General features: G+C 48.0%; 1 long non-coding RNA gene across 2 annotated transcripts; it reads left to right on the top strand.

Annotated features, from left to right (window-relative positions):
- Window positions 1-18,416: 18,416 nt before the first annotated feature.
- Window positions 18,417-60,947, top strand: LOC122209943. 2 transcript variants are annotated; one of them, XR_006197848.1, is made up of 4 exons: window positions 18,417-18,647; window positions 18,825-19,190; window positions 58,250-58,350; window positions 60,417-60,947. It is a non-coding gene; the product is annotated as an uncharacterized LOC122209943 (long non-coding RNA). The 2 variants fall into 2 exon arrangements; XR_006197849.1 differs by having other exon boundaries at window positions 18,811-19,190.
- The last annotated feature ends 10,795 nt before the right edge of the window (window positions 60,948-71,742 follow it).

Raw genomic sequence — 71,742 nt, 5'->3', positions numbered from 1 at the left:
CAGGTGATACATAATGTCACATTAGTTTCAGGTGTGTGATATAGTGATTCAACAAGTGTATACCTTATGGTGTGCTCAATACAAGTGTACCTCCCATCTGTCACCATACGACACTGTTACAATATCATTGATTATCTCCCCTATGTGGTGCCTTTTGCCTCCACGACTTATTCATTCAAGACTGGAAGCCTGTATCTCCCACTCACCTTCACCCATTTTGCTCATTCCCCCATTTCCTCCCCTTCACACAACCACCCATTTGTTGTCTGTATTTATGGGTCTGTTTCTGCCTTTGTTTTTTGCTTTGTTGTTCAGATTCCACATATAAGTGAAATCATATGGTATTTGTCTTTCTCTGTCAGACTTATTTCACAAAGCCTCTAGGTCCATCTGTGTCTTTCTTTGCAAATGGCAGGATCTCATTATTTTTTATGGTTGGGTAATATTCCATTATATGTATGTGTATGTGTGTATATGTGTACATATATACATCTCACATCTTTTTTCATGTCTTTTTGCTTTTTTGTTTATTCATTTATTTATTTACGGAGAGAAAGACAGAAAGAGGTGCAGAGAGGAGGAGTGAGAGAATCCCAAGCAGGCTCTGAACTGTCAGCCCAGAGCCTGACATGGAGCTCAGTCCCATGAACCCTGAGATCATGATCTGAGCCAAAATCGAGAGTTGGACGCTCAACTGACTGAGCCACCCAGGGGCCCTTGTCATGCTCTTTTCTGATTATTCCTGTTAACGTTAAGATGAATTCTCCTACAATCATGCAGAATGACTCTCAGTTCTCTGAAATGTCCCATCCTTTTCCTTTGTGGCTTCTTCTGGACTTCTCTGTGCCTTGAAGGTCTCCCCAAATCTTGGTTTCTCTCACCACTTGGTTCCTTTGTATTCTTTAGACCTTAGCTCTCGAATGTCATTTCCACAAAGAAGGCTCACCTAGCTGTCCCTTCAATTAGATGTCCCTTCTCTGCACTTTGGTTACACTTTGTGCAGACTTCAGCATCTTACTTAGCACATCCGTTGTGTACTGTCATTTTTGGCTTCCTTGTCTCTTTCTCCTACCAGACTGTAATCTTAAATAAGGAACAACGTCCTATTTAAACTAAGTTTGCGAGGACTGAGCAAATAGTAGATGTTGCATAAATGTTGGATGAACTGAGCAAAAGCATAGAAGGCTTTCGCGTGCTTTCCCTTGTTTAGCAGGCTTCTCCTAATACTTCCATTTGGGTGAAGAAAACACATCTTATGAGTCACCGTTGGATGTTCTCTGCCCGATCATCAACTCCTCTTCATGGCAGCTGAGGAGCTATCCGACTGGTAGTCTGGAAAGAATAACCTGGACAAGCTGAGCTGAGCCTGGCTCTCCTATTTCCTTTTGGGAGTGACCTGTCTACTGAGAGTCTGAGATTTCCTCTACTCCTCAAGCCCTAAGCCTTAATTTGACATCCCCCCAGCGTGTGGACACCTGCCCCAGCCCAGAGTGGCCTGAGACTGAGCAACCCGTCTGCCTCCTTCTGGGGCTCAGGTGGAAGCCCAGTTTATCTCTCATTCCACTCTGTCGTCTCACCTGGCTTCCCTCGGGAATAAAGGTGAAAATTCTAGTCTCTATCGTCCTCTCGGTTTTGTTTTTCTATTTATTTAAGGACCTGGGCGGGGAAGAGACATAATATTTATAGAGGTGCCCTAGGGAACGCCTATAGTTGATTTGACCATTATTCCCTTTTAATTGATGGAAACCGAGACTCCGAGGGGTCAGTTGACAGGTCGTAGGTCATGTTTACCGGGACCTGATCTCAGGTTCTCTGACTCTCCATACTCAAGCTGTTTTGTTTTGTTTTGTTTTGTTTCTTTCTCTCAGTTTTCCTCCCACTATGTGGACTGGAAGTGGTAGCCCGGATTGCCACACAGGCTGCAGGGAGGAACTCAGGAATCGTAAAGTCCCTTCTGAGTGTGCGTCTACAACGCACCTCCTGCGCCGGCATCTGCCTGTCCATTTCTTTGTTATCCTTCCCGTGGGGCACATGCTGAAGCGTTCAGTAAACGTACGCTTACCGCCAGCCCGATTGTTTAGCATGAGAAGCCCTCAAGAACAGACACAGGCTGTGTAAGCATTCACTGCAGATGGTTGCAAAGGAGCTATGAAGTCATGTCTTCAGCATGGGAAGCACCGAGCAATGCTTTTCTCAGTCACACCCACAGGCACAGGTCATAGGGCCATCAGTCACATCATCCTCAGCAATGAAGACTGGCGTAAGCAGTAGGGTAGGGGCTGGGGGACTTCCTGACCACTGACTTCATCCTCTGCTTTGGGGAGCTGAGCCAGGCTTTCTGGTACAGCATGAAGTTTCTCAAATAAGCTTAGCTTTGGAAAACAGTTTCCCTCTACTTTTTATGTGCTTTCTGGGCTTTCAAACCCATGGGTATTTTGAGGGAAACATAGCCCATATGTTTCTGATTTACTTACATTAAACTTGCCAGAAGTTTCTTTTGTAAAATCTATTTCACGTCTGGGAAACCTTCTCAGCCTGTTTTTTAAAGCCTTTTAGCCTGGATATTCACACTCAAAAGGAAGCAGAGAATTGAAACAATTATTAGGACATAATTGAGGCCAGAAAACCCCCTTTGCCTTTGTTACCTGAGCATTTCTGGGAAAAGGTAAATCTGGAAGTCCTCCGTTACTGAGGTAATTTTGCCCGAGTTATCCACTTTTCACATTTTGTGTGTGGATACAATCTTCAAAGACTGACATCTTTCTTCAAAGCACCATAGGTAAGGTTTTGGTTTTCTAGTTAAGTTAATCTTGGCCAAGTGTCCCTGGTCTGTTTCCTATTCAGGAATCTCTGAATTTGAGTAGGTTATAAATTTGACAAAGTGCTTTTATTTGTTTATTCTTTGCTTGGAGGAGAGGGTGACATAAATCCAAGGAAAAATAAATGTACATAAGACTTTCAAACTATACTACTAACTTTCAGATGATAAGTAGTATTATTTTTATTAGCAATAAATGTCAAAGCACTGAATAGTGGTTGGGAGGGTTGACATGGTGGGAGAAAGAATATATTGGGAAGAAATACGGACAACCCACTTAAGAGTCAGGGAAAGGAAATTAGAGCCAACCCACCCCAAAATACACATCCATTTAAGAAGCTGGAGCTCTGTTTTCACAGTCGTCTAAGTTCCTAACCTGGAAGGCTGGCTGCAAGTCAAACGTGGGTAAGAAGCTCCGGGACCTCCCGAAAAGCAGAAGAGAGCACCACGCCCCCACCCTCCACCCCCGGCCCGGCATAGTTCTCGCATATTGGCTACTATCCACCATCAAGTTCCTTCACAGCATTCCCTAAGTTGAAGTTTTGATTTTGCAGTCTTATCTGCTACCTTCCTCCCCTTGCAAAATTGAATGTGTGCCTTCTCTGAAAGGTGTTTATGCCGAGACGTCCTGGAAATTCCAAGTCACGAAGGTAGAGGGACAGGTAGGGAAAAACCAGAGGTCCTTGGGAAAGAGCCCTGATTGCAAAAGGTGGGCCAGAGGTTCCGACTCCTGTAATGCATGGGATCCCCTAAAGGGGTGGAGGAGATGGGAAGGAGGGGGAAGGAGAATGTCAAAGAAGACATGAATTCCCAGGATGTCTCTTGTTCTCAGTGGGACCCCTGGCTGTTGACTTCTTCCTTTGAGCAAGGCTTCTAGCCACCCTCAGAGCTATGGTCGTATCCATCACTGTCTCTATTCTTCTTGGTCTTTTGGGGAGGAAAAAAAAAATCAAATCATGCACTTTTGATCAAGAAAGGGCTATGGAGATCACATAAGCGGACATTTTTATTTTACAGCTGAAGACACGGAGACCCAGAAATGTTAAGTGACTCTTTGGTGACCACAGAGCTGGTTAGTGGCTAGCCTAGGATTCGACTCAAAGGCTGTTGACTTCTACAAGAGCCTTTTCTCTTGCGGCAAGTGCCAGGATAGAATTTGTCCTCAGAAGATAACAGAAGATGCTCAAAATTGCATGTTACTGATGCCCTTTATAATTTGTTACTTAGACATTTCAGATTCTACAAATGTGAACTTTGAGGTAATGATATATTACTACATATTGCTTCATAAGATATCAATCTGAAATCTCGTATGTTGAGTTGGTATAAAATTAGAGATTCTCATCCTATCCCCAAGAGCATACTATTTTCCTTGCTCGCCTAAAAGGGTCTATTTTTAAATATGAGAAACTGTGCATTTCTTTTCACGCAAATTAAACCAGATACAAACCGGATGAAACCTTTTTTTTTTTTTTTTTTGCACTTCACTGATTTTATTTTTTTTATTATTATTATTTTTGTGTGGTTTTTTAATGTTTATTTTTTATTTTTGAAATGAGAGACACAGCCCGAACGGGGGAAGGGCAGAGAGAGAGGGAGACACAGAACCGGAAGCAGGCTCCAGGCTCTGAGTGGTCAGCACAGAGCCCGACGCGGGGCTCGAACTCACGAACCGCGAGATCGTGACCTGAGCCGAAGTCGGACGCTTAACCGACTGAGCCGCCCAGGCGCCCCTATTTATTTATTTATTTTTCAATTGACAAATAGCTATTGAGTACTTATGTGGGCCACTTGCTTTTTTATATATATATTCTCTCACTTAAAAACCAGATGTCACCTCGGCTTTCATTTTCTCCCCTTCGAATTTTGCCGTGCCTTAGCCGAACCCTTGCTTTACCCACATGTGTCTATAAGTCAGCGGGTTCTAAGCTCGGTTTCACCGATTGCCCCCTAGGTGAATTTGTACGCGTTATTTATAAGCCCAGGGTTCCATTTCATTATTTGAAGAAGGCAGTATTTGGGGTCGACGGGCAAGCTTCTCTCTGGGATTATATAATCATACCCGAAACAGAGTTCCTTTGGGAAAGATGCACGAAGGAAAAAGGTGTCCGTAGTGGATCCAGAATGCTGGAAGCTCCAGCCTTTCACACAGGACAAGAGAAACAATGACTGCAGGTAAACTGATCACAGTGTGTTCTGGAAACCTGATGAGATGGCGTATGCTGAGTTGTGTGTGATACTATTGTTCGCTGATGGAGCGAAATGTGAAGTGTTTTACCAGCATAGTTGTTTCGACACAGTGCACTAACATGTTACTGAATTCTTGACACAGGCATTTCCCATGCAATGCTAAACTCAAATCCCCTTGTAAAGAATCATTCCAGATTGAATCCACATATGGGGCTGGATGAGGAGTGTGCATGAACCCTGTCATCACGTGTCTTAGGTACAGGGGACAAGATGTTCAGCTGCTTTCCAGGGGACAAACCACAGTTCTTTTTTTTTTTTTTTTAATGTTTTATTTATTTTTGAGACAGAGACAGAGTGCGAGCAGGGGAGGGGCAGAGAGAGAGGGAGACACAGAATCCGAAGCAGGCTCCAGGCCGTGAGCTGTCAGCACGGAGCCCGGCGCGGGGCTCGAACCCACGAACCGTGAGATCATGACCTGAGCCGACGTCGGACACTTGACCGACGGAGCCACCCAGGCGCCCCAACCACAGTTCTGAATGTAACAGAGAGAGTCGCCTGGGTGGCTCAGTCAGTTGAGCGTCTGACTCTTGGTTTCGGCTCAGGTCATGATCTTGCGGGTTTGCAGGTTTGAGCCCCGCGTTGGGCTCCACGCTGATTCTGTCTCCCCCTCTCCTTCTGCCCCTCCCCTGCTTGTGCTCTCTCTCCCTCTCTCAAAATAAGTACATAAAAAAAAAATAAGCAAACAAACGTGTAATCTAGAGCAATGCCACTTTTTTTTTTTTATTTTTAAAATCTTTTTTTTAACGTTTTTATTTATTTTTGAGACAGAGAGAGACAGAGCATGAACAGGGGAGGGGCAGAGAGAGAGGGAGACACAGAATCGGAAGCAGGCTCCAGGCTCTGAGCCATCAGCCCAGAGCCCGACGCGGGGCTCGAACTCACGGACCGCGAGATCGTGACCTGAGCCGAAGTCGGCCGCTTAACCGACTCAGCCACCCAGGCGCCCCTCACTTTTGGAAACGAAAAATCGCGACTGACTTGCGAGCACGGCGATAAAGACGCCTTGTGTTAAGGCCACTTCTACATCACGCCTGTGACCGAGCTTTCATTATTCAGTGGGTTCCCTCAGTGTGTATTTCATTGTATGCAAATTCCGATCTGGAGGAACGCTTTGTAATCGCGTTTCCGTTCGTTAAGGCCTCTTGCCCAGTTGGCAACCTTCCTTCTTCCTTGACCGGGGCCTCTGTTTCGGGCACCGCCAATCCAGTGCCTCCTCAGAACAAACCGCTTAAGGGAAGGCCCGGCCACTCCTTCACGAGCTCGACTGGAAGTGGAAAATCACGGTTGCGGAGGAAGTAAGTGCAAAGGTCAGGAAACTACGGATTCAGAGTCGAACCCTCATGTTTTTGCTTTTCTGGCAGGAAACGGCAACTGGGATCAGACAATGGGATTTTGAACGGAAACATGAGAGGCTGATCTTTCAGTTGTGACACGGGACCTTAGGACAATCTTCTACGCTTCCTCACCGCAGAGGGGCCAGCCATCTCTCGAAGCCCTTCAGCACCTGCTCGTCTTCTCTGAAACTTCAAGATGGAGTGAGTAAAAAAAATGGCAATTTCAGAGTTAGCTGGGTTTCAGACTCCAGTGCCTCCGCGTCCTGACTCATGACCTTGAGTACGTTAACGTCTCCGAGCCTTGACTTCTTTACCTTTAAACAAAAAGAGGCAAGGGTTCCAGTTCTTCCGTGTAGCGTGAGGCGTCCATGGTATAATGTCTGCAGAAGTGGCTATGCCACACTTTGCACATAGTAGGTGCTCAGTAAATGATACTTCTCCTCAATGTCTGTATCTGCCTGTATTACAGACACCAGCTACTCTTTGACCTCACAAGTCTTTCTTTCTGGATGTGGATGTTGGGTTGTCCGATGTTTCGGAACATTTTTTAAGAGCCACAAGAGCCTCTGGCACGGTACTAGAGGGCGTTTGCTTATCTGTGGTTTCTGTTGACTCTAATCTTTCCAAGCGCCAGATCCTGCATGATTTTGTGCATCTTCTTTCCCTTGCTTGATCTCGTGGGATTTGTCTCCTTGACTGCCTAGAACTGCCGTGAGGCCCCTGAAGCCTGACTCATCCTCTTTCCTTCCAGCTTGGGCTTCAGCATTACCCCCAAACGTTCTAGTTATTTCTGGTATAATCGTAATAGCTAACGTCTGTTCGGTGCTTACCAGGTGGTAGTTATTGTGTGAAGCTCACGCCATTTAGTGTCACTTAACGTGATCTCCCAGTAACCCAAATGAGGAAAATGCTTTTCTAATCTACATCTGATAGCTACCCGAGGCGTGAAGAGGCTGAGTTTTGGCCGGATTCAGGGGCAGGAGGAGGATTTGAATGCAGAGCTATAAGACTTCAAAACCAGTGCTCAGCTGCTCTGCTGGAGGGCTTTTTCAGTACCACCTGGTCTTCGGACTGGCCAGAGGCACGGGAGGGCGTGAACTCCTTCCTCCTCGAGGGGGAACCGTTGGCAACAGAAGCCACTCAGCTGAAACATTCTGTGGCTATGAACAGGATGCAATTAAGTCTATAATCTGTTACGGTCACCTGAAGGATCATTTGGAAATGACAACTCTTTCCAACGAGCAGTTCAGATGATGTAGGTGTTCATGTTTGATACCCATAACGTCTGTGCTTATCATTGCTCGTCATTCCAGATGGACAAGCAGGAAATATCTCTGAGGAGTGTCTTCAAAATGAACAATTGGAGGAGTCAGAGTGACCCTTCGGCTCTCAAACCCCAGGACCTTGCACGCATTAGAGCTTTCAGTTCAATAGCTCCGTCCATCCTTTCAGAGCAAGAGAGCGATATGGCTTCAGCCTTTGGGAAGACACCATTTACTGGTAGAGTGGTGACAGGTTGGAGAGCTCTCTTCTGTTCTGGCCCTCAGCATGGTGACATCACTTCCTTATGTCTTAAGTTCCACAGCCCTGGGCGGGGGGCAACATGGAGGTGGGGGTGGCAGAGTTTAACTGTTGGAATAATTGAGGGAGGCAAGGCAGTCAGGTGGCCTGTTGGTGCTTACATTAAAAAAAAGAAGAAGAAGAAGGAAGGAAGGAAGGAAGGAAGAAAGAAGAGGGGTTTCTAAAATCTCTGTTATTTCTGTAAATAGAATGCATATATATTCCCCTCTCCTGCTTGGATTGGAAGGCAAAGAATGTAGGACTGTCCAGTTCACTGGGCACTTGTGACCCCACCAAAGGGGTTCTTGGTTTGGAACCAGACAAGGTTGGCTTTGAATTCCCATTCCATTCATTTTTAGGGATGTGTTTTTTGACAATTTAGTCATCGTCGTAACCTCCCAGTTTCACACTGGGGATAATCACATAATGGCCATTAAAAACTGTCTCCAGATTCTTGGATACTTTTCCCACTGGGTGCCTATGTCTCCTCTCCTCCAATCTGGGTGAATCTTGTGACTGTTTCGGCCAACGGAATATGGCGGAAATGATGCCGAGCGGCTTCTGTGGCTAGGGTATATGAACCACCTAGCCTCTGCCTGGTATCTTGAGCCACTTATTCTGGGGAAGACAACCACCACAGAAGAGGTCCAACTACACAGGGGGGACCACGTCTACAGACCCTGTTGAGCAACCAGCTGACAGCAGCGTGGAGTAGCAGCCCTCTGTGTGAGCCATGTAGGACATCCAGTCTAGTCAAGTCCTCATGGCCACATGCACCTGACATCTGACCCAATGGTGTAAAAGGTCCCAAGTGTGAACTGCCCACCCACGCCCCCTGCAGATTCCTGACTCACAAAATCGTGAGCAAAATCAAATCGTTGTTTGACGTATTTAGTAGCTGACGGGCCTGAGTTTCTTCCACACTGGTTCTCTTCCTGTCTAAGGTTGTCATTGGTGACCAGGATGACTTTGTGTCCCTAGGATGATGGTTTTTGGCAGTGGCTGGAAGGACGTGGTGAGGTCATCCCCCTAGCGACAGCCCAGTCTTGCCGTTGTGTGTCTTGAGTTTGAGTCACTGCCTTGGGGCCAATTTGTGTAAACTGGGGGCCATGTGGGTAGACTTATAAACTGCGGTAAAACCTGGAAAGATGGATACCATCACTGAGGACTCACTGCTAATCTCAGAACTCAGTGGGCTTTTCTCACTGCCCTTGCTATTTCCACAGAAATGATCCAGACTGCACACTGACTTGAAGCCAGCTACTTTTCTGTTTTTCCGTTCACTTACTATGTTCAAATTGGTCCTAATGTACCAGGGAGAGATTGCAACCGGGAGCACAGACGGCAAGGGGAAGCCTGTGGGCGGAGCAGTGAGGGAGAGCCCTGGAGAAAGAGGAGTCATAGGACATCAGAGCTTCGCGGACAGCCCGTCGTCCCCAAGGGGGTGCGGCGACGGTGGCCCCGGTTGACGGGAGGCCAAGCTAATTCCACGTGGCACGGATGGTGGAGGAGACTCTGAGACCTAACTGAGCATCGTTTGCTTGCCAGGAACAGAAAGTCTGACACGTGCTAATTGAAGAAAGAGGGTCTCTCTAGTCAGGAGACCGGGGAACCTCAAGGCATCCGATTGCATGGAGTAGTTAAAGTAATCGCCCAGAGCTGCATAGCTAACGTGTGGCAAAGTTGGAACTTGCATCCATGACCACTGTCTTGGTGTCCAGGGTTGGCTGCTTATCTGAAGCTCTGGATCTTTAAGATAAATTCTCTTGAAGAGTACAGCTTCTTCTTTTTTTTTTTTTTAAGTTTATTTATTTTGAGAGAGAGAGAGAGAGAGCAGGAGGGAAAGAGAGAATCCCAAGCAGGCTCCGTGCTATCAGGGCAGAGCAGACTCAGGGCTTGAACTCATGAACCGTGAGATCACAACCTGAGCCCAAACCAAGAACCAGATGTTTAACTGACTGAGCCACCCAGGCGTCCCTCTTGAAGACTACAGTTGAACTAGTTGGGGCCCAGAGAGTGGTTTTGAATCCGATGTCCAGTCCTGGCTGTGACGAGTAGGACCCTTGTGGGCTCTGGGTGGGGGTGGGGGTGGGGTTAGGGAGTCGTTCTCTAAAAAGAGAATGTGAGTCGCGAGGAAATACTGAGCGTTGTTAGCAAACCAGGGAGTGGTGAGGGGTCACAGCACAGAGCCGAGATGTCCCTGTGGCTCCTCTGTCCAGGTAATGCCCTCTTGCCGGAGCTGGAGCTCCCGCAAGGCTTCCCTGGCAGAGAAGTGATATGCCAAGGACATCTGAATCTCGGGCGTTGTTGCTCTTGTCTCCATTCAAGAGACAATGGCCCTAGCCGGCCTTGTGTCCTTAAGGCAGAGTGTCCCATCCTTTCTTAACATCAGCAGAGACCTAGAATTTTAAAAAATACAGTCTCTTTTTTTGTTTGAAGCGTGGAGATTGACATCACAACATTGGAAGGGAGACCCAGTCCTACCTTTCTCGCCTCAAGGCCAGGCTCAGCTCTGCCCAGCTGCATGCTTAGCAATGGCACAGATGTCAACTTGTCCCATAGGCTCCTCCGCGGTGGACTGCGTAATTTCCCGGAGGGGGCTGCCTCTCTCCTTGGTTCTCTTGACCTCAGCCAGGCTGTGTTCCTTTCAGCTGGTGTCTCGGGGAGGTGCGGGGACTTTGATAAAACACCGCACCGGACTCGGCTTCCCCAGCGAGTGAATTGAGATAAGAGGCCCCGAGAAACCAGACATTTGGATGTCAGCGTTTGTGTTTGGGAGAGAAGTTTATTTGGAGACTAGAGGAGACTCTGCTCTTTAGAAAACGACAGAGGGAAGCGTAGCCTTAGTGTGCGGGCAGCCTCCATCAGGGAGCAGGTGGCTTTCAAGGCACAGGAATGTTTCCAGATGCCACATGTGCCTTTGGAAGACAAAGGCAAGCTCCTCAAGGGGCCGGAGGCAACACGGTTGCCCCTGGGCCTGGGGAGCCGCGATCATTCCTAAAAAGACACAGAGTTCCCTTCCGTACCCCTCTGCGTGGCGCCAGCCTCAGCCAGTACTGGCAGCCACAGAAAATCCAGCAGGACTGATGTCGTAGGAGCACGGCTGTCAGGGATGATAGGGAAGGGGGCGGATTGGTCGGATGATCTTGTTTGTCCTGGTGCCGGGGTGGAAACGCATGGGCCGGGGGGTACGCGGCAGCGTCGACCTGGCTTCAGTGGATCGGCTTTATCTTCGCTACAGGACCCTGCTGTGTGTTTGCCAAGCGTTGGTCCCTTGGGCTAGCTCCGAGGCAGGCTGCTGAGGGCGGGTGACTCATCCGTGGGCTCCGATGGGCGCTCTCTGCCCGCTTGTGGGCTGTATGTAGCCTGCGTACGTTGTGTCATGAACTTTCAGGTTGGTAAGATGCTGGGGACTCCCAGATGATGTCACCTGTCTACTGTTAGGGTGGTAACAAGCCTCTGAGACTCCTGTCACGGTGTGGGGGACAGTAGGGATGCTTCAAGAGACTGTGCTCGGAAGCTCGATTCAATCTGCTCATCCTGCCTGGTGGGCAGAGAGAGAGAGAGAGAGAGTTAAGGGTGCCCTCTGCATTGCCCTCAGTCACCTTCCTGGGCTACGTGTGTGCATATGGATGCATGTGCACACACTTATTTGTGTGCGTGTGTATGTGTGTGCGCAGCGGTCACCCCCTTGCTGCACATGTATGTGTGTGTGCACGTGTATATGTGCGTGTGTATATACTTAGCCTGTTTCTCATTATGTTATTAAGGGAGAGTTTGGGGAGAATATGGTAATGGGTGTTCTCTATGCGATGAGTCTCAGAAGTTTAGGAATGCTAAAGCAATGAGGGGAGTTAGGCATGTGGTGTGATACGAAGCGAGCTCTGGAATCCATCTGACTGGTTTGGACCTCAACTCGACTTTACATACAAGCTATGTGATGTTGCTTCAACTTCCCTGAGCACCGAGTTTCTCATTTCAAAGACCAGGTTAATCACCGTGTTTACATTGCAGGGTTATTGTGAGGCTTAACGTGAGATAATCCATGGCAAGTATTTGGCACAGTGCCTGTCCCGTTGTAAAGGATTTATAAATGTAAATTACCGCTATGATTAATCAATATCTCTAACAAGCTCTCAGTATCACATTATGGATGGGTTTCGTGTCTTTAGATCTCTGCTGAACTCATGCATACTTATGGCTTTACCAGCCTTTGGAGCAAATGCATCCCAGGTGGCTGTTCCGGGGCAGCTGGAAGCCTCTGGGTGCCACACAGCCCCTCTTCCAAGGCACTGTCTCTCATGTCAAGCTGACGTCTGCTGGCTTGATGTTTTCTGAGTGCCTGTCTTCCTCTCCTGGCTTCGCTCCAGCTAGGGACTGCTGGCCAAGGTGACCAGCGCAATCCTGGTCTAAACCAAAGGATTAAAGCAACTTCCCTCCAGGATAAATGCATTTCCTTCCATGATTAATAAGTTCATTACCTAATTGAAGAAAACCACGCAAGTGGCAAGAGAAGCCACGGGCAAGAGTGTGTGTGCGTATGGGGGTGGTGGTGGTGTGCAAATGTGTGTGTGTGTTCGTGCTTATCTGTGCATGTTGGTGACCGTGCACAAGGGTGCTCGTGGCCGTGTGCACCCTCGTGGAGCGAGGGGAAGGAACATGAAATCCATAAATCCCATACTGCTGTTCACGGAGCATCTTTGGAGTTTGGGTCTGAAGATTATAGTTGAACTCTGCCAGTTCATTCATTATTTAATCCTTTAATTGATGACCGTGGCGGATGGATGACTGCAGCACATCCTTGGCAGGGAGGCAAATCCCATTTATTTGTTTGTTACAGTTGCACAATTTAGTGGAGAGCGGGTGATGGGAGGTCACCCGTGCTTCATGGTTCAAAATGTTATTATAAATAACAATTAATCCACTTAGATATCTGGCTCCGCTCAACCTGGAGAATCCTACTGGATATAAAAGATTCTGGAGAAGAATGCTGGGAAGGAAATGCAGTTTTCCATCTCCTTGGCTCGCTCTCACTGGCTGGTCTTCCAAAGCGCACAAGGTTTTCCAAGACGATACACATTCAAGAATGTCGGTGCCACCTCTTAACTCTGTTGTTTTTTTTTGCCAGGATCATCTCTTTGGCAGTTATAACCACGCATAACCGTGGGATGTTTCTTAAATTGCTACATTCAACTATTAGGATTTCTGTTATTCATCTGTTCTCTCTGTATTGTCTTCTTAAGAAGATTGCAAATTCCTTGAAGGCAGAGATGATCCCTTAGCACAGGTAAAGGACAGATGCCTAATAACACAGGAAATGAACACTGATTGAGCTCCTACTGTGAGCCAGGACCTGTGTTGAGTGCTTTCGTACACGCTCAGCAAGATTTGAATGTGGAGGGACGTGGAGAGAGAGATCCACCTGAATGCCAAAAAATGACGTAAAACAGTACCATCACGTAGCCCAGCATAACGTGACGCGATAAAAGGGGAAAATATCGGAACCGTAAAAACAATAAAAAAAAAATGCAATTTTATAAATTTAGAGAGAATGCAGTAACAACTCTGATTTATGCTTCATATTTAAATTCACAGTCTGGTTTCCACCTGTATTATGGTCTTCAAATGGTTCTGCCTAAGATTTCCATCTACTTCAATGAGCAAATCCGTGGGTTCATCAGGTTTGGTGAGGAAAACAGAAGCTATTCTATGCATCCTGGGCACAAAGAATTTTTTTAAATATAGGCTTTTTTTTTTTTTAAGAGCAATTTTTGGTTCAAAGCAAAATTGAGCAGAAAGTACAGCGAGTTCCCACATATCCCCTGTCTCCCGCCCCCACAGGCTCCCATACCCCGCACCAGAGTGGTACATTTGTTACAATCGGTGAACCTACACTGACATATCATTGTCACCCAACGTCTGCAGTTTAAATTTTTGTTTAAACTTTTATTTATTTTTGAGAAACCGAGACAGAGTATGAGCAGGGGAGGAACGGAGAGAGAGGGAGACACAGAATCTGAAGCGGGCTCCAGGCACAGAGCCCGATGTGGGGCTCGAACTCATGAACCGCGAGACCATGACCTGAGCTGAAATCGAGTCAGACGCTTAACCGACTGAGCCACCCAGGAGCCCCCAACGTCTGCAGTTTAAATTAGGGTTCACTCTTGGTCTTGTACGATCTATAGGTTTTGGCAAATGTACGATAATGTGTAAACACCGCTATCGTATCGTACAGAGTAGCATCACTGCCTAAAAAGCCCTCTGTGCTCTGGGTACAAATAATTTTAGTGTAGGATTTAGAGATTTATTTAGATGTTGGAAGACATAGGGAACTGAAGTTGGTGGTAATCCACAGTCAATGGTTTTAGCCTGGCGTATCAAAATGGGGGGTTCAAAAGAGTCCTCTGGGAAGCTTCTGGGAGTCTCCTGTCTGACCTTCTGTCCTGATTCATCTGCCCTCAGAAAATAATGGGCTTCCAAATCTCTCTTCCAACGATTGTCCTTCCTTGGGAAACTCTAACTCAGCACCATCTGGGGAAGGGGATTCTGGGAAATGCTTTTCTCAAGTGATGCTTAAGTCGAGAGACCTTCAAAGGGGCTAGTAAGTGCTGAGTCGACAACAATCTTTGTGTAGTTGACCTTTCCATAGCATTAAGACCCTCGTCCTCCCGGAAAGTTCACTTTCCAGAGATGTACAACCCAATGCACCGTATTTATTTATGGATCGAGCGTGTATCTTGAACCCCTGCCTCCTCTTCCCTGTCTTAGGCTCCAGGCAGGACCACCTGGAAGAAAATCTAGAGCTCAGAACATGTCTAATGCAGCCAGAAACTGAGATAATCAGTTGTATTTTATACCTTCAGGATCTTTTTTCTGACTACTTGGGCTCCGTCGTTGTATATTCCAGGTCAGAAGTATTGTTTTAACCCCTGCAACATGTGTTTTTTTAGTTTAAAAAGCAACAGCATGCCTTCAGGCCAGTGTCCTTATTTTGTAGCCACCTGTCACGTGAGTCGTAATCCCGGCACCTCATAAATGGAAAGAGTGACCTGTCAAAACCGGAGGCTTCCAAAGGGCAGGGCATGCTTTTGCTGAGATTTCCGGGGGGTTAATTTTGGGAGCGACACCACATCCAGCAGCAAAGGTGCCATTGGCTCAGCCTGTCCAGGCTTCCCAGCCTTTTCTGCTTTGTCATGCGCATCGTGAGATAAAGCAGACACTTGGCTCAGCACTGCACGTAAAAGAGGGATCACTTGAATGTCATGGGCATTGTCATCGAATTGAGGTGAGTCCATCCTGTGTAAAGCCTTTCCATGACTGAAACAAAAGCAAGAGGAGCAATGAGCTTTCCAGCGTTGATTTCGTCAAGGAGGCTCAAAGTACAGGTGGCAGCATTCACGGCACTGAAGATCCTTCCTCCCTGCTGAATGGCTTCATTGTTTGGGGTCACACTTGGCAGTGAATGGGAGTCTCTGAAGACATGAAACGCCTAAGCAGACCTCCGTGGAAGATTAGTTTCTGTGGCGCACCACCGACTTCTAGGTTCACGCTGCCTTTATATTTTGCTCCTGGTGTTTCTAAAGCTGCAAATGCAAATTCGTGACTCGTTCCTGCGCTGCAAATGGCTTGAGGTCATCAACAGAGGCTCTCACGAATTTGTGGCCACTTAAGTTCACTAGCCCTTGTCTCATCGAATCAAATTCAGATCATCGCTTGAAGCGTCTGAAGGCTGCTTGGCCTCCTAAAACTCCCAAAAGTTAAGAAAAGCAAAAACAACCGCTTTTTCTTTTTATTATAAAAGCAAAGCAGATTCGTTTGAGAACATCTGGGAGATAGCGACAAGCAAAACCAGAAAGCCAATTATAATGTAGTGCCCAGAGATCACCGCTAGGAAGATTTGGGTAAATATATATATATTTAAAAAAAATTTTTTTTTCTTAATGTTTTTTATTTATTTTTGAGACAGAGAGAGACAGAGCATGAGCGGGGAAGGGGCAGAGAGAGAGGGAGACACAGAATCGGAAGCAGGCTCCAGGCTCTGAGCCGTCAGCACCAGAGCCTGATGCGGGGCTCGAACTCACAGACTGTGAGATCATGACCTGAGCCGAAGTCGGATGCTCAACCGACTGAGCCACCCAGGCACCCCTGGGTAAATATATTTTTAAGACCTCTCTTTGTTGGGGCACCTGGGTAGCTCAGCTGGTTAAGCGTCAGCTTTGACTCAGGTCATGATCTCGCAGTTTGTGGGTTCGAGCCCCGCGTCAGGCTCTGTGCTGACGGCTCAGAGCCTGGAGCCTGCTTCAGAATCTGTGTCTCCCTCTCTCTCTACCCCCTCCCCCACTTGCACTCTGTGTCTCTCTGTATCAAAAATGAATAAACATTAAAAATTTTTTTAAAACCCTCTTTGCTTTTATTTTCATCCTTCTTTCTATTCCAGACCCATCACTATCGGTATGTAAACACCCCTGCACATAATGTATCTTATCAGTGATTATAGATATGTAAACTGTGCACTCCTTGATAATCCGGATTTACTCAAATATTTACTTATATATCATTAGTTATTCTGTAGCATCATATCTGATGGCTGCCGCCTCCCTTTCAATGTTCTTTTTGCAACAATGTTTCATTATATTGCTTCATAGCAAAGTTTTCTCGACTCATCTATAGGAAAATCTTGTCCAGTCAAGCCAGAAAAATGCAGACGTCAGAGCAATTCGGCCAAGCTCCCGGTCGAGGGTTATTATGTATACTCTCCCACGAAGAAAGGTGTCGCCGAGCAGAGGTCAGTGTTGGTGCCGAGGGTGTGAAATGAATGGACCCTCAAAACGACTGTGTTTTGGGGAAGTAATTCAGCAGCAGGCACTTTGTCTGACTTGAGGACAAATATTAATTTCTTTTACTCTTGTTTTTCCCCAATATACCTGAGACCAGCGGATACTTAATGAATGTAGAACCATTTGTAGGCAATCATAAACTGGCAACACAATCAGCCTATTGAACACAAAGTATGTACAGGAGAGTTTGGTAGGTGTGTGAAGAGAAATAAAGACAAAAATTCTCCCACGTCACACGAGTGCCAGGTACTGTGGCTAGATTAGTCACCCACTCAGTTATCGACTGCCTTCTAATTTTTTGCTAACAGCGTCCCAATATTGTTGTGGGTATTGTCATGCATACCTTGCTCAGATGAAATATTCACTTTTCCAGGCTCTCTTGCAAGGAAGGGTAACCATGTGATAGTACCCTGGCCAATGAGTTGATATGGGAATCTACGGGGACTCTGGGAATGTTTTGACTTTTTCTACTAAACGGGACTGGCTTGATTGCCTTGTTTCTTCTCTTCTCCTTCTCTTGTATTCATGCGTTGAACACAGATTTGGTGTCCGGAGCCGTGGCAGCCATAGTTGCATCTTGAGGAAAGAAAAAAAATTGCTGATCTCTGGTGACATTATTGAGCCACAAAACCAAGAGAAGTAACTTCCCATCTCTGGACTTGCTATATGAAAATAATAAACTCTTACTTGTTTATGTCACTATTAAGTCAGTCAGTCTTTCTGTTTGGGTGCAGAGATCAGTCAAAAAATGCAAATGATCGACGATGTTCTTAGGGACTATGAGAAGTTTTGTTTGGCTAGAGCAGAGGGCATATCAGGATCGAGGAACAGGAGTTTCCAGGGTTAGATTGGGATCATAAAGAGGGCTTATATAGAGCAGAGGGCATATCAGGACCGAGGAACAGGAGTTTCCAGGGTTAGAGTGGGATCATAAAGAGGGCTTATATATGAAGCTTACCTGGGATACCTCGAAAGTGCTGGTGAATTTATGCTCAGTTTGGCAAACAATGGGAAGTTTCTGGTGATGTAGGGGCAGAAGTCAGGAAGTATTGGGAGGCTGGGAGTAGTGGGAGAGGTGAGTTGGAGTAGAGAAAGGTAGTCTACGGCCATACCACCCTCAACGTGCCCGATCTCGCCTGATCTCAGAAGCTAAGCAGGGTCGGGCCTGGTTGGTACTTGGATGGAGTGGGGAAAGGTGGGAGTTGGGGCGAGAGTCAGGAGGCCGTTGGTGCAAAGCACGTAAGGAGTAGAGGAGACCTGAACATGGTAGCTGTCTTCGTCTGCCTGGGATGCTATAACAAAACCACAGCCAGAGTGGCTTGAACACCAAAAGTTTAGTTCTCGCCGTTCTGGAGGCTGACAAGTCTCAGACTGGCCAAGGGTGTTGGCCACTTTGATTGTCGGTGAAGATCCTTCTGCCTTGTAGATGACCGTTTTCTCACTGTGCCTTGATGTGGTGGAGAGAGAGATCTCTGGGGTCTCTTCCTCTTCTTACACAAACAACAGCCCTGTTGGATTGGGGCCCCGCCGTTATGACCTCATCATTCCTTTATCATCTCACAGGACCTGTCTCCAAATAAGTCACACTGGGCATTAAGGGCTTCAGTGCATGTGCTTTGAGGCGACACGGACATTCGGCCCATCACAGTGACCATGGGATGGAAGTAAGGGGTTGGCGTCTGTAGCATTGCAGGGATGAAATCTACCAGACTTAACATCGATTGAAGTGGGCGAGAAGGCAAGTGGTGATCAAAGACGCTTTTGAGTGTCAGGCTTCAGTGACTGTAAGAATAGTGACATCGTGTAAAGATTTAGGAAATTTAGGAGCAAATGCAGCTTCTGGAAGAGGTGGGTTTTTAGGCCAATCAAACTGGAGGTGCTGTCAGGAGGAAACGATGTGGTGGCTTGTTACAAATTTGGGGGGAACGTTTCCTACGCGCTAGACAGCGGCCCTTTAAGTGCATGATGCCATTTAATTAGCAAACCACCGTACGGGGTAATGCTGTTATAGTCTCCTTTTTCTAGATGACGAAACGGACACTTGTGGCATTCCAGGCCGGAAAATTATAGCCCATGTTACTGAAAGAAACTCGTCAGATCAGATCACCCAAACTGCTATGGGTGGTCTTTGTGAACCACGGAAAACCTAAGTGGTTTGGAAAACTGGAGACCAACAAATGGAGTTCAGATTTCCAACCAAGAAAGAAGATGGGGTCTGCAACTGAAGAAGCTTCCAGAAAGCCTGGTGGAAGATCAAAGGGCTGGCGTGTGAGCACCTAGGAGAGGAAACCACAGACCTAACAGCCAGCGTGGGCTCACCATGAGCAAGTTCTGCGCGATTAACTTCATCCAGAATGCTGACAGCACGGCGTTTGGCAAGAGAAAGGACACGTGAGTGGAGCAGCTACTGATTAAAGAGCTTTTATTTTTAAAGGGACTGATTTAAAAGTAAATGTTAATCCGGTGGAAAGTGTCTAGTGACATGCTTTGGAGCTTTGCCCTTGCCTTATGATTTTTTTTCCTTTTAATCTGTGATTTGCATGAACATTTGGAAAGAGGTTTATTAAATGAATGTACAACTTGAAGCTGGCAGCCTAGTAAGCATGACGGAGATAAAAATCAATATCCTGAAGGGTGCCAATGAGAGGGTGCGGGGTCTGATTTTAACAAAATCAATACGTTGGGTAAACGTGAGGTCCCAAGCACAGGTTCAACTGCTTACGGCTGGAGAGACATAGGCTGACAGCGCCATATGTGAAAAGGAGTGTTAGTTGAGAGTGAACTACGTAACACGGCTGGAAAAGAGTAAGCGTGATCTCGGTTGGCATTATGGCAAGCACAGGGGGTTCTACAATTCACAACAAAGTCATCAGAGATATCTTTGTAAGGCATAGATTGGCTTCTAACATAGAAATATTCTTTTCTTTTCTTATTTTTGTTTTTTTAAATTTTTATCCATTTTTGAGAGAGAGATACAGAGCGTGAGTGGGGGCGGGGCAGAGAGAGAGGGAGACACAGAATCCGAAGCAGGCTCCGGGCTCCGAGCTGTCAGCACAGAGCCCGATGTGGGGCTCGAACCCACAAACTGCGAGATCGTGACCTGAGCCGAAGTCGGACGCTCAACCGACTCCGCCACCCAGGTGCCCCAAAAATATTCTTTCTTGATAGCTATCTGCTCAGTCTAAATGCCAAGGCTTAGTATGTCTATTCCGTCCCAACAACTCACATTCTATCCCACCTTCCCCCTAGTATATCTGATACATTGGTCTTACTGGAAAATTTTGTGTCCCTGGGTGACACGAGGCCACTTCGTGATAATGGCTTTGCTTATTCTGGAATGAGCCTGGACTCCCGCCCTCTCAACCCTCAACTTCTTAGTTAAAAAGCTCTGTTCCTTGAGAGCGAGCACGCAGGATGGTCTCCTCACCTGCAAACTCTTCCCTAACTTTCGCTCCCATGTTCCAGCACCTCGCAGGACTTACTCTTCCCTCTACCAGGACCCTAGGGCTCTTCATCCAGAGACTCTCATGTCTTATGATTACTCATTTACTTTCTTGTCTCCCTTGAGAGGGATGGCCAGCTTTTACGATCATCTTTGTATTTCTTGTGCCTAGTTTGGTGTGTGATGTGGGGACCATCCAAAATTTGTTGAGTGGAATCAAAGGGGGTGACATAGGTCAAGTGAAAGTCTTTGTTTTACATCTGTGGGGCACAGTGGGTTATTATAAATACCCATTTTATAATTCTACTAGTCCTTTACCCACTAATAACTTCATGCTGTAAGGGAACAGTGAACACCGAGACAGACGTGCGAAGGCAAGCGTGGGTGTGCTTTTAGAGGGAGACGGACCGTGGGCAGACCTACAAATTGTACGGACAAACTGAAGTTTAAGAGAACCACCAGGATAGAGAGCCCTCGAGGTGAATTTTGGAGTCAGAAGGCCATGGCTTTGAGTCCATATTCTGCCGTACTAGCTGAGTAATTCTGGGCAAAGTACTTAACCTCTCTGAGCCTCGGTTTTCCCATCTATAAAATGGGTATACCGTCCTCATAGGATGGACACGGCAGTTAACACAGAGGTATCTGGCAACCGCAATGGCACACAGTGAGCCTCAGTAGCTGGCCCTTGTTGTGTGGTGAACGGATCAGAGAGCGGATGGTCTCTGGCCAGGAGGGAGGGCTCCGGACATGTGTTCGGTGTCTTGGGGAAGAGGGATCAGTCCTGGTCTGCATGGTTCCCAAGGGGGAACCCGATGATTGAAAGCAGCAAGGACGCCAAACTGAGCTCAACTTCAGCGTCCTGAGGGTCACAGGTCACTCGAGAAGAGCTTCTAATAAAGGAGCAAGCTCCCTGTCACTGGGGGTATTTAAGCACCGGTCGCTGTTGCCTTGCTGGGGCTGCTGCAGAGAGCACTCATCCAGGATGGCAATAGTCGAACCAAGGCTTCTCTGCTAATTTGAAATGTGGCTGTCTTTAGTTTTGGGTGCTTCCAGAATAGGAACCGATGGTCTCTTGACCACAAGAAGAATAGATGTCTTTCTTCTTTTCTGACGGAGCAGTTAGAATGGGGACGGGCATGGTTTGCACACAACTTGGAGCCCCCACAAGGCCAGTCCTACCTGCAGAAGCACCCTGTGCTCTGAGGAAGGACTTTTCCTGGCTCCGTCCTTAGAACCCAGAGCAGCCCGGGCACATAAAACCTGTTGGACAAATGCATGAGTCTGTGAAGGCCAACACCACGACCCGAGCCCAGGTTTCCAGCCCTGCTTCTCTTATCAGTGTCAAGGTCCTTTCCCGGAATTTCTCTGTTAAAAATTCCTCCTGTGCTCCCGGAGCATTTAGCAATCTTTCAGGATATGTGATCATTACACCTGAGTACTGTTAGTTCTTACAAGCCAGGAGGAAGCATTCGTTTTTGGCGGATATGAGTTAAAAAAAAAAAAAAAAAAGATGCCTTCTGTTTAGACCTCTTGGAAGGCCCGGGCATGGGTTGCCGCGAACCCCAAACTACTAGTAACGTATCCTGCCTCCAGTGAATGATTTGTGTCCCTTTGGAAACAGCCTCCCATGGGAAATACTGGAAACAGAACCCTTAACTCCCCCTGCTTCCCCAAGAACAACACGAGTCAACAAATCCGGAAGCCTTGCCTCTGTCCGCTTTTAAACAGTTGTTACTGAGGATCAGAGTCAGCCCGTGGTGCATGTGGCTTGATTCAAGTGGCCGCATCGGAAGAACACGGCTCCAGGAATATAGACAGCTTTCTGCTCTCCGTGCTGTCTCCTTGTGCTACTTACCACGCCATGAATCAGTAAACAGCAGCCTGTCACCCCTGGCACCAATCATCAGCTGGACAGATTCTCGTGGCCGTAATCTCATCTCTATTTCCTTGGAACTCCTGAGAGGGGAAGGCTGTCAGAGGCTTTATTCCATTACTTTTGCTGTTTCGATGCTTGGAGGGCCAGGCTGAGAAGCAGCTCGGCCCTTAAAAAAGCCAAGTTCGGGGGCGGGGAGGTGCGCCTGGGTGGCTCAGTTGGTCACGCACTGACTCTTGATTTCAGCGCAAGTCACGATCCCAATGTTGTGGGATGAGTGGGGTTCTGTGATGAGTGTGGAGCCTGCTTAAGATTCTCTCTCTCTCTCTTTCTCTCTCTCTCTCTTTCTCTGCCCCTCTGTTCTACCCATGCCCGTGCTCTTTCTCTCTCAACAAACAAACAAACAAACAAAGGCCAAGTGGGGCCCCTCCCTGGCCTGTTCCATGTGCCATGTCTGCGAAGGGGCGCGGAACACTGCCGCTCAGGGCTCCACAGGACACCTTCAGGTAGACAGACTAGACGACCTTTCGAATTCCATGTGGGGCTCAGCCTAGATCACCAGGCTTTTGACCAAATGGAGCTTTGAAGCTAAATCCTCAGCCCTGGGCTCCCCTGGGAATACAGTAGGGATGGGGATGAAGGCAGCCACGGTCAGTGCTGGCCAAGGTTTCCGGGTCCGGTCCATTTACCTTTGACGTTAACCAACATTTGTTGTCCAGCAGACGGAGGTGAGTTTACGCACAGAAGTTGGGGGTTTTGGTTTAGCCTCCAGAAGAAACTTGCATTGTGAAGAGGAGCTCTGGTTTTCATTAGCAAAACTCAAAGAGAGAGTTTGTGCCTTGATTTTGATTAGTAGGAATCTGGGCTTGGCAGGGATGGAAACTTCTGGGTTCTTGAAAAAGCTCACTTTAAAATCGGCAGTCTTCTGGTGTAAAATGCCTTTAGTATTTGGACCGCGGCATGATTTAGTATTAACAGATTCCAATTTCACTTTATTGTCCTGTTTTTGTTTAATTTTGTGTTTCTTTTTGTTCTTGATTTTTTTTTTTTTTTCCCGTTCAGCGATGACGTTCCTAGAAATACATAGTAGGCGGGTTCAAGCAGTGGGAGTCTGGGTTCTACTCCTGAAACCAAGAATACATTGTATGTTAAACAATGTATTTAAATTTGCATTTAAATAAATAAATTTTTAAAAGGGGAAAGTTTTTAAGTGGGTGACTCCAGCTGGGACAGATATGGAAACTAAGGGGGATGTTCTCCCTGGAGGATGACATTATGAGGCAAAGCTGAGGCATTCCAGAATGGAAGGAAGAGGCAGTTGCCACAGAAACTGAAATGTTGTACAAGCAAGCAAGCCTTGAGAGCCTTCAGATTTGGAGAAGTACAGAGAGAAGGGTATAGTGTGCCCCTGGGTTTAGGGAAGGATACGAGGCCACAGATTTTGACGGAAGGGAGCTGCTGCTAAGCCCCCTTCAGGGAAATTTACGGCACCACGAATGCAGGGCTGGGGAGGGAAAGGAAGGAACCCTGCACAAACTGTTGAGAGAAATAAGCTTTACTGGGGGAACCTTAAAAGAAAGGTCTTGAGGAAGGATGTGGTAGGTTGGTCCTTTATTCACTTTCCAAGAGGTATTTTGTCGGGATAGGGCCAATCTGGGGTCTTGATGAGACGCTTCCTTCAAATGAGTATTACCTTTGTAGGTGCTGGGCTTTGGACACCTGGCATGGCTGACTGACTGGCATGTTTCCATCACAGGTGAACCCCATGGGATTTTCTGGCTCCTCCTTCACATTTTTCTGGTTTGTTGGTGTTGTTTTGATCAAACTAATACGAGCTCCTTACGGATGATTGGTGGTAACAGCCTGGATATAGATTCGATGAGATGTTGGGTTCAGGAAACATTACATCTGCTTGGGAATTGATGTTAAGATTGTAAGTTAATGGTTGCATTTGGTTTGGAGAGTAAGTGATTTTTCTCAATATTCTGGAAATGGGCCCCACGCGATTATATTTGTTTCCTTATGATTCCCTGGGATTCTGGAAAGTTTAGACATTCAAGAGGTTGGGATACCACATTGTGAAGGTGTTTAATGTTCCCGTGGGAAATTTCTCAGTCTGTGGAAAAGAAACCCAGGCCCCAAATGCAGTTCCTTTGGCTGGGGTTGAGTGGACCCAGAAGGAAAGGAAAGAAAAGAGATAACTATGTGACGTTACAGTGAGACTTTAATTGCTCTGAATTGATGCGAATGAATGAAGGAAGAAAGATGAACATAAATGGGTTTTTACATATTGAATTAGTTTTGCTTTTCTGGAATCATGCTAATTTAACCCAATTTAGTTTTCCATAATATTCTCGTATTATCCTTTTTAACTTGTACTCTATCTTTAGTTATGTCATTTAAAAAATTTCTTCTATTATTTCTTTGTGACTTCTCTCTTTCTGCCTCATTAGAAATTTGTGTATCTTATTGATCTTTCCTTTTTCCTTTTTTTAACTTTTTAAAATGTTTATTTATTTATTTTTGAGAGACAGAGACAGAGCACGAGTTGGGGAGGGGTAGAGAGAGAGAGGGAGACACAGAATGCAAAGCAGGCTCCAGGCTCTGAGCTGTCAGCACAGAGCCCGATGCGGGGCTTGAACCTACAATCAGTGAGATCATGACCTGAGCTGAAGTTGGACGCTTAACCGACTGAGCCACCCAGGCACCCCTTTATTGATATTTTCACACAATCAACTCTTGGATTTGTTCATTCCTTCTACTTGTCTATGTTTTCTGTTGCATTAATGTGTGTCCTTTCTTCCTTTGTGTTTGTTATCCCTTTCTTCTCCTTTATTTAGATGTGTATTCTTATCTGCCAACCCCCTACTCCACCCAAGTTCTTAAGTTGGAAGTTTAACTTGCTAATTTTTAGCCTTGCCTTTTTGATGTCAGAATTTGAATATAAATTCTTTCTACCTACTCCTTTATCTGTATGCCACAAGTTTTGATAGATGGTATTTTCATTTTATTTAATTATAAATATTTAAACATTTCTATTATGATTTCTATGCTGATTCATGAGTTATGGAGAAACATGTTTTTAAAATTTCCGATTTATTATTATTTTAAGTTAATTCAAAAATTGATTTCTATCTCAATTGTACTGTAGCAAAAGAATATAGATAGTATGCAAATACGGTTTACAGGATACCCAATTCTTAAAAATACTTTGAGGGTTGTTTGTGGGCTGGTACATATTTATTTTTTGGTAAATATTCCGTGTGTTCTAGAGAACAATGTTCATCCTTTCAGTCTAGCTTGTGAAATGTGCTGTTAACATCTTTGTATCCCTTTCACTTAGGGTGTGGCCCTTGGATCCTCTGGTAAATGCAGGATTCTTAGGTTCCCTTTCTTTGCTTTGCGTGGACACTGAGATGCTCTTATGCCCTTAGGAGTGGTTGCTCATTTCCAAAATTCTAGATTCTTGGAATCAACATTTTCCCAAGGCAATTCAACTCTAGTGTTTGCTTGGAAGTCTGATGTTACAGAACAACTTCTTCTCCTTCTCCTTCTCCTTCTCCTTCTCCTTCTCCTTCTCCTTCCCCTCCTCCTCCTCCTTCCCCTCCTCCTCCTCCTCCTCCTCCTCCTTCTTCTTCTTCTTGCCCTTGGGGATTTTCCTTATTTTCTTGTGAGCTCAGCAATGCACTTACTTTTATTGTAATTCTTCCAACATCTGACTAGCTTGGTGGTAAAAGGCTGTTTCAGAGTATCTTGGCACACCAGATTGCCAGAGGCAGAATTCTCTAGATACCCTTTACTGATAAAATAGGTAGGACTCATTCCTTCTGTCCCTTCTCGCCTTTCCATCAGGTCTGGAGTAAGACATAGTCCCCAGGAATAGCCAGTGATCTGGCATCTTCTTGACGAGAAGGGGAAAGAGCTCTTTCCCTCCAACCCCGATTTTCATTGTGTGATGAGTTTTTCTTCCATCACAGCTGGAAGTATTGGTCTGAAATTTCATATCCTTTTGGTCACACCACATGCCCCTTGCTTGTTCATGCAGGGAGGTGTTAAGGAGGAGTTTCAAAGAGGAGCATCATAGTGGTAATGCCAGCATACTTAGAGGGAAGTGGAAGGAGAGAGCAGGAAGGAGACAATGGAATGGGGAAAGGAGACTGAAAATAGGTCTTGGCTTGGACATAAGTTGCATGGTTGTAAGTGAGAGCCCATTGGCATAATTGTATATTCTGGGCCCCTAGATTTTCAGAAAGGGTCTCTTTCATAATTTATTACTAGTAACCTAAACAGAAAAGTAACAAAGGATTTCTTGCCTACTGTGTTTATGGTCTGATTTGGGGGATCGGGGCTTGAACACATAAGCACTTCCGTTAAGTGCTCGCAATTTAGTTTGTTGGACGGGCTGTGAAGAGCACTCAGAAAATTACATGGCAGTATATGCTCCCTGCTGGAGTACACTTTTAAAATAGGACCAGGGTTCATTTGAGGCAAGTTCAATGCGAACCAGAGGAGTCAGATAAGTCTGCCTAGAGGAATCAAGACAGGAATTGGCTTTGATTCAGAGGGGCAAGAGAAAGATAGCAACCAGCTCTCTGCAGAGAGGACGTGCATGTCTGTCTTCCCCGTGCCTGATGTAGGTCTTATGGAGCAGATTGCCCACACGGCATAGAATGACAGCCTAATATTGCTGACTTAAGAGAGCCACAACTTGGTCATTTTTCAAATGAGAAAGCGGAGATTCGTGGTACAAGCTCACAGCCCCCCAGGGTTTCTGACCCTCCCATAATTATACTACTAGTTCTCGGTTGGTCAGTAGTGACTTCGGACCATAATCGGAGTATGACTAATGCACGGAAATGCATAGGCTCTGCATGGACAGTAATTACATAAGAAACAGTTATTGATTTTACTTTTTCTGTAACTTAGAACGATCGAACTCCGTGAAATACCTGCAATAAATAATGAGTCGGTATTTGCAAATGCTTAGACCTCTTTAGAGCAAGGTGCTATCTTAGTATAAAGAAAAAGACCCTTATTGCCAAGCCCGGTACCTGTGAGGCGGGAGGTTATCAATTAGCTGGAAAAAAAAAAATTCCTAGAACAAAAGTTGATTTGATGATCTATCACACCAAAGAGAGAAAGAGGTAATAATTACAGATTATTTAGCCTGGAAAAAAGAGGGGAGGCTCCATGGATCCTCAGAGAGAGAGGACTCTTGATTTTCATGTTGTTTTGGACGATAGTTTTTTACCCAGATTTGCGAAGTGGGATATGGTATGTCGAGCCACTTCTGGGCGAGGATGACAGGTGATGTTTGTCGTCTGTGTGCATAATTCCGTAGCTGGTGTAATGCCACAGGAATGGATACCAGCACCAAGATCTGATAGGTAAAACCTCAAGGCAGAGAAATTGTCTTTTCAAGTAAGTGGAAACCATTTGACAATAGCCCTACGGATTGCAAACATCAGACGTATATTGAAAAAGAAAAATGGCTTTTCTCATAGGGGAACTGGGAGCTCCAAGCAGTAATGTGTGTTATGGTAACTAAATCTCATTCCTTACCCTGGAACCATCTTTCTCGAATAAATACTATATATTAGCTCTTGGTTAGTGCTGTGTGGAGAGGCCCAGTCATGTTGCTGAACCTGGGTCTGGGATTGTAACTCCCTGGAAGCTGTTTTCTTCCTGTTGGACTTGATTTTCCAACTGGCCCATCTTCCACGATTCCATCCCGAGCTCTTGGATGCCACTTCGCCATGAACGTGCTTCCTCTAGCGGGATGCCAACTCCTCCTCCGATTATTCCACTTCTACTAGAAATCCCAACACATTTTTTTCTTTCTTCAAGGTCAGGTTAAGGGCTTGAACACTGCATCCTAGAGAAAGCGTTCCTCTGTATTTCTACATTGATCTCCTTTCCTTGAAAGGTGCCGTACTCTCAAACCATGTAAGGCGACGAGGCCGTGGTAATTCTGGCCCCTCATTCCGGGAGCTCCCAGAGAAGACTGGAGAGGGTCTCCTTAAACTGCCCCGCTTTTCAGGGGAAGCAAAAGAGGCCCAGAGAACTTGTAATTCATGTCATTGCTATCTAGATGTAAAGCAATTGTAAGAGCGCCTGATACACCGTAAACAAGCAACGCCATTATAATTTTTTCAGCTACCGGGGAGAAAGCAGGAGCTCAGGAGGTCGGAGAGGGAAGAGGATGGTGTGTGGGGACAAAGAAAACCCACCAGGGCGGCTCGAAGTCCATGCTGCCCCAATCGTGCATGCCCTGGTACACTCCGTTTGCTTGAGAGAGAGGCAGGGTCCAGGGTCCACCTGCCCCTCTGGCAGCAGAGAGAACAGAATCTCAGCTCCCTGTAGCGCACCGTGCAAAGCCCGGGTTAAAGACTTGGGAACAGACTGTGACCGTGAATGCAGAGCTTGGCTGAAAGGCTGTGGTGGCCAACAACAAGGACGGCTCACGCATCAGGTTGGCGGTGTCGGTGAGGTCCCTGAGGTATGGCTGGCTGTGCTGTGAGCCCCAGCTGGAGCGGGGCTGGGCCTTGCTGGCGCACGGGTGCCTTCAGGACGCCCAGGTAGCTGGGACAGCCGCAGGCAGTCGCCGAGGCCCGCGGGAAGGCAGGGCCCCATTCTTGGGGAGCTGAAGTCTTGGAGAGGTTAGCAATCCTCCTGTGGGGCTCAGTGCTCTGACCTGGGACAGAGTCGGCCTCACAGCAGAGGGAGGATTGGGCTGTAGGTGGGGCCCGTGGGGCGAGGGGACAGGCAGTCCTATGGGTCTCCATAGGATGTGGGAGACGTCCTTGTCTCCGGCTCTGACTGGTCAATGTTCTTTTCTGTCACACACGCCACTTCTTTTAAGCTGCTCAGTAGGTCAAGTGGGCAGTGTCTATGTCAGTGGCACTTACAGGATGTGCCAAACTCTCCATCTGAAGGCTGCTTGCCAGCTGGGAGACTTCCCTCAAGCTGTAACTGAGCCAGACTTTCTTCCCTGTTTCTCTACAAAGCTCTGCCTTTTAGCTACAAGCAACATGGTGATTTCTAGTCTCTAACTTTACCTTTTTCTTTTTTAAAGTTTATACACCTACTTTGAGAGAGAGAGAGAGAGAGCATGAGCATGGGAAGGGGCAGAGAGAGAGAGGGAGAGAAAGAATCCTAAACAGGCTCCGTGTTGAGTCGATGCAGGGCTTGATCTCATGGCCCGTGAGATCCTGCCCTGAGCTGAAATCGAGAGTCAGACGGTCAACCGACTGAGCCACCCAGATGCTCCTCGAACTTTAACTTGTTACAATAAAAACTAGCTTTCTTTTCTCTGAGTATAGATCAATCACTTTTAATTTAGAAACCGTGGAAAATGTGGCAAACTACAAAGAAGCGAATACAGGCATTCACGATCTTACCCAGTAGCTTCATTTTTCTAGAAGCCTTTCCTATGTACTGTGACGGAGTAGGTTAAGAGTCTGAGCCTGGGGTCAGGACTGAGTCTTTGCCACTAATTACACATTTCATCTCGGGCAAGTTGCTTGACTTCTGGGTCTTATTTCATTACCTATAACTTGTAGGTATCGATGCCTTTCTCCCGGGCTGTTACGAGAATTAAATAATATAAGGCATATAAAGTGCAAAGTACCGTTCGTGGTACCCAGTAAATGTTTAATAAAGGATAGTTTTTCTAAAAACAGGGATCATGTGCAGCATGTACTTTTTGAGAGAGCGTTTTTTAATTTAACAGTGTAATCTGAGTATGATACGTATTAAATATTCTTAAAGAACAGCCATTGCAAATCTATATAGTGTTTCTAACCCCAAAATTCTTCTCCTACGACGTAACCTGCTGGGCCCGCCATACCTAAGAGTCAGACTACAAAGTATTAATGGTTGGATATACTTCAGCAGTCCCTTTCCTTCGTGTCTGTTACGGAGTGTTTTAGGTCGAAAATATTCTGGTTTGCGCTTAGATAAACCTGGGCTCCACGCGCCTGAGTTTTTCATTGTGAGAGTACCTGTCATTAAAAATTCACACAGGGAATTAACAGCCATCAAATATTCACTTGGCAGACTTTAAAAATTAGACCCAACTCAAACATAACTCTGTGTAACACAAACCTGTATGACATCAATGTTTGGCCAGTTTTGCAGACGATTTTCAGATGTTTTGTCAGCACAGTGTAAATCAAAAGCAAGTGGAAATTGCAAATTTTGTAAACAACACAGGATTTCATGAGCTTGACGGACGTGATCTAGTGGGATGGTTCAGGTTGCTTGAAAATGTCAACAAACAAGGATCTCCCAGATTACAACTGAATACTAGGAAATCAGCCAACTGAATCATAGATCGAGCTGTTAAGGCAGAGAAAAGCTGGACTATAAAAGAATTTAGAGGGGGCACGCATATTAGTGCCCTGAATATTTATAAAATAGTCCTCTGAATATTTCATAAAAGGTGTGATTTTTGTGATTGTTCCCAAGGTGCTGTGAAGGGCGATGTATCTACATTAACATAAAATTTTGCTGAGAGAGTTGTGCCCCGACTTCCCAGTCAACCCTTAATCCTTTGTACTTTGAGAATATGATTAGAATTTTAACCTCCATTTTATTAAATAGAAAACAAAACAAAATGACCTCTTCATAAATTTTCATCTTATTTTTCGAGATGAAAGGGCAGTCAAAATCGTTTCCCTCTTTACCCTGAGAGTTTTGGTCCCTGTTTCACCTGGATTCCCTTCAAGGGTCCCTTTTCTGGTGCCAATCATCCCGGGATATCGAACACCTTCTGTGTATGTTGCTGTGTTTTGCTAACAACAGTGTGAGTTTCAGCGGGTGAGGGGCCACACCCTGGTAATTGGTTCAGTGTGTTTCCTGGTTACTGGATGGCCATGGCCTCCGGCAGACTAGACCTGGAAGTCCACTTGAGTTAGTATGCTTTGCATTTTTAATCATCCTATTAACCTAGATAGTCAGCTATGCTTGTTATTATTCTTTAGTTTAGTGCAACTAGAAAGAGTCCATGGGGGAGGTTGAGGACTTCCCTCCCTGGAGAGTCTCCAAAAAGAAAGAGATAAACACCCGTCCCAGACTCTGGACACATTCATCGGCGTGTAGGTAGGGGGTTAAACATGGTGTCCTTGGGGCGTCCTTTGGTTATTCCACATTTTCTTTGAAGGTCTCCTGGCATCTCTGGGCTCGGACCTTTCAACCCCACCGCCTCTCTTTGCCATCTGCATTGACCAGGCGGAAACAGAAATGGTGTTTACACCCTTTGGAGGATACACTGGCTTTCTCCTCTCCTTTGGTTGGGAGGACGGACGAGTTTACACTCAGTGGTTGAACTAACTGCTCGGTTATAGGTTGAGAGGACCCCCTTAGCTTCCTCCCGCCCCCTTATTCTTGCTCTGGCCACCATGCTGTTTGGAGCCTTTATTCTCTTTGAGCTTGTGTGTTTGCCAAATTAGTAGTTTGCTCTTGTGTGTTGACCTTTTTAATATTCTGTATTTTGATTGGTTGGTCTTACCATTCTCTCTCATTTTCAGCCTGGCTAACCCTCGAGGGAAGAGGTGAAACAGCTATCCAATAAAAATACAAAATACTGAAAAGGTCAAAATACACTATTACAATAAATTACCATAACTCAAACAGGGAAGCAGGCATTAAAATTCTGATACTTACAAGGATAGAGATTGGCATGAGAGTTGCAAATGGCACCGCATTAATGCGTTTGGATGTCAGAGTTCACCCAGAAGAGAGTAAACATTCTAAAACCAGAGTCTCAACATTATCTTGTGAGTCTCCTATGCTGTCACATCCTGCCGCTGTTGGATAATATAAATGCTGCTCTGAACTGACGGCTTTCACCGTTCCTCCCTCTTCCCCAGGAGTGGGGACAAGAGGGGGGAAAAAAAAAGAAAGAGCAAACATGGTCGGTGCGAGATGAAACTCTTAAATCAGGCTTGCGGAAGACCGCTTACGATTTACGGCCGGTCAAGACACAGAGCATCCATTTTCTTTATTTTATTATCTGGGTCCTATGGACTGTCACTCGGCAGAAATGACGTGCAGTGTGTGCAAGATGGAAGCATGGTTTCCAAAGCCCTTTTATCCCCTTTTCGGTTGGAGTATCTGCTCTAGGGATACTTCTTCGTAAGATGTCGCAGAGAACGCTGAGCGGACAGGTCGGGATCTAGCCCTCGCCCATGTCCGGAGTGCACTTGCCTCTGAATATCTAAGTCTTTGTGACTGTCGCTCAAGACATTGGAGATAAGAGTGCCTAAGACAGTGTCCGTCACTTTGGGAGCCTCGAGCCAGACGAACCAACCACCTCTCTCCCTCCTCCCAAGCTCTGCCATCTTGGGCAAGACTGCTGACCGCTCTGGGCCCTGCTCTCCATGCGTTCCCTAGCGCTGGAAGAAACCTAGCGGTGGAGGGCGTGATTCAATGACTTGCCAGGAAGCCCCCACCCCCCAGCCCCCCACCCCCGCTTCCTCCCTCCATCCCACGTGAGGAGCAGAAGCTAAATAAATCAAATCTCCAACCTGGAAGGCCCTTTCATATTGGTTGGATCAATAAGAACTCCATTTTCCCTGAGACATCGCCAGCACACGTCACGGGTGGCTCCTGAGACAGCCTGGCTGCTGGCAGACTGTGGCCCACTCACCTCTGCTGCCTGTCACCCGTAACGATGGCAGACCCCCACAGGGGGCAAGGGGAGCCATCAAGCGCCTGACCGAGCTTCGGGGGAGGGGCTCTCCCGCTCATCGGCAGTCACAATCTAATCGGCTCCGGCTTGAACAAATTCTCTCTTAAGTGGTAGCGTGAGCTGTGTTAATCTACTAAATCATAAACCTTCCCCGCACTGTGACGCCACCATTCCAGACAGATACTAATCTGCAGTCGTGCTGTCAGTTACGGTTTTGACACCAACGCTTTGAATTGCCAACAGAAAATCGTATTTGACATTTAATTCCGATCATGCAGAGCCTTTCATTGAAAGCCCTGTCAGTTTACCTTTATTGGGGAGACGGGGAGACAATATGCTCGAGTCTTGGCAATTTTTTTTCTCCTCGAAGGAGGCATGGGGGTGGGGAGGAGAAAGGGAGAAATACTGGACCTCAAAGAACGCACCCGTTGAAGAAGGACTTTACTCCTCACGGTTGTCTGATGCCGAATCCTCTCCCACATGCCTTTGGGTCTTAATTCTCGAATTTACTGCATGCCAGCAAATCTCCATCATTTTACATGGATCAGGCATTAATTCAGGTCAAATCAGGATTAATTAGTCAGTATAAACCGGCCAGTGGCATCAATGTGCCAACAGGCATTTTAAAATAATCTGCTCTTATTTCGCATTGGTATTTTCTGAGGGGGGGGGGCCTCTGGAGTATTATAAAATTGCAATCAGGTATCTGACAGAGCTGGAAATGAGGAAAAATGTCAGTTTTAGCAGTGTTTAAATCTCACCTGCCACTGAAATGCCACCCTTCTCAAATTGGGTCCTACGGGAAACAAAGGGGGTGGAGGGTGGGCTGGAAAGAGGTACCGTGTTCGTAGGGCGGGAGAACAGCCTTTAAAATCAGGGGTTTGCAAACGTGGGAGTGCTGGGGGGTCACCTGGGGCGCTTGTTAAAAGACAGTTTGCTGGTGGGTGGCCCCACCCTCAGCGTTGCTGATTCAGTGGGGCCAGGGAGGGGCCTGAAAGTATATTTCTAGCAAGTTCTTCCATGAGGCTGAAGCGGCTGCCTCGGAACCGCACTCTGAGAATCACTGCCTTCACGTAGGGCAGAGTGGAAATAGGGACCAGAACGAGAGAATGGGGCTGGGGAGGCAGTGTCCCCCAAATCGCACAGAGGGCACATCAGAGCTTCCCGACGTGGCCGGTAGGTGGGAACATGAGCCCACACCGGCCAATGAACGAGGACCAAGGGACCTACGATGCGGGGTGGCTGATTTCTTCCCCCTCGCTTGTTGCCCTCCCAACCCTTTGAGTATCTCCGTGATACAGAGGGAAGGAGGGAGGGGGGTCAACGGTTCAACGGAAGGCAACCTGCTTGAAGCCCTGAAGGTGGATTAGAAGGGGAAAGTACTGGAGTTGCTGATCCCTCATTATCCGTGAGACGAAACTCAGGGACCCGAGGGGGATACAGAGAATCTAAGTCACGCTCGAGTCTTGGGTTCACACCTTAATTGCTCCTGGAGATCAGTAGGCCTCAACTGCTTGATCTATAAAGACGGAGGTAGTAATGCCTCCTGACTGGCACGGCTCAGCAAATTGAGGAAGAGCCCCCCCTGGACAGAGTGATGCGGAGTAATTGCTCAGTCAATGTTTGCTTCCTTTCTTTTCTACCCCTGTCCGCCGTCCAGGCCACAGCCAGTGAGAGGGGCTGCGTTAACGTGGACCCCGCCGTTACGGAGCAGACAAAATTGCCCGAAGTGTCCCCGTGACCTGGGCGGGGGGGGGGGGGTATTTAGTTACCTGCCTTTGCACAGATGAGACACTGATCTTTAGGAGAGGAGATTCTGAGAAGCCAGTTGGTTATCTGAGTGTTTGGGCTTAAGAGGAAGGGAGAGAGAGAAGAGGGGGACAGACGGAGGGGGAGGGGATAAAGAGAAGGGCAGAGGAGGTGTGTGCTCCCTTTTGTAGACTCCAGGGCTCCTATAGTGGCCTCTGGTGCTGCCAGATGTGGGAATGCCACTCAAGGTCATGCTTGGAAGACACATTCCTCTTACATGGATACGCCACATACGAGGCATTCTATTCCCATAGCAACAGGGACCGCAAATGGCAAAACTTAGAGTCTCTTTCAGCTGGGCTTTGTGAGGCGAGAGTGTCTTTTGGCTTCTGATGGTAACTCGCCCGGGCTGATCTGAGCCTTCCAGCCCTTTGCATCTTAACCATCCAGCTGGGAGTGCCAGACCACCATGGCTGGTGAACGAGGTCCATTCAACCACTACTGACTGGGGGCCTCCTCCGGAGAGGCTGGTTGTTAGGGATACCCAGATGAATAAGACACAGAACTTACACGGTCCTTGCTCCAGAGACTGTAGGGTTTGGTGGGGGACATACAGCCTCAAAATTTTATTAGAGTATGAAATGTGTTAGAACAGGACCGAACGCGATGACAGCGACAGGCAGGCAGGCAGTGACTGAGCAAGAAGCAATCAGGTGGATTTCTATGACAATGAACTCGGCCTCGAAAGGAGACACCGGCCAAAACATGGCGGGTCTCTTTCCTGGAGGAACTGGTGTTACAGGCAGTTTATCGAACAGGGTGTTGTGGCCTGGGCTAGAGGTGCCGTCATGGCTAATATGATATATCAACCTGACGGGGCCAAGGGTGTCCAGATTAAACACGATCTCTGGGTATGTCTGTGAGGATGTTTCTGGATGAGATTAGCACTGGAATGGGCAGACTCCATAAAACAGATTGCCTTCCCCAACACGGGTGGGCGTCGTCTGATCCGTCGAGGGCCTGTGTATAGAACCAAAAGGCAGAGGAAGGAGGAATTAGCCCTTTTTGCTTCCTGCCTGCCTGCCAAGCTGGGGCAGTGGTCTTCTCCTGCCTTTGGACCTCTACTTACATTCTCAATGTCCCCAGATCTCAGAGTAGAGCTATACCACTGGCTTCCCTGGTTCTCCAGCCTGCAGGTGGCAGGTCATGGGATTTAGCCTCCATAATCCTAGGCATAAATTCATCTCATTCTCTCTCTCTCAAATTTTATATATATATATATATATATATATATATATATATATCTCAAATATATATATATATTTTATATATATATATTTTATATATATATATCTCAAATATATATATATTTTATATATATACATCAAATATATATATATATTTGAGATATATATATACATCAAATATATATATATATATTTGAGATATATATATATACATCAAATATATATATATATTTGAGATATATATATACATATATATATATTTGAGATATATATATATATATATACATATATAATTGGTTCTATTTCTCTGGAGAACCCTAATATGGGTGCCAGTGGAGAAGCAGCTCTGTTTTAGAATTTAGGCAGAACTGCCTGAAGTCTCAACGCTCAGAGTATGGAACTTTGAGCTCTGTAATTGTTCCTAATTAAAGGCCAGAGTGGCTCAGAGGTGTGGGAGGGGCTGAGCCTTCTCCTGGGACCAGCAGGCTCCAGGAGGGCTGCTCAGGCAGGGATCAAGGCGGGATTTTGTTCTCCCTGGCTGTATGCTGTCTGCAGGGGGCCAGGGTACCAGACAAGGTCTGGGAGGGCCTTGTACCACGGGGCCTGGTTCCAGAAGTGGTCTGACTCTGAAGGCAGAGTCTGGAGAAGGGAGATTCCCCTGAGGCCATCGGCCTGTTACCTGGGGCTGCAGACGTCCCCTGCTCTCCTGATGATCCCGGCAAGGAAAGAGGAGCCCTTCCTCGAATGTTTGCTGCCTCCTTCCCCACCCCCCCGCCCCCATATTCCTTGCCATTTCCGGGGAGTAGAGAAAGGGGTGTAGACAGTATGCGTGCGTGTGCGTGCGTGTGCGCGTGTGTGCGCGCGCGCGCACATGGGCACATGCCTGTTTCCACGAGCTTCCCCACTGGTCCGTGTCTAATACTTTTCTTGTTGTGAGAAGATTTCAAGGCAGCGGTGGCAGCCGCGGGCACCGACGTTGTTGAGAAACTGAAGATGTGTGAATTGTCCATTTCACACCGTTCCTCTAATGCCGAGGCCCTCCCTGGCGATAATGACACAGGAGGAGGATGGGAAGATTGTGTTTTCTGTTCCTGCTACTGTCTGGGGCAGCCCGCTGCTGCACAGTCTTGTGAAAACCACAGCCTCCCGACCGGGGTGCCGGATGCCTCCCTACCCACGGGGGGGGGGGGGGTGTTCATTTCATCTTTCACCCTCATTAGCATAACGGGGGCAAGGGAGCCCAGCACCATGCCTTTCCTGGCAGCAAATATGTTTCAGCGACGGTGACAGTGATAAGCACGAAGGGAAGTCTTGGAAATAATAGAGGTGGTAAGATTTGGTTGATAACATCTGTGCTTCCCGCCAGATCTGAACGGGAAGACTTCAACTGATTGACTCCATTAGTATTCGGAGGTTCCTTCTCTATAGAAAAAGCCTCGTCTTTATAGAGTATGGACTTTACTGCCATCAAGTCACTGGGTAACCTTGGGTCAGTGACTTTGCATCTCTGAGTCTTCGTTTTCCCCGCTTCCTGGAGGTGTTAGGGGAATCACATAGGATTGGATGTGCTTAGTGTCACAAAGCCCAACAAACGTTAATGGTTATGATAGTTGCATAACATAGCGGTCAAGGACGTGGGCTCTGCAGCGGGATAGCCTGGGTTTGAACTCTGATCTGGTGCTTACCTGCCGTGTGACCTTGAACTCTCTCTGCCTCAGTATTCTCACCTGTGAACAGGGATAAGAAGGGAAGGCAACTGATGATCGTGTAAATGAATTTGCGTAAAATGCTTGGAATAGTTCTGGGCTTATAGTCACTGCTGTGTAAATATTCACGAAATAAATAAAATTAGGTATCGCACTGTGAAGCATCATTTGGAAGAAAATCTGCTGTCAGTGGGGCAGGATTCGTAAAAATCCCACCTTTCCTAAAACTGCCGCTTTGGGGTTATTTCTGGATTGGCCTGCTCTGCCCGTGCGATAAACAGCCTCACATCTCAGTGGCTTACAGAAGCAGATAGTAACTTCTTGCTTATGTTTTAGGTGGACCGCTGTGGGTCTGCGGGTCTCTGCTCCTTGCATTTCCTTTCTCTGGGGCCCAGGCGGAAGGCGGGTCCCCGGTGTGGATGTGCCCACCCTTTTGACAGAGGGGAAGGTCACATGATCTGAGAAGACCCCCGCAATCCCATCGAAAGCTTCTCTTTGGCTGTGACATGGCTGAGCCCAGACAAACCACATAGCGGTGGACCTAAATGCATGGCTTCCTGTCGGTGAAGGAGGTGGTATGTTTGGCCGAAGAATACAGCGTTCTAGTAAAGAAGCAAGGCGATGAGGAGATATGGCACCATTTTACATGAGGAGCAGTTGAAATAGGTAGCCTGGAGAGCTTCTGAAGCCGTAGAGGTCTCCAGATATCTGCAAGCTGTTTGGTGACAGATTGAGGAAATATATTCTGCGTAGCTCTGAATGAGAGTACAAGGCACGAAGCAGATTTGGCTCAGCATAGATTCTTTTTTTACAAATGTTATTTCTTTATTTTGAGAGAGCTAGAGACAGCGCGAGTAGGAGAGGGGCAGAGAGAGAGGGAGAGAGAGAGAATCCCAAGCAGGCTCTGCGCTGACTGTCGGGGCGGAGCCCGACTCAGGGCTCGAACTCAGGCAACTGTGGGATCATGACCTGAGCTGAAACCGGGAGTCAGACGCCTAACCGACTGAGCCACTCAGGTGCCCCATCAGCATCGATTCTTATAAAACAGGCTGCCGAACTCGGCAATGGGTCTCTTTACGGTCGAGCGGGTTAAGTATTTAAGTGGTGACATCAGCAGGTCAAAAGAGATGAGTTAGCAGGGCTTCATTTCATCGTGTGTTCCCCCAAATCGGGTTCCTTCTGAATGGAAGTCAACCCTTCGGAAGTTTGAAAGATAGTTAGTATCAAGTCATTTGGGGTCAACACGTGTGGGCAATTCGACACCAGCTTTAGCCTTGTACAGGACGTTCGGTGAGAGGTCATGGTCACTTACCGCTGTTGTGTGTGTATTTCCACCTTTCTTCTCCCGCCCACCGTGAAATCAGGCATTTCCAAGGGCTTCCCTTTGACCGATGAAATGTGACCACTGATGATGTGTGTCCTCCTTCCAAGAGGACGCTTTGAGAGCCAACGCGCGATTCACCGTGTTCCCTTCCCGTGGTCCCAGTGACGAGGAGCTTATGAGCCGGGATGAAGCCTCTGTCAGCCTGGGTACTGCGCCGATGACAGCAACAGATTCCCCTGCTGATCGCGTTGCACACGCATTATGGCTGAGAAAAAAACACTGTCACAGTCAGTGAGATTTCTAGGGTTCCTTCTTACTCCAGCATCGGCTCACTCCTTCGGCTTGTTTGCTGACGTTTCCCCCACAAAAGCAGTGCTGTCCACGGAACCACTTATGTAATGGGAAATGTTCCAGTAGCCCAGTTAAGAAAGTAAAAAAGAACGGGGGAAATGAATTTTAATAACGTCCTTTATTTAACCCCAAAGACCTAGAATATTATTATCTCAACATGTAAGCAATGTCCAAAATTAACGAGATGTTTTACGCTCTTTCTTCCCATCCAAAGCCCCTGAACTTTGGGGTGTATTTTACGCTCGCGGCACATCTCAGTTGGAGTGAGTCACAGCTCAAGCCATTGCCACATCGGCCAGCCCGGATCAGAGGCTTCGAGTATAAGACTTGGCTCTGTAGTGACTTGGTTAGGGGGATGCCACAGGCTGTTTTGCTATGGGTTGTTTAATTGGGCCCAGATTCATGTTGCGAAGGGGACTGATAAACGTGTGTAAACAAAGCAGAAGGTCTGTTGTGTTGATTTTCACGTGAACTGAAGGACCACGGAACCAGATGAAATCTGAATCTTTATCTAGTAGCAGATAGGAACAATGGCGAGGGCTCTTCTGCACATATGATTTTGTGTTTGTTTGTTTTTTAAGTTTATTTATTTATTTTGAGAGAGAGACAGAGAAAGAGAGAGAGAGACAAGTGGAGGAACAGAGGGAGAGGGAGAGAGAGAATTCCAAGCAGGCTCTGCACTGTCAGCACGGAGCCTGATGAGGGGCTTGGACTCAGGAACCATGAGATCATGACCTGAGCTGAAGTCGGACGCTCAACCGACCGAGCCACCGAGGCGCCCCTGATTTTGTGGGTTTTAAATACATGGGTAATGCAGTCATGCTTATACCCAGCCTCCTGTATGTATATGTATATGTGTGTGTGTGGTTTGCAGTGAACCACACACACTTTCCAGTACTTTCCTGATTTCTCTTTTTAACTTGAAATAAACATATATCGGAGTTCTTTCCATGAATACGTGCAGAGCCTCATCCTTTCTCTTTTCTGTTTTTTCTCTCTGTGGGACAGCTCGCCGAATTGTTATACCATCATATCTAACTGGTCCCTTATCGGTGAAAAGAGAGCCGTGCTTTTTTTTTTTGCAAACCGATGCTGAAATAAATGGCCTGTGCCCGTGTTGTTTTGTGTGCATATAAGGATGTCTGAAGGATACATCCCAGAGGTGGCTGGGTTGGGTGTGAAGGGCCAGAGATTTATGTTCTGTTTTGCTGACTTGCCCTACCACGGACTGAGAGAATGAAGTTAAAGTCTTCTGCAGCTGGCAGGTTTTTGTTTATTTTTCTATATGTCTGGGTAATTTCTGCTTTAGGAATATTGCTGCTAGGTAATCGGATATATAAATATTCATAACTGTTTTATCTTAATTGCGAGTTGCACCCTTTAGCATTTAAAAGGGCCCTTCTCTGTATCATTAAATACTTTTTGGTCTCACTGCCACTTTGTCTAATATTAATATCATAAACCCGGCTTTCATTTTGCGTGTAGTTGCCTGGCATACCTTTGTCCAGGCTTTTATTTTTAAAAATTGCTTTGTTTTCCATATGTCTCTTTAGAGCCTGGAGTTTGGATTTTCTTTGCGATATGGCCTGAAAAACTTTTATTTTTAAAAATAATTGAGGCTCATTTGCATACTGATATGCCTGCCTGGGTTTAGTTTTTCATATTTTATGTGTCCTTCTCGAGGATCTATAATTGCTTCTTCTTAAGTGTTTCACTCTGTGATCTTTGCTGTGTGTGTGTGTGTGTGTGTGTACTTCTGATATTTAAGAGGGTTGGTACTTTTCCAGTTGTTACTTTCGCAAAATTAATTATAGCTTTATCTAATTCTCTTAGTCCCGATTTTTCTACACAGCATCTAATGGTTTCCTAGTATGTACAGTTATAAACCTAAAATGTTTCCTATCCCTTTGTCTTTCCTTCCTTTTCCTTAATTCAGTCTTCTTCTAAATTTGGTCAATAACAATATCTTTCTTGCAGTTTATATTTGAACTGTCAACAGGCTTTTATTACCTCTCCTCCACCTCGATTACTTGATTTGGCAGCTTTATGTAATATTCTCCCTCTGTCCTCTGTTACCCATGAGGCAAATAGCAGACCTATTTCCTTTTTGGGCCTCTCTCGCCCACTTTGTTGTTACCCTGCCTCGTTCCTAGCTTGTCAGGGCATGTGACACTCACATTGTCTTCTGTCACCCAAATCCGTGTGTGTGTTTCATTTTTTCGCTCTGAGCTCGCGCATGTGGAGGACCCGGCCAATTCTTTTGCTCTGGAGCCTTAGAGATTTCTTACACGGCTACAGTTTATCCTCTAGAAGTTTCCTCAAGAAGGGCTGTGGGCCAGCGATCCTTGGGTTGTGCAGGTTCACAACTGTTTGTCCAGGGTCGTTTGTTATACTTGCAAGGTAATTTGGATAAACAGAAAATTCTTGGCTCAGGGGTCGAATCCCTGGGGCGTTCTAGGCCTTTCTCCGGTGTCATCAAGGGTTGACTGTTGCTGGGGAGAAATCTGCAGTCAGCCTGTTGTTTGTTTGTTTTTCTTTTTTCCTCTTGTAATCGAACTTTTAAATGCCAGAGCAAAGGATTCTTTACCTTTAAATTTAGTCCAACGGCTATGCCAGGAGATGCCTCGGTGTTGACTCTCCCGGGTCGATTTCCCTGACCACGGTGTTCCTCTTCAACAGGCAGCGTCAGGCCTTTTCTTTTGGGACAATTTTCCTGACTTGTATTGTTAAATATTTGTTCTCCTTCATCGCGCTGGCTCACTTTATTTTTTATTAAGGGCATCTAATATCGGCTCTCCTCTGCCTGTCTTTTACATCTGTACTCGTACCTTTCCCGGGCTGCGTCTCCCTATTTTATTTTGTGGCTTTTCTTCCAGTTTTGCAAATCTGTCTCCACGTCCCTTTTTATGTTTTCTGCAGTGTCTTCTTTTGTCCCTCGGTGTTTCGTTTTCACTTCTGTGATGTTTGTTCCATTTTTTCCCCCCTGCTTCTCTCCTGAGTTTTGCCAGCCACATTTCATTGAGAAATTTTAGAAATCGATGATTTTTCTGCCTTTTGCCCACAGTTGTTCTTATGGAGTCTCTGTGTGGGTGCTGAATTATTTATATTATTAGTATTATATTTATATTCATTTATTATATATACATTTTTTATTATTAATATTTATTTATTATACTTATATTATTATTTAAATATATTATATTTGTATTATTATATTACTATGTTGTTGTTGTTTTTAGCTATAATCTATATGATGTTATACATACTATAACTGCCACCTTGACCATTGAACAATGTAGGAGTTAGGCAGTCGAAAATCCACATATAACTTTAAACTCTTCACAAACTTAACTACCAGGGGCGCCTGGGTGGTTGTCGGTTAAGCGTCCAACTCTTGATTTTGGCTCAGGTCATGATCTCACGGTTTGTGAGATTGAGCCCCGTGTCAGGCTCTGCACTGACAGTGCGGAACCTGCTTGGGATTCTCTCCTTTTCTCTCTGCTCCTCCCCCACTAGCTCTCTCTCTTTCTCTCTCTCTCTCTCTCCCCCTCTCAAAAATGGATAAATAGACTTAAAAACAAACCAAAACCAAACCAAAATTAACTACTAAAAATCTACCGTTGACCAGAAGGAAGCCTTACCACTAACGTAAACAGTCGATGAACACACGTTTTGTACGTTACATGTATCATATGCTGTATTCTGCCAATAAAGTAAGCTAGAGAGGAGAAAATGTTATCGAGAAAGTCATAAGGAGGAGAAAATACATTTAAAGTATTGTACTGAATCTACTGTGCAAAATTTCTCATATACGTGGACCCGTGCAGTTCAAACCTGTGTTGTTCAAGGGTCGGCTGCATCCGTATCCTTAATCCAGCAATGACTACCCCCACTAGTCCCACTGTTGTCCCTCATCATGTAATTCATCACAGCGTAGGCTGGGTTTTCTGAGTCAGCTGTTTGCTAGAAGGTCGTGTGTGGGGAGGGGCCCAGGCAGCGCCTGATGCTTCCTCTTCTGCTCCCCAGAGACAGATCTCCACCTGGCCATGGCCCAGCCCGTGACTCTCTGTGCGTCTTGCCTCCTCTCTGCTGCCGTGCGCCAGCTGGGGCCCGGAGGGCCTAAGTCACCAGCTCTGTTCCCCGAGTCCCTGGAAGCAGCCCTTACCTTCTGACCGCATCAATTAAGTGGCACTTTCTGAAATTTGTCCCCACTGGGCTCTCCTGTCACCCCACTGCTTCTTATTTTTCGCTCCCCCCAATTCATAGCCCAGTCTCAGCCAACCTGGGGGCCCTTCCATGTGCTTTGGAATTTGGATGATCTCCGTCTCTGAATTCCGTGGAAACTAGTCGCACAGTTGATAATTCTCCTTTTGCTTTTGTGTGATTCCTAGTGGGGGAAGAAGTAAAACGAGGCAAAGTGGTCGCCACATTCATACCAGAAGTCTTGCTTCTCAAACCAACTTGAAATCCACGTACTGTTGGTAATTCTTTTGGCTCACGGTTGTGTGGCTTAAGTTAAAGCTGGGGGTGCCTGATTGTAAGTAGAGAAAGTTGTCTTATGAAATAAGGTTTTCTCTCAGCAAGTATTTCCAAAAATGCTCGGAGGAGTGTTATTCTTTACGAATATCTACCAAGTCTGGTTATCTTCCTCAGGAATCCAGAAAAGACAGTTTTAGAAAACAAGCAGCAAACTTGTATAATTTACGTCTGCAGGCTCTCAGAGAGGTCGTCCTTTCGTATTGATTTCTGATCCAAAGCTGGAGAAAGAAGGGCATCTTTCTTGAAGTTCTGGCATCTTACCGTGACGGCAAGTGGTCCTGGGTCACCGTGCAAAGGGCGCTGTCATATACAAGGTTCCTGGAGGGACTCTGGCAATCTATATTACAGAAACTGAAAAATATTCATACCCTTTCATCCAGCAAATCTATTTTTAGGGATTCGGCTTATGGATGCAATCAGAGACACAGAGATCAATTCCCAAAAATGATGACCAAAAATTGAAAACTACTTAAATGTTTAAGGGTGCTGGTTAAGTCATGGTACGTGCATATGACAGAGGAGAGATCATTCACTGAAACAATCCTTCTGTTAACATTTTAGTGTTGAGAGAAAATGCTTATGCTATTATGTTAGGGTAGGATAGAAATCTATAGGCCAACTGATCTCAGTTATGCAAAATATGCAAAGAAAAAAACCAACTGGGAAGAAATATATCAAACATCAATAATGATCATTTCCAAAGAAGTCATGTTCATCTTCAGTGATGAGACTATGAAGTCATGCTTATTTTCTCTGTATACTTTGCTGTGTTTGAATTTTTCCACAAATGAGCACGTCTGATGTATTTTATATTGGCCTTTTATTTCTAATTTAATTTTTTAGGAAATGCATTCATGTTGGACAAAACTCAAAAGGCATGGGGACGTAGAGTGAATAGTCAATTGCCCACTCTCTTTTCTCATTCATTCACCCCTCCATTGCCTAGTTCTTCTCCCTGGAGGCAACAATATTATTTGGCTCGTGGGTATACGTTCAGAGATATTCTGTGCAATCTAAGTAACCCCTCTCATATCTTCCTTTCCTCTCCCTTTCTTACACAAATAGTAACAAACCTACCATTCTGTTCTTTTTTTAAACCTCATCTGTTTTGGCAATGATGTCACTTCAGTACACAAAAAGCTTCTTGGAGTTTACAAATTGTTGCCCAGAATTCCATCCTTTGGCGGTATCTTGATTTGCTGAAATCCACCCTGAAACTGTTATCAATCTTTTTTTTCTTTAATGTTTATTTATCTCTGAGAGAGAGAGAGACAGAGTGCGAACGGGGGAAGGGCAGAGAGAGAGAGGGAGACGCAGAATCCGAAGCAGGCTCCAGGCTCTGAGCTGTCAGCATGGAGCCCGACGCGGGGCTCAAACTCTCCAACCGTGACATCACGACCTGAGCCGAAGTCGGACGCTTCACCGACCGAGCTGCCCGGGGAACCTCTATCAATCTTTGTTGTTGTTGTTGTTATAAACAATGCCATGATAAATAACCTGGAACATACGTCATTTCAAACATGCATGATGTTTAAAGTCTGTGATGGCTCGTTGCACCTGTCAACAGGGCTCCAGGAGACGTCTTGCTGTCCATGCCCGGCTTGACAATGTAGCGTCGATTGAAACAACACTAGGATGGGCGGAAGAGGCAGGCAGGCGGGCAGGAAGCCCTTTTGTGGCTGAGGGGGGCAAGCTGTGGCGGAAGTTGGTCTTGTCTCCCACCTAACTTACATCCGTGGGACATCTCACGCGACACTCCTTGCTGATGGCTTCTTGCTATTATTTCACACTTACGTGGGGCTTATCATTCTCTAAGTGTCTAATGCAAACTTTTCTCACTGGACTCTTGTTACCCTGGGGGACAGGGTAGAGCGGTTAATCCCCCGTGTCACGGCTGGCGGAAGTTAGTGAGCGCTGGGTCGTGCATTTCGTTGCTACTCTAGCGCAGCCTGCAGCCACCTCTCCCCGGCTCCAGCCCTTTGTCCCTTTCTTCCGGTGCACGAGGTGCACCACAACTTGAACTTTCTCACCTTTCTTCTGACAGCCGTCTATCGCGGGACCGCCCCTTTACTTACTTGGGGCAATACTTTACCCCCCAGCTTCTCTTGGAGATGTTACTGGGATGTCACATTGCTTAAAACTAGACCTTCTCTGTTTGATCTCTTCATTGAGGTTTTATGGCTCTGGTGGGCTATTTCCAATGAAAAATTATCGCAGCTGTTCTCATTGGCATTGAACTTTAGGGCTTCTGTCTCTAATTTATCTCGGTGCTGGAGCTGACCCAGAGCTGTTTTTTGAGGACAGGCTTGGCCCTTCACAGGGCTACTCACTCACCTCAAGCTTATATCCTGGTTGGGCTCCTTAATTTATAGACCAGAATGTCACATATGCTCTTTGCTCTGCAGGCTGTAAAAGCATAAAGATCAGCCTTTAATCTGCAGCATGGAGAGTCTGTCCTCTGGGTCCTTGTTAGAGGGCAAACCCCTGAATTCTTTGTTGCCTAGTTCGTAAGCAGCACTCAGCAAACCCTAATCATCTACCGATTGTCTATATGTCCTTTATTGACATCTACGTAGAATGCCTTTCTCTCCTTCTAAAGTCAAACTTAAAACTTTCATCTACTCATTAATCCAATCGACAAATAGGCATAAGGCATTACTAGGTACTAGATGCTGGGTAGTCGTCAAGGTTTTGGGAGTATAGCAAACTTGCTACTTTCAAGGAATTTATATTCTAGTTGGAAGAGACACATGGATAGACATTAAACAAATAGAACAAGTAAACGCTGCGGAGCCTCGGGGGCTCAGTCGGTTAAGCATCTGATTCTTGATTGCGGCTCAGGCCATGATCTCATGATCTCATGGGGCTCGAGCCCCACATCAGGCTCTGCGCTCTCAGGGGAAGATTCCCTGCTTGAGATTCTGTCTCTCCCACTCCGTCTGCCCCTCTCTGCCTTGCAGGCTCTCCTGTCTCTCTCAAAATAAATAAGTAAACTTAAAAAAATGGAGTAAACATGCAGTATGGCAGATATTGATAAATGCTATAGAGAAAATTAAAGCAATTTAAGGGAAATAAAGTGGAAAGGCGTGTGTGTGTGTGTGTGTGTGTGCACTATTTCAGGTACGTGCATCTGGGAAAGCTTCATAGTCATCTAATAGTTGGCAGAAAGAAGTGAAAGTGTGAGGCACTCATATCCTGGAGGGAAGAACATTCTAGGAAGAGGGCTTCTCATGTTTGGGGGGCAACAAGACAACACAGCTGGAACAGAAGGAGAGAGAGGGGGAAAGGAGAGAGAGGAACGGTGGTACAAGGGAGGGGGTTGGGGTCGGGGCAGCTGGCGGACCACCCATGGCCTCTAGGTGTATTAGGCATGGTCCTCCAGAGAAACAGAGCCATTAGGATCTGTATCTGTATCTACACCGGAAGAGATTAATATATATAATAGTACAATATAAATATAGGTAATACACATATAACTAAAAGAATTGTGAAGAATTGCCTCACACAGTTACGGTGGCTATGGAGTCCTGCGATCTGCCATCTGCAAGCTGGAGACCCAAGCCAATCCCAAGCAGAAAAAGACCAACATCCTAGCTCAAGTCAGTGTGGCAGATAGAGTTCCCTCTTATTCAGTCTTTTGGTTCCATTCATGTCTTCAACTGATTGGACAAGGCCCACCTGCATTAAAGAGGGCCATCTGTTTGACTCGGTCTACTGATTCAGTGTTAATCTCATCCAGAAACGCCCTCACAGACATACTGAGAATACGGTTTGACTAAACGTCTGGGCCCAGCTGACATGGGTTTGACTAAACCCTGTGGCCCAGCTGACATGTAAAATTAATCATCATGGTATGGCAGTAATAACTCTGTTTTTTATTTTTATTTTGAGAGAGAGAGAGAGAGTGAGCAGGGGAGAGGGGCAGTGGGAGAGCGAGATTCCCAAGCAGGCTCCACGCTGGGTATAATCCCACAACCCTGGGCTCATGACCCGAGCCGAAGTCAAGAGTCAGATGCTCAAACTGACTGAGCCACCCGGCTGCCCCGTAACTTTGGTTTTCACTTGGAGAGGGTTGGGGGGGGGGGGGGGCGGGCACTGGAGATTTTGAACAGAGGAGCGACAAGGGCTGACTTATATTCTAGCAGGATCCCTGGCTGCTGGGTTGAGAATAGACTGTAGGGGTGGGGGGAGGGCGTGGGGTGGGGGGGAAGAGAGAAGAGTCGGGAGGGCCACTGAAATAATCTGAGAATGTGGGTGGCCTGGACTAGAATAGGCCCAGTGGATATGATGTGCAAAGGTTGTGGTTCTAGATACGTTTTAAGAGAGAGAGTCTGGGGCCACACGGGGCCTTGTCCTTACTTCTGTGACAGCCCCTCTCACTTTGGACGGTAACTGTTTACTTGTTTGTCTCCTACACTGAGTGCTGTTTTATTAATCTTTGTAAAAATAGCAACATAAGAATAACCGCTAACCGCCGAGCTGTACTCTGGGTCAGCGACTGGGCTCCGTGTTTTACCCACAGTCTCTCATCTGATTTTCACATTTTATCGAAGTATAGTCGATACCCAGTGTTAACAACAAACGTGTTATTAACCCAATGCTTTCTAGGGTGTTCTTTAAAAAATAGGTTTTTTTTTTAACATTTATTCATTTTTGAGAGACTGACACAGAACGCGAGCAGGGAGAGGGGCAGACAGAGAGGGAGACACAGAATCCGAAGCAGGCTCCAGGCTCCGAGCTGTCGGCACAGAGCCCGACGCGGGGCTCGAACTCACAAACCTCGAGATCGTGACCTGAGCTGAAGTTCGGAAGCGTAACCGACGGAGTCACCCAGGCGCCTCCAGGGTGTTCTTAAAGTCTGGAAATCTTGTTATTTTCTATTTTAACCCATCGGAGACATCCTTGAGGGCATTGTGGAGATTTGTCTTCGTTTTTAGACTCACGGACATCCTGTAAGTGAGGGTTAGACACAAAGAGGTATAGAAACCGGGCAAAATTCGCGTACCAGTCGCCACCTGGCACGGTGTTCAGTACCCAGCACGTATTGAATGAGTGGCGCTCATTCCTTCACAGGTATTTCCAAGGCCCGCCGTGTTCCAGGCCCACGGGGAATGGGGACAGAGCACTGAAAAGATGCTCAAAGCCGCCTCCCTCGTGAAGCTCGTGTTCCAAGGGGCCAGCGACTACCTCATCCCGTTTGGGCGGACTGGAAGCATGGGAAGAAGCCTTGGAGGGCTGAGTAGGGACGAGGTGGCCGAGAACCTCGAGCGAACGCAGGGGAGGAGCTTTATTTAGAAAAGAAGCCACGCCTCTGTAGGCGAGGTCACGGAGAGCGCTGGGTGTGGCCGTGACCACGGGCTGTGTGTCACTGGCTCGCCTGTCCTTTCCCTCTTCTCCTTCTCCTGCAGTGCAATTTCGCAGGACTGGCCCTGGCTGCAAGCCCTATTCCTCTTGCCTGACGCCCGGCCCAGGGGCCGCCTCCTCGGTGGGACGTCAGAGCAGCCACTGAGCAGCAGGAGAATCGCCTCCAGAAGCTGGGCGAACGTGTCGCCTCTGCTGCTGCTGTTGCGAGCAGACCCGGCGGCAGACAGCTGTGGTTCGCGCGTGAGCATATGGCTGGGCCCGTGTGGCCCAGATTTCACTCGAGTGCCCTTAATGAGCCAGCAGCTGCTTCTGCCGCTGCCTCGCTGTCCCTGTCCCCATGCCCCGGCCCCGCCCCGCCATCTCCTCGACAATCTGCTCAGCAGGCAGAGCCGAGTTCATGTCTCCGGCTGCTGGGGACAGAGGCGGGGGAGGACCAGACGCAGCCCCCCTTTTCTGATCCGACATCACCCGTTGGCACCTGGGCCTGCCAAGGTGATGGGTGGCACACAGGGCTCCCGGACTGGCCGGCCCCCTCCCTTGGAAGTTGGCAATGGCTTCGGAAACACAAGGCATAAAATCGGGGCGCCTGGGTGGCGGTTACGTCGGTTAAGCGCCCGACTCTTGACCTCACGATTGTTGAGTTCGAGCCCCGTGTTGGGCTCTGTGCTGACAGCGTGGAGCCTGCTTGGAGTTCGCTCTCTCCCTATCTCCAGCTGCCCCTACCCCCTCTCAAAATAAATAAAGAAGCTTAAAACAAAGCATAAGATAAAAACAGCCTTTATGCGGAAGTTTAAAACATTTTTTTTAATGTTTATTCATTTTTGAGACACAGAGAGAGAGCATGAGCGGGGGAGGGGCAGAGAGAGGGGACGCAGAATCGGAAGCAGACTCCAGACTCTGAGCGGTCAGCACAGAGCGGGACGCGGGGCTCGAACTCACGGACCGAGAGATCATGACCTGAGCCGAAGTCGGACGCTCAACCGACGGAGCCACCCAGGCCCCCCCGGAAGTTTGATTTTAACGTAAGGCACGGTATTGTAATGCGACAGTTAAGGCCACGGTGACGTAAGGCAGCTGGTGGCATTAACCATTGCGGGGGGAGATCCAGGGTCCCGGCTGAAGTAGTCGCCGCGATTGTACAGACCCGGGTTCTATTATTACTGATCCTCCTGCTAAGAGCTGGATGCCGTTGGATGAGTCACTCAACAGCGCTGAGCAGAGGTTTGTCACCGGGGAAACGAAGGAATCGGAGCAGGGTGATAACTACCACAACCACTTTCACGACCGTGTCTTATTTTCACGATGTGCCAGGCACTGAGCCAAGTGTTTTCTGTGCTTCGGATGCGCAGCTATCAACTTCCTCTGTTTCAGGTTGCTGTCTACCCCCCCCCCCCCCCACCCCGTGCAATCTTACATGGAACCCATGTCGAGAACAATGGATTTGGATCCATTTTAGTCCTTCGGCGCCCCTCCCACCCTGAGGATCGCAGCTAGGAGACCACCGGTGTGAGCGTGTTGGTTCCCGAGGGCTCTCTCACAGTTCTGGAAGCCAGCAGCCCCAAACTGGTGTCACCGGGCCCACATCGAGGCATTGGCAAAGCTGGTTCCTTCCAGAGTCTCTAGAGGAAAATCCCTGTGCTTGCCTTTGCCAGTTTCCGGAGTCTGTCTGCACTGCGGGCCTCTGGGCGTTCTCCCGTCCCCGCACCCACTCGCTCCCATTGTCACCCACTCTGCTGCCCTTCCGTGGCCACATCCCCTCCCGGTCTCCCTCCTATGGGGACGGCAGTGGGTACGTTGGGCCTACCGACGCGGTCCAGGAAAATCTCCCCCTCTCAGGATCTTTAATCACATCTTCAAGGTCCCTTTTTCCAAGTTAAGTAACACTCACCAGTTCCAGGGATTGGGGGCCATTCATCCTTCACCCTCCCGGGGGAGCCTCTAACTCCCCTTGGCTCTGTTAGCTCTGCCACACGTGTAGAACTGGGTAGTAATGATAATGCACACTTCTGTATCGATCGCTCCTTTTCAAAGCCCCCGCTCCCCCTCTGCCCTCTGTTTTGATCTCCTCTGTAATGTGGTGCAGTGGGTTTGTTCTCCGGGCCTGGACCCGGCAACAACAGGAAGAGGTAGACACGGGGAGGGTCCCAGCTTGCGGGGTGTCTGATTCATTGCGGCAATGTCAATAATAATAATTTCCCTCCTCGTGATTAGCTCCACTCAAGCTGGGTCTAAATGATATCCAAACAGCCAGTCGATGTGGTCAATGTACTCAATCTGTCAATTTAGTAGAAAATAAAAAATCGATGAAATTACTGGTTTGAGTGAATTGACAGGTCGTCTCACTGACTCGGTTGGGTCAGGGAGCCTTGGGTGGGCAACTCCAGACACGAGGGTGTCACCACACTGAAGTGACCGCTTGCCCCGTGGCCCCCCCCTCCCTCGGGGATCGTGGTGATGAAGACAATACCCCTTCTCTGCATCCTCGGGAGATTAGAGCTGTTTCAAGAAATTTCGTGGCGATGATCTGAGTTTGTTGTGCCGACATCCTGAGGGGGTCGGGACCGCCGAGGAACCGGGCAGGGAAGCCGTATCAGACATTTAAAGATTCACAGCAACAACAGCGGCCACACGAACCTCTTAAAATGTGCTGAGAGTGAATGTAAGCACCTCGCCCGCGTTAGCTCGTTAAACTCTTTCCACCTTCTGTGGGGTAGCTTATTATCCAGATATTTTATCCAGATCTTTCTATCCAGCTTTTCCAAGGGGGACGTTAAGGGCAGAGCTGGGACCCAAACTTAGGTCTCTTAACAACCTGCTTTTCTCTCTAGATCAGAAGTTCTCAACCCTGGCTACCCGTCAGATCCACCAGGGAGGCAGAAAATAAAAGTCATACATATAAATTTCCATACTTCAGCTCTATTTGTACTAGCAAAAAACTAGAAATAGCCCAGAACGATCCGTGGCCCATCCTCATCATAGGGTATCAGGCACCTGTGGAAAGGAGTGAGCCTCTCTGTAGAGCAGGGGTGGGGGGTGGGGGGCGGAGGGAGAGCAAGCTCCAGGAATCAGTGAAAAAAGCTAAGAGCGTGTGGGGTGTGGGGCTGGCTCAGTCACTAGAGCATGTGGCTTGATCTCAGGATCTTGAATGTAAGCCCCACATTGGACACAAAGTTTCTTTAAAGAAAAAAAAAAGCTAAGGAGTGTGGTGTTCTACATTTATTTAAGAAAAGAGGGGACAACGTGTTTTCTGGTGAGAAGCTGCACAGGACACCTGTCTTCATTTCTTCATTTAAAAAAAAAAAAGGAGGGGCGCCAGTGTGGTTCAGTCGGTTGAGTGTTCGACTCTTGATTTCAGCTCAAGTCATGATCCCAGGGTTGTGGGATTGAGCCCCTCACCAGGCTCCGTGCTGAGTGTGGAGCCTGCTTAAGATTCTCTCTCTCTTCCTCTGCCCTCTCCCCGCTCATGCTCTCTCTCTCTCTCTCTCTAAAATAACAAAACAAAACAAAACAAAACGGAGGGGTGCCTGGGTGGCTCAGTCGGTTAAGCGTCCGACTTCGGCTCAGGACATGATCTCGCGGTCCGTGAGTTCGAGCCCCGCGTCGGGCTCTGGGCCGACAGCTGGAAGCCTGGAGCCTGCTTTGGATTCTGTGTCTCCCTCTCTCTCTGCCCCTCCCTCACTTTCTCTCTCTCTCTCTCTCTCTCTCTCTCAAGAATAAACATTAAAGTTTAAAACGTATATCAAATGAGAAATTAGATTTTGACAGATTATCTGAGGAATTACTATTACAGAGAGTTTGTTTGCTAATTTTTTTGGTGTGATATGGTATTGTGGTTATTATTTTTTTTTTTTACAGAACCATCTTTAAGAGAACATTCTGAAGTTGGCATCTGGGATTTGCTTCAAAAGAATTGTATTTTGGGGGGCGGAGAGAGGATGGAGGGCAAGATTGGTCCTGACCGACTAATTAATTATGAAAATTGGATGAGATTTGTGAACCTTGAGCGTAGTGTTCTGTGGATGTTGCATTTTATTAAAATGTTCTATGTAAAAAGCTACAAAAGTAACTTTTCACAGAGAAGGAATTCTTTTGAATTGCCCATGGTAGTGCCTGGGCTCAGGTTTGCTTTAGTTTTGGTTTAAAAGCTCCCAACTTGAGGGGCACCTGAAGGGCTCAATCCGTTAAGCATCCAACCTCGGCTCAGGTCATGATTCTCGGTTCATGAGGTTGGTGAGTTCGAGTCCCGTGTCGGGCTCTGTGCTGACAGCTCAGAGCCCGGAGCCTGCTTCGGATTCTGTGTCTCCCTCTCTGCCCCTTCCCTGTTGGCACTCTGTCTCTGTCTCTCCCTCTCTCAAAAATAAAAACATTAAAAAACATTTTTTTAAAGCTCCCTGCTTGATTTTAAGGTGCAACCCGATTCCAGAACCCTCTTTAATTCTCCTTAACCTTTCCCCAGGGGATCCGGAATGCAGCCCCACGAGACAGATGCTGTCCGAGGGAAACGACCCTTCCCCTGTGACTGATCTCCTCTTTTCCATTTTTGAGTTGCCTCGGTGTCAGGGTCGCAAGATTTATTTTTCTATTAGTTTTCCTAATTTCCCCAGCTGGTCTGCAACTTGGGGAAGTTAATAGCCGTTTTGTATTTGACTTATTTTCTCCTTGAGGCCTCTGAGAATGCCTGCCGATAATGAGCTGACCCATTTTGAGAATCGGGGTGTGGTTCCCAAGACTTTGCTGTTTTCCTTCACCGGAAGAGGAAATGCCCATCTCGGCGGGCACCTGCGAGCAACTCCGTTCAAGTCCATTTCACGACGCCCCCTGCTCTGGAGGGAGAACGAACACCGTTTCTGCCAGGAGTCAGCGGTTGTGGCGAGGCGGGGAAGGAAGGGGATGCGAACCGTCCCCTGAGGGGTTTCTTCTAGCCACCTGTTTGAGTATTCTATCAGGTCAGGGAGGGCCACTTGAGAAGCTACTTCAAAGGGACCCCACAGGACTGGCGGGCAAGAAACGCTTGTACAGGAAACCGAAGAACGCCCAGGAGGGAGATAAATTCAAGGGCCACCCTGTAATCCCACAGACAAAATGTCAGATGAGGACAGAACTCCCCCAGAGCTGGGGCGGCGGGTAGGATGCCGAGTCTCTCTGCTCTGTGCAGAAACTTATCCAGGAGCCCACACGTCAAGGGTCCTGCACGTGCTTTCATGCTCCACTGTCCCTGTCCTGACATTCCTGATCACTTTTGAACCCAAGGACCCCCTTACTCATTACGCGCTGGGCCTTGTCAATTAGGTTCCCGGCTGCGAGAAACAATGTTGAATGTGACACAGTGGGGAGGGTCACACGCTCTCTTTGCAAAGTCCAGGGGATCTCGTGTCAAGCGTGAAGCCTACAGGAGGGTGTGTAAAATCAGAAGAGCAAGAAACACCAGGAATGGGGAGAGAGAGAGAGAGAGAGAGAGAGAGAGAGAGGCTACGGTAAGGGGGAGATCAATACGAGTAGTTTTTATACTGCTGGAAGGACTTTTCCACTTCACTGGGGCTCTTCTGAGCTGGTGCCAGCAATGAGCACAGGGCTGGGGAGGCCAGATGCCTTCCGTCGAGGAGCTAAATGTACTTACAGAAGGGACCCCGCCTGGGGAAGGGGGTCTTGTTAGGATAAGGAGCAATGGTATATCAGAGATTTCCTGCTCAGGGCTCTGAGCCCTGAGTGGCACAGCCAGTCTCTATGGTGGAGCGGGGCCTCCAGCCCAGGTGGGTCATCTCTGAGCCCGTTCTCCTGCCCATTTCATGGCAGTCTTATTGTACAGGGCAACCTATCCATTCACCGGCTCATTCGTTCACCAGGCGCAGCACTCACACACGTTTTTACATTGTGTGAGTCTATATACATGTACCTACACGTACAGACACACGGGCGCGCGCACACACACACACAAATTCCAGAGTTTTAGCTCAGAGTTCCAATGGAAAGCAAGACAGACAAGATTTTGCTCTGATCATGCAGGACGAGGAGGCCGGGGGGTTAGGACCGCGGCGGGCAGGGATGAGAGTTCCAGACGGTGTCAGAAAACACGGGGGTAGGGGTTCAGTGGATCATTTCCAATCGGTCATCTTCTGAAATCTTGACTCGACCTCGAAAACAATCGAACCACCATTGTTTCCTTCATTTTCAAATGTGCCGGATTACACAGTTTAATTAAAAGAGACATGATGGAACATCATCATAACAGCCAAATTAACCTTTGATCACTGCAAAGAATTTTCGAGAAGCAAAGGTCCTTCGAGGGAGGTCCCTGGCCCAGCAGCAGCAGCGTCTGGGAACTTGCCGGAAATGTGATTTCTCAGGCCCTACTTATCGAATCAACAGTCTGTATTTTGAGAAGCCATCTGGGTGATTCAAATGCACAGTGAGGTGGAAAACCACTGGTATAAGCCACCTTCCCTGGGCCCTTGAACTCTGTTCAGTTATGGATGATTCTGACACCTTCCCACCTTTGAGAGCCTTACTGTGTTTCAAGAAACAGCCTTCACACCCACCATCTCATGTGTCCTGATTCACACCTGGGCAGGCAAGTGGCCTCTTCGTTACTTTCTTGTTTCCAGCCTTTAAAATCTACCTCATGGAGTTTTCACTGAACTAGCAGTAAGCTAGCACAGAGATGAAAGGTGGAGGGGGGAAACGTTACTGAGAGGGCTTCATGAGAAGATGGACAAAAAGGTGGAGTGAGGTATTTGGTTAATTTTTTGCCAGCTGCTCAAGTCCCACTTCTTCCCCCTGTCTATTTATCATCCATCCATCCATCCATCCACCCTTCCATCCACCCATCCACCCATCTATCATCTATCAACTGCTCAGTAGATCTATCCATCCGTCCATCTGTCCATTCACTTACCCGTCTATAATTTATCCATCCATCCATCCATCCATCCTTCCATCCACCCATCTATCATCTATCAACTGCTCAGTAGATCTACTCATCCATCCATCTGTCCATTCACCTACCCGTCTGTAATTTATCCATCCATCCATCCATCCATCCAACCTTCCATGCACCCATCCACCCATCTATCATCTATCAACTGCTCAGTAGATCTACCCATCCATCCATCTGTCCATTCACTTACCCATCTATAATTTATCCATCCATCCATCCATCCTTCCATCCACCCATCCACCCATCTATCATCTATCAACTGATCAGTAGATCTATCCATCCATCCATCTGTCCATTCACTTACCCGTCTATAATTCATCCATCCATCCATCCATCCTTCCATCCACCCATCCACCCATCTATCATCTATCAACTGCTCAGTAGATCTACCCATCCATCCATCTGTCCATTCACCTACCCGTCTATAATTTATCCATCCATCCATCATCCATGTATCATCCATCCACCTATCCATCTATTTCTATATCACCTATGTCTTTGTGTGTCCCCCTACCCTTCTTTTACTATCTAACTATGCTAATGTCTGCCCTTCTGTCAGTCTGTCTGTCCTTCTGTGTATCTATCTATCTATCTATCTATCATATGTGAAGGAGAAGTGGAAAAGGAGAAAAAATAAAGTAGAAATGAATGGGCTTGAGTAAATTTTCTAACCTCTAGGAGCCTCAGATTCTTTAAATGTCAAAGCGTGTTTGTGTGTGTGTGTGTGTGTGTGTGTGTGTGTGTATAGTGTGAATGAGTACATGTGCGGTTGTGTGTGTGTGTAACGCTATTATTTCTTGTGATTATTGTAAGGCTTATAAGTGCATATGTGAAAACACAGTTCCTGACCCACAGAGAAGGGGGTGACAATAGTCGCCGGGTCTGAAAGGGGGAGAAATGGAGAAGAGGGAGGAGCAGGAGGGCAGGGAGACACAGGAGAGGCCTGTCCATGGGGAGTGAGGGGAGAGTGGGGGGAGCCACGGTGCCGGGGAGCAGGGTCAGTGAAACGCTGGGTGGGGTCGTGCAGGGGGAAGTCGAGGCGGGGAGAGCCAAGAGGCATTAGAATAAGGTGCCTCAGAAGTGAGAGGGGAAAGCGGTTTTTATGGCAGCAATTAAGGAGCCTGAATGATCGTGCCTTTAAATGAATTGCGTGTTTATGTTTCGGGAGCGGAGATGTCCCAAGACTGCCTGGGGATGCTTCTCCCACGGTTCACCCACCCACTCCCGACCAAGTTGTGAAAATATATACCTGCTTCTCTCTCCAAGTCACCCTACTAGCTAATTATCTGTAAAGATTCAAATCATGAGCTGAAACTCCAAAGCTTTTTATGGGCATTAGGGGAGTATTAAATAGGAAGATTGGAAGCAAAATTACAGTTCCCCCAATAGATTTTGGGGGGTTTGATAAAAATCTGCTTTTAATTAAAAATATAAAGCAACGAGGCCCCCTGTGCACAAACAGGAAAGCCTTTGGGGCTTGGTCCCAGTTGCAAACGTCTTGGGATGTCGGATGTCCACTGCGGGATCCCGGCCTCTGCTGCCTCGGGGAGAGGGGCGGGGTGGGGGGAGTGATTGATGGAATGGTTGGGTTTTCGGCTGAGAGGCCTGGCTAATAGATACACGAAAACAGAGGCTGTAATGCAGCTCCCGAGATGAAGTAATGGGTTGTCTCTGTCTAGGTAGGGAATTCTGCCAAGCCCCGTGTTTTAAATAAAATGAGGCTTTTGTGGTTCTTGGCATGGGCCCGCCAGTGCAGGCTAACCTTGGCATCTGGGCGCTGGCCCTTCTCTAGAGTGGGGCTGAGGGTTGGCGCGGGCTCAGAGACTACCCAAGGGCAAGGATACCGGGCTTGGGGACCAGCCCCGCCAATCCTGCTCCTCTCTCAGTAAAGGCATCACCATCCACTCTGTTGCTCAAGCTCAAAACCCAGGAATCAGCCTTGATTTCTTCCAGATCGCAAATCTCTCTTAATTCCATTCATTTTCCTCTGTTTTCGCTGTTACCACCGCGGGCCTGGCACCACATGTCTTACCTAGACGCTACAAGACCCTCTTAATTCGGCCGTCTGTTCTCTCGCTTCACCCCTCCACGATCCACCAAATCAGAAGGCTTGTTTTTGAGATTGTACCTTTTCTTTTCTTTTCTTCTTCTTCTTCTTTTTTTTTTTTTTTTTTTTTTTACTGTGTATCAATAGTCTGTTTCTTTTTGTTATTGATATCCCATTATAGGAATAGACTGCGATTTGTTGATCATCTCCCCTAAGCGGGACGTTCACACTGATTTTAGCTTTTGGCTACCGTGAAGAAGTACAGACACGCCCTCCAAGTTGGTAAGTTGCTAAGAACGTTCGTGTTCGAGTATTTCTGTAGGCATGCGTTTTTACTTCTCTTGGGTAAATATCTAGGAACTGAAGGGCTGCGTCATTTAATTTCCGCATCCTGGACTTCTTTTAAGTTTCTGTTTTTTCAAGAAGTCTTAGGTTCACAGCAAAATTAACAGGAAGGTGTGGAGGTTTTCCTACTTACCCCCCTGGCCTCCCCCGTGCCTGGCCTCCCCATCACCAACATGCCCCCCTGGAGTGGTGTGTTTGTTACAATCGATGCCCCTCCGTGGACACGTCATAGGTTGTCTTGGCGGTGTGCGTTCTATGGGTTCGGACAAGTGTACAAAGACATGTATCCATCATATAGTACCGTACCGGGTGTGATGATCCTCTGTGCACCTCTTCGCGCCTCCCCCCGCCCAGCACACCCAGAGTGATCTTTTTGTGTCAAGTCCTCGGGAAAGGAGGTACAGCCCCGTGCATAAAACAGGGACTGTGCAACCAGATGGCCTGGGTTCGAGTTCCAGCCTCCACCACCTGTTAGCTCTGCGTGTTTGGCAACTTACCTAACCTCTCTGTGTCTCAGTTGTCTCAGCTGTGACGCGGGGAGAAGGGTACCTACTCACGCACAATTCTGAGAGTTAAACTGATGTAAATAAAGCACTGAAACAGTATCTGATACTATACACGCAAGTCTCGGGACGCACGCGTCACCGCGGGTAGGATGGTCAGCTCTGCGTTTCTCTTAGAAACCCCGCCCCCCGAGTCCTCTCATGGCGCCAAGGTCACACGTAATGAAACCAGTGTAGAGCGGGGACTGGAGAGGAAGTACTTCCAGAGAAGGTTTTCCAAAGCGGGAATGCAAGTGACCGTGGGAGACTTTCCTAAACCCGGGCAGGAAGTCCCTGCTCACGGGTCCCTTCACTGATAGATTCCCCGGGACCTCACGTCCCCTCCGACCTGGGGGTCCACCTGGACACGGATTTCCCAGGTAAAGCTAGGAAGGGATAAGCGGGCCCAATGGTACGGTGAGGGGGGCTTTGGAAGCTGGGGAGGTGTGGGAGGCTGAATACGCTACACGAACAAGCCAAACCAACAACGATTTCCCCCTTGGAGCTTCCAGAAGGAACCAGAGCTCTGCCAGCACCTTGACTTTGGGCCGGTGAGACTGATTTCAGAATTCTGATCTCTATACTTGTAAGATGAGAAACCTTGCTGTCTTAAGCCACTACGTTAGTGGTACTTTTTGTTATGGCAGCAAACAGGAAACTCATACATGCAGGTGGCACCGTGACCCCGAGGGCCAGGCCTCTCTCTGCCTCTCTTCCCCAGCGCTGACTCTTTGTGTCCCCTTGGCCTTCTTTATTCAAGCCCAGGGGCTTTTTCCGTCTCTTGGCTGGTGTAAAAGACGTTGCAATGAACATGGCGGCACGTATATCTTTTCGAATTCGAAATTTTCTCCGGGAAATTACCGGAATTACTGGATCATATGGTAATTCTCTCTTTAATTTTTTTTGAGGAACCCCCATTCCTGCACCGATTTGCATTCCCACCACCAGGGCACAAAACTCTCTTTGTTCTCGGTCCCGATTCTTGGCGTGGGCTTGTGGGAAACACGGAGTGGGCCCCATCCAGGCCTGCCACTCCGCTTTCCACTTCCCCACCTCCCTCCAGCTTCCCAGGACCCAAGTCCACGCGGTGGTGAGATGCGGGGTGCCGAATAACAGTAGAACTCAGAATAAAAGAGAGGCCAACTCAAAGGGGTCTGGGGTCCACAGGACGGGGCTAAGGCTGGGATTCTAGATGCAGGAGCACACCAGGGAGGTAGGGATACCAGGGAATGGTGAGCCTGGAAAGCAGACGAGTGGTTGGTTGATTATAAACAGAGGAAGAAAGGATACCTGCCTAGTTGTGGGCAACATGGAGGCCAGCATCCCTGCCCTTGCCCCGGCCTGGGATGGGACAGGCAGCTATGGCGTCCTGAACTTCAAAAGCATGTGCAGGGTGCCTACTGAAAATCAGATTGGTGGTTCTCTTTGGGAGCCATTGACCTGTGGGTCTTGGTGTTTCAGACACCAGTGGCCAGGCAAATGGAATCAGGAGTCAGGCACTGGGAAAGAAGAAAGAAGGGCAGGAGCAGAACCCAGAAGACCGGAATTAACGCCCCGAACCGGGCTCTGGGGACAGCGCAGCAGGAGGCAGCTGCTGAAGATTGGAGGAAAGGGTAAGAGACAGCTCCAAGAGAATGGGCCGAAAGGTCAAGACCAGCCACCAACAGGTGCGGTTGCTAAGGTTAGAGTGGGACGTGAAGCAAGATCAACCTGAGGGCTGCAAGCTGGGGTCCTTGCCTGCGGTGAGAATTGTCCCCAGAGCAGGGGCAGGTAGAGGGCAAATAAGCCCACCTCCTGGCTCGGATGGACGTGAGGACAGGGTGCCAAGTAAGCCGTGAACGTGCCTTCTTCCTGACTATGTCCATCCATGACTCTGGTTTGGTCCGAAAAATGCAAGCGGAAAGACTGAGGTCTGTACCTGTTTGTCCTGGGCAGCTGTCACCAGAAAGTGGACTGGATCAGCATTGAAGTCTTCCCATCAGTAATCAATAATTAAACACCTATGGTAAGCAAAGCATTAAGCCAGGGCTGAGGACTTCCAACTCATTATTTTATTCATTCATTCCACAAATATTCACTGAGCATCTTCTCTTGCCAGGCCCTGTTGTGGGTGCATGGGATATGGCGGTGAGCAGAATGAAGATTCACCAGGAGCTGCAGTGCAGTGGAGGGTGACGAGAAGAAGCAGTCAATATCTTAAATGAATCCACTTATAGCAAATGGACAAAATATAAAGTACAGCAGAGTAACAAGAGTGTAGGAGTCACTTTGAGAAAGTGACACTTGACCGCATTCTAAAAGGAGGTAGGGAAGTAGGCCACTGCCATACCGAGTTAGGGCATTTAGGCAGATTCAACAGCCGGTGCAAAGGCCCTGAGGCAGGAGCATGCTGGAGGTCTGGCAGGTGGCAAGTGGTGGGCGGGGAGGTCACAAAGGTAAAGGGGACCAAACCACACGGGGCCTTAAGGGGCGTCACAAGAGTTGTGACTTTCACTCCCAATGCCACAAGGAGCCATTGGAGGGTTTTGAGCAGAAGAGTGACATACCGAGACATTTTTAAAGATTGGCTGCTGTGTTGGGACATCCTGGTCAGGTGATTAAGAGATAGCTCTTTGAAATGTTTACAGTCTTATCCTGGAGCTAAGTCTGGCACATACATAACAATAACATAGGGGCACCTGCGTGGCTCGGTTGGTTGAGTGGCCAACTTTGGCTCAGGTCAGGAGCTCGCGGTCCGTGGGTTCGGGCCCCGCGTCGGGCTCTGTGCTTGCAGCTCGGAGCCTGGAGCCTGCTTTGAATTCCGTGTCTCCCTCTCTCTCTGCTCCTCCCCTGCTTGCATTCTGTCTCTTTCTGTCTCTCAAAAATAAATAAATGTTTTTAAAAAATTAAAAAACAAACCAACTAAAAAATAGCAAATGCAACGGAAACACCCAGAGCCTCTGACGGTTCCAATAGCAAAAGAAGAGAGTGGGATCAATTTCAGAGGGGGTGAGGGGTGGGTGGGAATCAGAGGAAGAACCTGAGACGGGCCTTGAAGAACGGGCAGGATTTGGAGATGAAGACCTAGTGGGAGGGTTGGCATGTGGGTCCCTTGTGTGGAACAGAGTGAACCCCGGCCTGGCAGGACAGCCAGGTCGCGGGGAGTGGTGATGTGTAGTTCCCGAACTGTCCCCTAGGCCAGTGGGTATCAGACCGTGGACCGCATGCCGGTCACCAGGGAGACGGTTCAGAGGCAGGTTCCTGGATCCCACCTTCGGAGATTTTGATTTGGAAGGTCAGGGGAAGGTGCATTTCGATGGGAGCACACGAAGTGACTCAATGCAGGGCTCAGAGCGGGTCGCCCGCCGAGGAATGCTGTCTTTTCCCTGAATGCAGGAGTGCAGCGGGGAGAATGTTTGGACAAGTAGGAACCAACAGGTCTAGGCGAGCCCAGAGCTCCAGAACTGGGGATTTGGCATGCTATCTTGTAGAGAATATTGGAGTCTGAGCTCCAGGCGAAGGCGCTAGCTAAGACCTGCTCTGAGGTGGGCTTATGTAAGATATATTTGTCAGCCACGTGCAGAGAAAGGCAAAATGCACAGCGGGGAGCGGGGTGGGGGGCGATTCCACCGAGGAGTGTGCAAATCAGCCTGAATGAGGGCTAAGGCAGAGGGTAGAAGATATAGGGGTAAGAGGCACAGCGACTGGAAAGAACCCCCTGCATGGGACTCCCATCGATCACGTTCCCCTACTGTGTGCTTGGCACATAGTAGGTGCTCACTAAATATTTCCGAAAGGAATGGATCCACAAGACTTGACGACTGATTGGAGGTAGGGGCAAGAGACAGAAGAGAAGAAGTAAGGATGAGGCCACTGACTGTAACATAGGGTCAAATCATGAGCGACACTGGGGATACAGAAAATAAGGAAAAGGTGCCAACACAACCCACCAAAACCCAGAAAGCGAAAGGCGACGCAACCAGAAGACCAAGGATCAGCCACACAAGCTTCACACGAGACCCAGACTGCGGGGTTCAGATCCAGGGGCCCCCTCTTCTTCCCAGCCGTATGATCTTGTGTAGATGATTCACCTTTATGCGTGCCTCTGTTTCCTGGAGGTGGTTATGAGGGTAAACAAAATAAAACTTGCATAGGCGTCCAGCGTCTATCACATAACAAATGCCTGGTACATTGAGCTGTAATTGTTAAGAGTTATTTACAAGGGAAGGGTGCTCAGTTCAAGGGGAGAAGCAACATACAGCTGCACGGGGGCCAGGGTGGGGCTGGCGGGCACCAGAGGCCGTGTCTCCAGCTCGCATTGGCTCTGTCTACCTTCAAACCTAAGGACAGAACGATGGGGCTGGGCAGTCTGCGGGACTAGGAGGAAGGAGGCAGCTTTTTGGGGTGACAGGAGGGAGGAGAGAGAGACAACGCGATTGTTAGCGAGGAGAAAACGGCTAGACTTTGGGCTCTAAGGATACCAAGAAAATGAGCCCACAGCTTCTGCAGTGCGGGTCCTTCTGGAAGGGAGCACAGCGGACGTGCCCGGGGAGGAAAGCAGCTAAACCTGATGCCCAAGGGGGGCTTGGCGAACACTCCAGAGCTGTGATTTCAACCAATAGCCAGAGCAGATGGGTTCAATAAAACCAATGGTTATTTACATCGATGTGTGTGTTTGTTTCTGGCTCCTGGGGTCTGGAAAGGAAAAGGAGAGACTGAAATGGGCATGCGTGGAAAGGCAAGCATGGACGATCTAACAAGAAAAACATGCTGACGTTTAACATAATTCCTTTCATCCCAGGACCTCTGCGGGCTCAGCAAGGGGATCCCGCGAGGCCTCCACGGACCTCAGACCCATAGCAACTAGAGTCCAAGGTGAGGGCCCTGGCACTCGCTGTCCCGGGGTGCAGGGCACAGAGCCCCTGATGGGGAATGAGGAACAGCAGAAGGGTGCCCACCGTGCTAGCTAGCTGGTGACACTGGGCAAGCCCAGAACTGAGCTGCACTTCATTGCCCACATCTGTGAGCGGGGCAGGTGCCCCCACTGCCCTCGCTGGGTGTTGGTGAGGAATAAATGAGTTACAGTGTAGAAGGGATTGGAGCAGGGCCGGGCCTTAGGAGCGCATTTGCTATTACAGAGAAGTCCCACTTGGGTCTTTGGTGGCGGGACCTTCAGTGCAGACAGACATTGTGCCATAGCAGGCATCTTCAAGGGAAGGTAGGACCCGCGGACCATCATTGCACCCGTGTTTGGCGCTGTGTGCATGTGAAGGAAACCTCGTTCCCAAGGCAGTGGGGAAGCCAGGAAGGGAGATCTCTCAGCCACCTCCCGCTGGAAGAAGGGTTTCCTCTCCGCCCTGCAGCAGCCGGTAGCCAATGAGAAACCGTCACCACCTGTAGCTCTCATTTCCCTCCTGTATCAGCTTTTGTTCCAAACCCCTCCCTCCCAGCTCCTCCTTTCCTCTGTGGAAGGACGCTCTCCCGCTCTGTTCTCCAAATGTGCCTTGGTTTCCCCAAGCGTGCATGTCCCGGGTTGCAAATTCCTCTGCTCTCCAGGAACAAGCTCCACTGCCACTCAATAACCTTTGTTTAATCGTTGAGGTGGACATCTCTTTCCAGGGATGGGGAGTAGGTGAATTCAGCATGATACTGTTCAGAGCTGAGGTGGCAGGTGGGGAAATCCAGGACCTTAAGGGACAGGATAAGCCAACTGGAGCCCCCTCTACAGGGCTGGGCTCTGCTCGTTTACACGGGGAATGGATCCTGGCTGGCTGGAGCCCTCGTCCCGGGCTCGAAGGGTGCTCTCTTGTTGCTTGTGGCTTTAGAAACCGCTGTAGGATCTCTGGCCAAAGCCTGCCTGCTTGTTCAGGGGACTGCCCTCTTCATCTCCAGGGAAGGGAGCCTGTAAACACTGGCTGCCGCCCCGGTGAGCCTCGTACTTTGGCTGCTGGACAGTGGCAGGGACGAGGGCTGCTTCAGAACCAGCGGGAGTGCCAGGAGAATGGGGAAAGGGCCCGGCTGAGGCCCCCTAAACCTCTTCGCTTCTGCTTTTCGGGGGAGAGAAGAAAAAAACAATTAAAAGAGCACGTAGGTCTGTAAACGCCCTTGTCCACCGCCCTCAGGGGTTCCTGTGAATCAGGCCCCGCCAGACTTCACGCCAAGCACATGGCGCTTCAGATAAGACCCGGATGCTTGTCACACTGGGCATTTTGAGAGCTCTCTGATGCTGCGAACACTTCACCAGAGCCTCTCCACGGGAAAGCAGCCTCCCACTGGTGCGTCTGTGCTCAGATTCCGGGCGCTGGGAAGCCGGACCCTCCTCCTTTACCAGCTCGTGTCGCCGGGAACCCCTCCCGGGCTGGGAAGCGTTAGCCAGTCAAGGTCTGGTTTCCCCCCTCATTTTGTCTCCTGCAATCCTGGGTTGGAGAAAGGCTTCTATTTTTTATTTATTTATTTATTTATTTTGCTGGGTAAGGACCCTGACGCAATTACACGGAGCCAGCTGCAGAGCTCTCGCGGTGAGAAAGTGCTGTTGTGTGCATTCTCCCTGTTGTCTGCTAAAGTGCACTGCCTTTTCCAGACGACAGGGGTTTCGGCCCTCTTGCTCCTGGATCCCAAGCGGTGCCTGGCACGGCACAGGGTGGGTGCTGGTGACCCAGGGCGGAATGGAGGAGCGCACCAAGGAACCAAAGGAGCGCACAGCTAGACCACACTGGAGACGGACACGGTGGAGACCGTCGGAGGTTAGACGTGGTGAACCCAACAGCCGGACCGGTCCCAGTAGGGTGTGGAGATGGGGGAGGGAGAGCCTCCTGCTCAAATGACAGAGCCTAAGAGACTCAGGTAAACTCTGGCTCCATCCAGCTGCCTCTAGTTTCTGGAAAAACCCCCAAAGGCAGGGCCCGTGTGGCTGCGGAAGGAATCTCCCGAGAGCGACATTTCTCAAAGTTGGGTGACTTTGTGGGGCTTTGGTTATAGAGGAACTTATTGCACCTGCAGGAGTCTGAGTGGCACCAGCGTTTCAGGGCAGCGTCTTGACTTCAGAAATACGGGTTTGGCAAGAGTTAGGTAAGGAGGGAGGGATCCAGCTAAGGTGGTTGGTGTTCAAGGAGAGGGCTTATTATGGACTAGAAGTGTGTGTCCCCTAAATTCATAGGTTGAAACCCCAGTCTCTAGGGTGATGGCATTTGGAGGCAGGACCTTTGGGAGGTAAGATTAGGGTCTGTTAGAAAAGAAAACACAAGCCCAAATTGGAGTCATTAACCCTCCACGACAGCAAACCGAGACTTAATTACAGCTCCAATCTCCCCAGGAATAAGACTTTTTGGCAGTCCATCTGAAATTTTCTTGCACTTGTGAGGTCATCGGCAGGATCAAATATGCTACATTCCCGACTCAGTCGGTTGAACATCCGACTTCGACTCAGGTTATCATCTCGAGGTTCGTGAATTTGAGCTCCGCATCAGGTTCAAGGCCGTCAGGGCAGAAGCCACTGGGATCCTCTGTTCCCCTTCCTTTCTGCCCCTCCCCCACTTTCTCTCTCTCTCTCTCTCTCTCTTTCTCTCAAAAATAAGTAAACATTAAAAAAAAAACCCACCTTGCATTCCTCTCCCTCTAAAAGGACGATGAAGCAATCCTTTCTTTGGCTGCTAATGTCTGGCCCTCTACAAACCCTCTGTTTCCTACACCTGCTTGGAGCATCTCTCCACTTGCTGTGCTGGGTGGGATGCGGCCCGACTGATGAATCGCTTCATAAAGCCAATTCAAGTCTTCAAATTTACTTGGTTGGATCTTGTTTTTTTAACAGGTTAGATGAGGTCACGAAGGTGGCCCCCCCCCCCCCCCCCCCCCCCCCCCCCCCCCCCCCCCCCCCCCCGTCATGGGATTAAGGCCTTTAGAAGAAGAGAAAGAGACAGGAAATCGGTCCCTCTGCCTCCTGAGGCTGCGAGGAGGAGACGTCTGTCCGAAAACAAAGAAAAAGCAGTGCTCTCTCCAGACCCTGGGTCTGCTGCCACCTCGATCTTGGACTCTCCAGTTCTTCAGAACTGAGAGACACGTGGAATTATTGTCGAAGCCCCTGGGTGTAAGGTGTTCTGTGATATCAGCCCGAATGACCAAGACGAGTCTGGTCCTCATGGCGGAAGCACGTTGCGGATCAGCACATCGGCAATGAGGGCAAGTCGTGGGTTGGGCTGGGACAGCGGGGGTCAGGGAGAACGCGCCTGGGGAGGCAGGTGGGTAAGCCCACGCCTGCGGACTCAGGACACTGAGACCAATGGCAGACTCCACTCTGCTGCGTGCGTGTGTGGACACGTGTGCCTCACACCCCTTGAGGGGTTCACGGCCCCCCACCCCTCGGGTTCCTCTGCTCACGCCAGCATGCGCTCCCCAGATGGAGCCAGAGTTCAACCTTACTTCTTCGGACCGTGTATCTTCTTCCTCCGGCCACCCTTCTGTCCTCCTCCTTGCTCCGCTCCCCCGTCTGAACTCCTGTCCTCGTTTTCCTGGTGCCAGAGACACGGTTGGCTGTTGCCCGCGTTCCCGTGGCCTGCGGCGTTTCTGGGCAGGGTGGCCCTAAATGAAAGCACCCTGGGTGGCTGTCTGAGAGTTTTCCCATCGGGGGCCCATCTAGGCTGCCCGCCCCCCACCCATGTGTCAGGCAGGCCGTAGGAACTGCTGGCCGCCCTCCCCAGCAATCCCCAAGCAACACCCACAGACCTTCACCCCCGGGGGCAGGGGGACTTGAGGTGTCTCCTGAAGTGGCTCAGCAGGATTAAGCTTGAGTTGCCTGATGACGTTTCCTTTGCGGCCTTCCTGCTCTCCTACCTGTGCTTCCTGAGATCACCCCCTCAGGGGATTATGTACGTTTGAATCTCTGTGGCAGGCCTGTTGCTGGGGGAACCCACACTGAGTTACCCGGTTTCAGCGTCTTCTTCCCCCACATCAGCCTGGCTCTGGCTCGGGGCCCAAGCAGGGCGGAGCCGGAACCGGTTTCAAGGGGTAGAGGAATAGACTCCACCCCTCGATCCTGGTGGGAGCTGCTAAGTCACCCGGTGTGGACGTAGGGGTGGGGGTGGGGAACACAGCTCTTTCTGCACACTCTTCTGAGCCGTCTTCAACTCCTTGTCCCTGTCACGTGCAATTAGTTGCCAAGCACTACTGGCTCTTGGCTGCAGACTGTCTCCCAAACCTCGTACCTATTTCCGTTTTCCGTTACCCCGGTCCCTTATCTCTTGCTTAAACTTGTGCGGTAGCTTTCCGGCTGGACTCCGTTGTCTCTGATCGCCCCTTCTCCCCCAGTCCGCCTTCCCGGGTGCTTCTGGAGCGATCTTTCGAAAGCACGCCGACCCAAACACAAGTGCTCAGAGCTCTTGCCACCGTCCTATGGCCTACGGGGAAACCACCCAGATTTCCCAGCATGACATTCAAGGCCCTCTGTGATTTGCTTTTCTGGCATCATCTCCTGGCATTTTCCACCCACGTATTCCCGAAATACCGAGCTTCTTTCCATTCCCTGAAAGTTCTCATCTCCTTCCCTGTGGCTAGTTGCTTTCTTGACTGCTTTCTTGACAGCCAGATTCCTCAGAATCCTCCGTGGCTGAGCTCAATCACAGTCCCCGATTGCTCAGGTCTGGGTGCCTGTAGGCAGGCTTTGTCTCCGGGTCATTGAGTAAACATTCATTCAATCCCTTTTTTGCATGCGCTGAGCCCTGGGGTTATAAGGTGTGTGTGGTCTGTTTTGTTCATTTGTTTCTTTATTTGCTTGTTTGTTTTTCCTTCATTGTGAAATTGTGAGCTCCCCAAATAGATGGAAAATACCTTTCCCGGGTACCCTTGGTGCAGGGTGTGCGGTTAGGTGTTTAGTAAACCTTTGTAATTCAAGTTGAACTAAAATGAATTGGCTTCTGGGCAAGAAGAGAGTCACCTTGTGCCTCACGTGAACCGTCAGATCCCATCGATGTGGAACACAGTCTAAGTAAGATGCACTTAATGCTAAATCGCTACTGAACATAATCTAATCTTTCTTGGATGATTCAAAAGCTCTCCAGAATCCTGTAGTGCTGTGGGATCATCAGCACAAGCATCATTCTCATTGTGTGGTGCTGCCGGGCAGGGGAGCTCAGACTGAGAGAGTTCTGGAAAAATGAGAATTCTTTTTTTTTTTTTTTAAACCAACAATTTGCTAAGGGTTTTAAAAGGCCGTGTTATAATCAAATCCTTGATTAAATTTTTTTTTTTTTTTTCCTGGACAGAGCGGGTTCATTCTGGTGAGCTGTTGGGTGGATGAGAGTGTAATTAATAGCGATTCTCTGGGATTCTCTGCTCCTGCATTGCAGTCCCTGCTTGCGTATGGACGGTAGGCGATTGACGTTTGTGCGCGGAAAAGCATCAGCCACATCCTGGAACAATCACAGCAGTGTCGCTAAGATTGTAAGCCAGCACGGGGCAGGGGCGTGCTCGTTCTTGCCTCGTGCAAGTAACACTGTGCCCGAGGGGCTCCTCAGATCAGATTGGAACATGGAGCGATCTGAGTTAGGAACCGCCTTTTGGCTTTAGTACAGAACTGGCCAGCTGGATGGCACGTGACTGAGCTAAAAGTGCTGGATGCTGTAAAAAAAACCCCAGCAAACTCGGGGCGCCTGGGTGGCTCAGTCGGATCAGCGTCCGACTTCAGCTCAGGTCATGATCTCACGGCTCGTGGGTTTGAGCCCCGCGTCTGGCTCTGTGCTGACGGCTCAGAGCCTGAACCCACTTCGACTTCTGTCTTTCTCTCTCTCTCTCTCTCTGCCCCTCCCCTGCCCCTGCTCACACTCTGTCTCTCTCTCTCAAAAATAAATAAACATTAAAAAAAAATTAAAAAAAACCCCAGCAAACACAGCTATCACCTCTGTAATGTGGAACCATCTGCTAGGCTTCTCGTAGCTCAGCCCCGACACTGGAGGAGCTTGGAAGTCACCACTCTTGTCCATTGCCACAAGAAAAAGTGGCACAAGCTGAAAATCAATGACTTTCCCGGACCCCTCGGAGAACTGAGGTTGCACACTGTCCCCTTGAACTCCGGAGAGAAAGGCAAGCCCAGAGGGTCATTGTCAAGACCTGTCCATCTGAACCTCCAGTCACGCGAGCCACGAACGGGGACACTTAAATGGCAATTTTGAAGAGTTCCTGGAGGCTGAGTGTGTACTTGCCTGAGTGAAGAAGTCCAGCACTGGGATGAGCACAGCACGCAGGGGAGGGAGGCGAATGCCAGTGATGTCATAAGGGACGTGAGGGACAAGTTGGGGCACACTCTGTGACAAGGTGCCTGTACTACCTGAGAAGTGGTATAGTGTGATTTGAAGGGGTGTTTAGAATAGTTAAAAATGTATATGGGAAACTCTAGGGAAGCCACTCTAATTTTTATTTTAGAGTAGAATTGATAGGCTGAAGAGTCAGATAAGACGAAATCATATTAAATGCTCAAGTGAACCAGAGAAGGCAGGAAAAAAGGAAGAAAAACTCCAAACAGATGTGATGATTAGTAAACACTAAAATCGTTATAAGTGGGGCAGTAACCCAACTCTATCAATAACCGCTTTAAATGTGAATGGTCTACCTTTACTTAATTATGTCTACAAAGACTCTTTTTCCAAGGAAAGCCTGGAGCCTTCTCCGGATTCTGTGTCTCCCTCTCTCTCTGCCCCTCCCCTGCTCATACTCTGTCTCTCTCTGACTCTCAAATATAAATAAATGTTAAAAAAAAAAAAAAAGAAGAGAAAAGAAAAGAAAAGAAGAAAAGACAAACCCAACGCTGGCAAGGATGTGGAGAAACTGGAATTTACACGAGGACCTGACATTTATTTATTCCCAGGGACCGGCTGGCGGCAGGCACTTATCATATTGAATTGTGGATGCGTGTATTAATTGGTGAAACTCTTTGGGGGAAAAATGTGGCAATGGATTCCAAGAACCTTGAAAATAAAAATGTCCATTGGCTGGAAAAAAATATGAGTGGTCTAAATACACCAACTGAGAGGCAGTTTTGGGGCCCCTGGGTGTCTCAGTTGGTTAAGCATCTGACTTCGGCTCAGGTCGTGATCTCGAAGTTCGTGAGTTTGAGCCCTGTGTAGGGCTCTGTGCTGACAGATTGGAGCCTGGAGCCTGCTTCGGATTCTGTGTCTCCCTCTCTCTCTGCCCCTCCCCTGCTCATACTCTGTCTCTCTCTTTCTCTTTCTCAAAAATAAATAAACATCAAAAAAATTAAAAAGAAAGAGACAGTTTTGCCAGAGTGGACAAACCCCCCCCCCCCCAAGACTCAATTATGTTGTTTAAAACAAATCTACTTTAAATATAAAGGCTCAGGTAGGTTAAAAACAAAGGTGTTTGTGACAACATGAATGGACCTTGAAGGTATAATGCTAAGGGAAATAAGCCAGAGAAAGAGAAATGCATGTGATTTCCCCTATATGTGAAATATAAAAAACAAAACACACAAACAGAAAAATGAAACAGAGTCTTAAATATAGAGAAGAGGTTGCCAGAGGAGAGATGGGTGAGGGGAGTGGGGGAAGTAAGAGAAGCAGATGAAGAGATGTGAACTTCCAGTTATAAAATAAATAAGTCACGGAGATGAAAAGTATATAATACAATAATACTGTCATAACATTGTACGGTGACAGATGGTGACCACACTTACCCCGGTGAGCTTTGAGCAACGTATAGGATCATTGAATCACCGCGTTGTACACCTGAAAGTTGTGAAACATTGTATATCGATTATAGTTCCATTAAAAAAGGTAAATGGAAAAAAAAAGGCACCGGGAAAGAT

Source organism: Panthera leo, chromosome E3 (assembly GCF_018350215.1).
Source record: "Panthera leo isolate Ple1 chromosome E3, P.leo_Ple1_pat1.1, whole genome shotgun sequence".
In the NCBI taxonomy this organism is placed as follows: Eukaryota; Metazoa; Chordata; class Mammalia; order Carnivora; family Felidae; genus Panthera; species Panthera leo.
The sequence above is the reverse complement of the archived record's forward strand: the minus strand, read 5'-3'. Positions and strand labels throughout refer to the sequence as shown.